Here is a 72,089-nt window from a genome sequence, read left to right as displayed (position 1 = left end):
TTGATACCTCCAAGTCCTGGGCTGTGAAAGCCTTTGAGATGTTGGCCGAGTCAGACGACGTTCCTCGTTATAAGCGTCGTCTGGACTTACAGGAGAGCCTGCACAAGGCAATGGTGGCCGGCGAAGAGCCTCCAGTCTTCCAGGAGTCGTCGGATAATGAAGAGGACGAAAAGGCAGTGGATGAGGACAGAGCTCCAGTGGACGACGCAACCATCCCCCCCAGTTGAATAGAGTACTTAGTCTTAGGCTCCTCTATTGTTGTAACTGGGCCAAAGGCCATTTTTTAACTTAGCGTTTTTTGTATTTAGACTGTAACTTCTTTTAACAAATTAATATATATGCCTAATCTTTTGTCCAGTTTTTACCTCTATTACCAAGTACGAAAGCAACTCGACCTATTTTCAGGGTAACAATAAGTCGTCCAGAACTTCCAACACATCATAACTTCATACCCTCTTAAGTATAAAAAAAACTCGTCTTGATTTACAGGATGATTTGTCAATATTGTCCTAAATGAGCCAAAATCGCTCGTCCTTAAATATGTAATGATTACCTTTTGTACAAAATTTAAATGACCGAACGACCATTTTACAACAGGCGAGTCTTGTTTCTTCAGATTTTAACAAGTACTAGAGATGCTTGTCCGGGATTATAGACATGCTTTTGTCCATGAACTGTTTGGGCCAAATAGCAACTTTTCCTCATTAACCGGACAACCACTATTTACCGGACATGTTTAGCTTAAATTTTACCAAGTGCCATACATGCTCGTCAAGGGCTAAATACTAGCTTTTGTTTAAGCCCTGCTTGAGCCAAATAGCAACGCGTCCTAGTTTTATGGACGGTCATTGAGCCACTGAATCTTGGACGGATTCAACTTTACTCAAATAATAAATATTTCTGTTGTTCAAGTTGTCCCCCCCTTCTTGGACGAAGTGGATCCTTCTATGTGAAGCCACTTGGTCTTAAGAAGGAAAAAAGTCGAGAAATATTGGTTAGTGGTGGGATTATAAGGATAAGAGTGGTTGAGTCATGAACTTGGCCAGCTTTCTTTATATAGTCTCATATAATTTGTAACAAACTTGTTCCTTTACTAAGGTGGTTGTTACCTGTATAGCCTTACAATTGAAAGTAAGATTCATTTACTAAGGTTTGCTTATTTTTGGTCGCTTTTCTTTTGGAGATTGATGTTTCTCTTTCTAGAGATTATCAATTGTGTGTTGTCAGACATGTAATTAATCTTATCGATTTATAACATGTTGGCCGGTCTCCTTAAGGAGAAAATGTGCGTCAGAGAAAATAATGTATGATTGTTTTAATGTCCTTCTTTTGTTTATATTGTGGACGCTTTTGTCTTTCTTTACTGCCTTGCTGAGTTAATGTTACTTATTAGACCACTAAGCTGGTCGAGGGTAAAATGCCCCTAAGTAAATAACTTTATGTAAAGAGTAAAGAAGCAATATAGAGAGAAAGTACATTTTTATTATATGAATTTTCCTTAGTCAAATACCAAGGTACATGTATACATATATATATCTTTCTTCTTTGTGCTGAGGCACTTGTGTTAGCTAGAAACTATCAACTACAAGGTTTTCATGACGGTTGCCTGCATCAGATGTGATGCTTTTTCAAGGTGTCTGGGTTCCAAGTTCGCTGAACATGACGTCCACTCATGTCTTGGAGACAAAAGGTGCCCCTTCGTACTTCCTGGACGATTAGATAGGGCCGTTTGCAATTTGGTGTCAGCTTACCCAATTCCTTGGCTCTTCTAATGGCTTCCATCTTCCTTAGAACCAAGTCCCCTACTTTGAGCGGTCGTCTAATGACTCTCTTATTGAAGTACCGCCATTCGAAACTTGTACAATTGCATTCTTAGCAGTGCATTGCCTCTGTCCTCTGGTACTTGGTCCAAGGTTGTGTGCCATGCAACCCAATTGGCTACTTCTGTGTACAACATGACTCTCAGGGTAGGTTCTTCTATTTTAATGGGAGGAACAGCTGCAGTGCCATTGACGAGCATGATGGGTGTCTCCCCAGTAGAATTCTTGGTTGTGGTTCTAATAGACCATAACACCAACTGCAGCTCTTCCAGCCATAGACCTTTGGTGTTGTCCAGCTTCTTTTTGATGCCGTTCAATAGTGTTTTGTTGAATGATCCTACCTGCCCATTGGCCTGTGGGTGAATTACAGCCACAAAGTGAGCTTTTATTTCTCTTTCTGCCAACCAATACCACAGTTTTGGCGTCTCAAACTACGGTCCCTTGTCAAAGACGATGAACTGCGGCATGTCGAACTGTGTAATAATGTTTTTCCAAATAAAACCCTTGACATCGTTCGTTGTTATTCCCCGCATTGCTTCAGCCTCAACCCATTTAGTGAAGTAGTCCACAACTACAATCACAAACTTCTTATGCCCCGCGGCCAGAGGGAAAGGTCCTAGGATATCCATGCCCCATTTGGAAAAAGGAAGTGGGTACAAAATTGGAGTCACGTAGTTGGATGCCTTCTGGTGAAGATTTCCATGCTTTTGACAGCTATCACACTTGTTTACATAAACAAGACCATCTTCCTTTAAGTTAGGCCAATAATACCCAGTCCTTAAGGCTTTTCCCCAATGCTCTTCCCCCTATGTGGGATGCACAAGCTCTTTCGTGGAGTTCTTTCAATACTTCCGGTCCATCTTCTCTAGTGATGCACTTGAGAAGAGGGTGGTTTAACGCTTTCTTGTAGAGAGTATTATCCCATAACTCAAACCACTTATCTCGTGCCTTTACATACTTAGCCTCTATAGAATCAGAAGGTAGCTGGCATGTCTTCTTGAATTTTATAATAGGCTCCATCCAAACTGCCCCTCGGCTAAGAAACATCATTTTCTTTATATTCTTCTTCGGTTTACCTCCCAAAACTCTATTCTTGCCACATCGCAGTCAGCCGAGCTGGCTAATTTTGAGAGAGCATCTGCTTGGTGATTTTCTGACCTTGGAACTTGGTCAAGAACAAATCGTTTTAAGGGCTCAATTTCGTCCTTTATACAGGTGCATATATTTGCTCATTAATGCTTCTTTACATTCAAAGTATTCATTGACTTCACTGACGATTAAGAGGGAGTGTGATTTGGCCTCAATCTCTAGAGCCCCAGCCGCTTTGCACATTTCGATCCCAACCAAAAGCGCTTCATACTCAGCTTCATTATTAGACGCTTGGAATAGGAACCTTAGTGCATATTCGAACTTTATCTCCTTCTGGAGATTGGCAAATGATTTCTGCCCCACACCCATTGACGGTAGACGATCCATCCACCATGAGCGTCCAGTGCTTCCTTCCTTCAACTATCTATTATAGGATCTATAGTTGCCCGAGTAAGCTCAACTATAAAATCTGCCAAAGCTTACCCCTTTATGGCCTTTCTGGGCTCAAAAGTTAGGTCGAATATGTTCAACTCTACTACCCATATCAGCATTCGTCCTGAAGCTTCCATCTTTTGTAAGACTTGTTTCAGAGGTTGGTCAGTATAGACTAGTATACTATGAGCCAAGAAATACGGCCTTAATTTTCTGCTGGCCATGACAAGCACCAACTCAAACTTCTTCACCAGCGGAGGTACACTCCGCATCTTTGAGCACATGACTCACAAAGTATACTGAAATTTGTATATATTCTCTTTCAGCCAGCAACACAGCACTTACAGCTTGAGGTAACATGGCCAGGTATACAAACAATTTTTCCCCCTCGGCTGGACTTACCAACCGAGGTAGTTGACGGAGATGATCTTTTACTTGCTGAAGCGCCTGCTCAACTTCTACTGTCCTCTCAAACTTGGCTTTTATCTTAATTGTAGAGAAGAAATGATGACATTTATCACCTGATTTGGACAAGAATCATCTAAGGGCTGCTAAGCACCCCGTCGGGCACTGCAGCTCCTTAATCGTGGACGGAGATGTCATGTCCAAAAAAGCTTGGATCTTCTCAGGATTGGCTTCTATCCCCCTTTGATCGACCAAGAATCCTAAGAATTTCCCTGTTAACACTCCAAAGACACATTTTTGGGATTCAGTTTCAATTTAAATTTTCGAAGAGTTCAAATGTTTATCTCACGTCATCAATGTTGCTCCTGTCGGCTTTTTTCAATCATATCATCGACATATGCTTCCATATTCTTACCAAGCTGCGGCTGAAAAACCGTGTTAATTAACCTCCTCTGGAAGGTGGCTGGTGCATTTCGAAGACCAAAAGGTATCCTCAACCAGCCATACAACCCTTTCTCAGTAATAAATGATTTTTGTCTTGATCCTCCGGCCACATAGGAATTTGGTGGAATCCTGAATATGCATCCATGAGACTTAACAATGCATGGCCAGTCGTGGAGTCTACTAGCCGATCCAACATAAGCAGAGGAAAACTATGCTTAGGATAGGCCTTGTAAGATCGGTGTAATCCACACACATTTTCCATGTGCCGTTGAGCTTGGGTACCATGACGTCATTGGCTATTCAGTCCGGATAATAAGTCTCTCTAATGTACTTAGATTTCAATAATTTCTGCACTTCTTGGTTGACTGCCTCATTTCTGGCCGGACCCAAATGCCTCTTCTTCTGATAAACTGGCTTCAGACTTGGATCTATAATTAGATTGTGGACGGCTACTTCAGGATTAATTCTCGACATTTGCCTCGACACTATAGGAAAACACAACCTCAAATTCCTTCAACAACCTTACTAACCCATTATTCAAGTTGGGGACAAGAGCAGACCCAATCTTCAATGTCCTCTCTAGAAGAGCATCATCTAAGCAAATGTCCTCTGGCGCCTCTACAGGCTCTAGACGCTCAAGTGTCGTGCCCATGATGGTCATCACCTCTTCTGAGAGGGTGGTTCATCTTTGACGGGCATATATTTTCTCTTCTTGTTCGGTAAGCGGTTGGACGGTTTGTTTGGGGAAGCAGCCTGCATCTAAGGACTTTCAACCACTATCCTCATAATGTCTAGTTGCCTGTTCACAAAATCAGTTGTTTTACTCTCACCAGCTATCTCCGCCTAATCTTGCTTCTCTGCTTTCTAAGCCGAGGGTCTCAAAGTTGTTAGGTACATTCTTTGGACGCCTGCTGGTCTCCATATAAAGATCCAATTTTGCCACCATCACATTCAAACTTCATGAGCATGAGATGGGTGACTATTACAACATTAATGTGATTCAATGTTGGCCGTCCGAGTATGACATTGTAGGCAGTCAAATCTCTGGCGACCAAGAACTTAACAAATAATGTCTGAGAAGCCTCCTTCTCACCAACTCGGATCGGCAGTGTGACTGTTCCCATGGGATGGATGACTCCTTCTCCAAACCCGATGATTGAGTGGTGTACCAAAACTAACTTACTCTCATCAAACTTTAATATATAGAAACAATCAACAATTATGATGTCCGTTGAACTACCGGTATTAATAACAATTCTTCTCACCCTCAGATTTATTATTTTCATCTCCACCACTAGGGGATCATCATGGGGGGTCTTCAACTTTGCCCGATGCAGCTCACTGACTACCACTTTAGGGAACGGATCAGCCGTTGCCTAATTAGTCAGCAAAAAGTAGCCAAGTTCCCTGAGGCAGTTCTTGTGCCCTATGTAGGTTGGCCCACCAGCAGCAAATCCTCCTGATATTACCAGAAAAACATCCTCATCAGTACTTTCACTTTCCTTCATTCTACTCTGATAATCATCTTTCTTCTGAAACTTCCTCCCCCCTTGGGGCAAGTATGAATTCATCTTCCCTTTCCGAACTGAATCCTCCAAAGCTCTCTTAAGCTGCTTACACTCGTTAGTCTCATGGCCACAATCCTTGTGAAAGTGGCAATACTTGCTCTTATCCTTGTTTCTGTAGGGAGTCTTCATCTCTACAGGAGCCTTAAGCTCATGCCGATCTTTAATCTCCATGACAATGGAGTATTGATCTTTGCTGAAGGCTATGGGCTCTACTGAAGTTTCAGATCCTCTTCTTTTACTTCGTCAGGACGAAGTTGTGGTGGAAGTCCAGAACCATGTCTCAACTTTCTTAGGATTGTTTTTCTTTGGTTGAGTTACTTCTTCAACCTTTTTGGACTCCGGATGCTTCACTTTCGCACAAACTTCAGTGGCATGGATGAATGCTTCAGCTTCTCTGAGAGCCCCTAGAGAGTAGTGATCTTCTTTTTCACAAGGTCAAATTTAAAACTTCTTGGCCTCAACCATTCTGATGAACGCGTCAAAGGCCGACCCAACATTGAGTTCCGGGATTGGCAAAGCCTCCAGATTGAATCTCTTGACAAAACTTCGCAAAACTTCTTTCGGTCCTTGGATGATCTTGCCCAGTGCATGCTAGTCTTTTGCTCTTGTCGATTGGCCACCGAATGACTGGTGAAAGGGTAGTTGAGTTGTGTGAAGTTGTTAACTGAGTTAGGGGGAGATTGTTAAACCATTTCTGAGCCACTCCTTTCAGAGTGGCTGGAAAGTTTTTACACCAAGTGGCATCATCCAACGTGTATATACATCTAGTGCTTAAATTCAGACAAGTGATCATCCGTATCAGTTGTTCTGTCAAAAGGTTCTATTGTAGGAAGTTTAACCTTTGGGAAGGGGGGCACCTCCATGATTCTGGTCGAGAATGGAGTCGGCCAGTTAATTCGGAGGGTTCCCAACTATCTCTCAATAGGCATGTGCTCCCTTCGGTATTCCTTTAGCACCAGATTGGAAGAGGTGTTACAAGCATTGGTCGCCTATACACCATAGGTTGTAACACTGTTTTTTCATGCCTTGGACGAACAACAGAAGGACCCAAACTTCTCCATTCTTTTTGGATGGTAACCTTAACGGAGGATCACTCAAATACGGAGTGGATCCCATGGCCGAGCGTTATAAGGCTGCAGCTTGCTTTGCTTCCAAATATTTTTGAGCATCTGTTTCCATTCGATACCCATATGGATGGACATTATCTTGAGTCCTGACTACCAGCTTCCAGTCCATCTTTCTTCGTTGCTCACTTACTTCTGGCTGCTTTTCTTTCGCCGCCCTCTTAGAAAGTTTTTGATGAATAGACCGACTTGGGCCTGGACGGTTCTCCTGGTAATCCCCCCTCAGAGGATTGATAGCGACTAGATCTGGGTTTACTTGAAATAACAACTTATTGCTCTTGATCTGCTCCAGGACGATCGCAGCTATCTTAACCTGAAAATCATTCCGTATGTTCTCTAAATTTGTTGCAGTCACTGGAAGCTCAAGGTTTTCCTGATCGACAGGCTCTCAACTTCGTACGTGAACATCGACAATAGTCGGCGGTTTATCCCTTCCTAAAGGTGGCCTCTCATCATCCACTGTATCCTCTACCCGAACTTCAAAACTTCGATTTCTTGTTATGTTGGACGAGTAACAGTCAGTCATCGTTGCGTCTCCCATAGACGGTGCCAAATGTTACGTAGTACTTGACTAGTAAATACACGGTTATCCTCAACAGGTTCTTGAATGGAGACTTGTACAACGATAACCTGGTCCGATTAATCGCGAACCTAAGCTTCGATTTCGAACCTGCAAAAAAGGGTCCCTTGGAGGTTTGGGTGGTGGCTCCCCCTCCGAAGCTTAAGTCAAGTATCAGGAGTAATAAGGGAAAGTAATGTTTAAAGAGAGAAAGTAGATACAGTTTTCACATATTAATAGTACACACTACTCAAAAAGGTACCTTTCTCCTGATTTTAAGGACTGTTTATAGTATATGGGTCTAATTGTTGTACTTTGAAGTCACCTAATTTAAGGGCACCTCAATGGCTAAGCAATTGGATCATGACATGTGGCAAACAATGATTGGGGAGTACACATAATCCAATCATATGCATTCGTTGTTTGGGATTTGGGCCTGGATGCATGCACTTCTTGGTTGACTGCCTCATTTCTGGCCGGACCCAAATGCCTCTTCTTCTGATGAACTGGCTTCAGACTTGGATCTATAATTAGATTGTGGACGGCTACTTCAGGATTAATTCTCGACATTTGCCTCGACACTATAGGCAAACACAACCTCAAATTCCTTCAACAACCTTACTAACCCATTATTCAAGTTGGGGACAAGAGCAGACCCAATCTTCAATGTCCTCTCTAGAAGAGCATCATCTAAGCAAATTTCCTCTGGCGCCTCTACAGGCTCTAGACGCTCAAGTGTCGTGCCCATGATGGTCATCACCTCTTCTGACGAGGGTGGTTCATCTTTGACGGGCATATATTTTTTCTTCTTGTTCGGTAAGCGGTTGGACGGTTTGTTTGGGGAAGCAGCCTGCATCTAAGGACTTTCAACCACTATCCTCATAATGTCTAGTTGCCTGTTCACAAAATCAGTTGTTTTACTCTCACCAGCTATCTCCGCCTAATCTTGCTTCTCTGCTTTCTAAGCCGAGGGTCTCAAAGTTGTTAGGTACATTCTTTGGATGCCTGCTGGTCTCCATATAAAGATCCAATTTTGCCACCATCACATTCAAACTTCATGAGCATGAGATGGGTGACTATTACAACATTAATGTGATTCAATGTTGGCCGTCCGAGTATGACATTGTAGGCAGTCAAATCTCTGGCGACCAAGAACTTAACAAATAATGTCTGAGAAGCCTCCTTCTCACCAACTGGATCGGCAGTGTGACTGTTCCCATGGGATGGATGACTCCTTCTCCAAACCCGATGATTGAGTGGTGTACCAAAACTAACTTACTCTCATCAAACTTTAATATATAGAAACAATCAACAATTATGATGTCCGTTGAACTACCGGTATTAATAACAATTCTTCTCACCCTCAGATTTATTATTTTCATCTCCACCACTAGGGGATCATCATGGGGGGTCTTCAACTTTGCCCGATGCAGCTCACTGACTACCACTTTAGGGAACGGATCAGCCGTTGCCTAATTAGTCAGCAAAAAGTAGCCAAGTTCCCTGAGGCAGTTCTTGTGCCCTATGTAGGTTGGCCCCCAGCAGCAAATCCTCCTGATATTACCAGAAAAACATCCTCATCAGTACTTTCACTTTCCTTCATTCTACTCTGATAATCATCTTTCTTCTGAAACTTCCTCCCCCCTTGGGGCAAGTATGAATTCATCTTCCCTTTCCGAACTGAATCCTCCAAAGCTCTCTTAAGCTGCTTACACTCGTTAGTCTCATGGCCACAATCCTTGTGAAAGTGGCAATACTTGCTCTTATCCTTGTTTCTGTAGGGAGTCTTCATCTCTACAGGAGCCTTAAGCTCATGCTGATCTTTAATCTCCATGAGAATGGAGTATTGATCTTTGCTGAAGGCTATGGGCTCTACTGAAGTTTCAGATCCTCTTCTTTTACTTCGTTAGGACGAAGTTGTGGTGGAAGTCCAGAACCATGTCTCAACTTTCTTAGGATTGTTTTTCTTTGGTTGAGTTACTTCTTCAACCTTTTTGGACTCCGGATGCTTCACTTCCGCACAAACTTCAGTGGCATGGATGAATGCTTCAGCTTCTCTGAGAGCCTCGGCTAGAGTAGTGATCTTCTTTTTCACAAGGTCAAATTTAAAACTTCTTGGCCTCAACCATCTGATGAACGCGTCAAAGGCCGACCCAACATTGAGTTCCGGGATTGGCAAAGCCTCCAGATTGAATCTCTTGACAAAACTTCGCAAAACTTCTTTCGGTCCTTGGATGATCTTGCCTAGTGCATGCTAGTCTTTTGCTCTTGTCGATTGGCCACCGAATGACTGGTGAAAGGGTAGTTGAGTTCTGTGAAGTTTTTAACTGAGTTAGGGGGAGATTGTTAAACCATTTCTGAGCCACTCCTTTCAGAGTGGCTGGAAAGTTTTTACACCAAGTGGCATCATCCAACGTGTATATACATCTAGTGCTTATATTCAGACAAGTGATCATCCGTATCAGTTGTTCTGTCAAAAGGTTCTATTGTAGGAAGTTTAACCTTTGGGAAGGGGGGCACCTCCATGATTCTGGTCGAGAATGGAGTCGGCCAGTTAATTCGGAGGGTTCCCAACTATCTCTCAATAGGCATGTGCTCCCTTCGGTATTCCTTTAGCACCAGATTGGAAGAGGTGTTACAAGCATTGGTCGCCTATACACCATAGGTTGTAACACTGTTTTTTCATGCCTTGGACGAACAACAGAAGGACCCAAACTTCTCCATTCTTTTTGGATGGTAACCTTAACGGAGGATCACTCAAATACGGAGTGGATCCCATGGCCGAGCGTTATAAGGCTGCAGCTTGCTTTGCTTCCAAATATTTTTGAGCATCTGTTTCCATTCGATACCCATATGGATGGACATTATCTTGAGTCCTGACTACCAGCTTCCAGTCCATCTTTCTTCGTTGCTCACTTACTTCTGGCTGCTTTTCTTTCGCCGCCCTCTTAGAAAGTTTTTGATGAATAGACCGACTTGGGCCTGGACGGTTCTCCTGGTAATCCCCCCTCAGAGGATTGATAGCGACTAGATCTGGGTTTACTTGAAATAACAACTTATTGCTCTTGATCTGCTCCAGGACGATCGCAGCTATCTTAACCTGAAAATCATTCCGTATGTTCTCTAAATTTGTTGCAGTCACTGGAAGCTCATGGTTTTCCTGATCGACAGGCTCTCAACTTCGTACGTGAACATTGACAATAGTCGGCGGTTTATCCCTTCCTAAAGGTGGCCTCTCATCATCCACTGTATCCTCTACCCGAACTTCAAAACTTCGATTTCTTGTTATGTTGGACGAGTAACAGTCAGTCATCGTTGCGTCTCCCCATAGACGGCGCCAAATGTTACGTAGTACTTGACTAGTAAATACACGGTTATCCCTCAACAGGTTCTTGAATGGAGACTTGTACAACGATAACCTGGTCCGATTAATCGCGAACCTAAGCTTCGATTTCGAACCTGCAAAAAAGGGTCCCCTTGGAGGTTTGGGTGGTGGCTCCCCCTCCGAAGCTTAAGTCAAGTATCAGGAGTAATAAGGGAAAGTAATGTTTAAAGAGAGAAAGTAGATACAGTTTTCACATATTAATAGTACACACTACTCAAAAAGGTACCTTTCTCCTGATTTTAAGGACTGTTTATAGTATATGGGGTCTAATTGTTGTACTTTGAAGTCACCTAATTTAAGGGCACCTCAATGGCTAAGCAATTGGATCATGACATGTGGCAAACAATGATTGGGGAGTACACATAATCCAATCATATGCATTCGTTGTTTGGGATTTGGGCCTGAATGCATGCACTTCTTGGTTGACTGCCTCATTTCTGGCCGGACCCAAATGCCTCTTCTTCTGATGAACTGGCTTCAGACTTGGATCTATAATTAGATTGTGGACGGCTACTTCAGGATTAATTCTCGACATTTGCCTCGACACTATAGGCAAACACAACCTCAAATTCCTTCAACAACCTTACTAACCCATTATTCAAGTTGGGGACAAGAGCAGACCCAATCTTCAATGTCCTCTCTAGAAGAGCATCATCTAAGCAAATGTCCTCTGGCGCCTCTACAGGCTCTAGACGCTCAAGTGTCGTGCCCATGATGGTCATCACCTCTTCTGACGAGGGTGGTTCATCTTTGACGGGCATATATTTTCTCTTCTTGTTCGGTAAGCGGTTGGACGGTTTGTTTGGGGAAGCAGCCTGCATCTAAGGACTTTCAACCACTATCCTCATAATGTCTAGTTGCCTGTTCACAAAATCAGTTGTTTTACTCTCACCAGCTATCTCCGCCTAATCTTGCTTCTCTGCTTTCTAAGCCGAGGGTCTCAAAGTTGTTAGGTACATTCTTTGGACGCCTGCTGGTCTCCATATAAAGATCCAATTTTGCCACCATCACATTCAAACTTCATGAGCATGAGATGGGTGACTATTACAACATTAATGTGATTCAATGTTGGCCGTCCGAGTATGACATTGTAGGCAGTCAAATCTCTGGCGACCAAGAACTTAACAAATAATGTCTAAGAAGCCTCCTTCTCACCAACTCGGATCGGCAGTGTGACTGTTCCCATGGGATGGATGACTCCTTCTCCAAACCCGATGATTGAGTGGTGTACCAAAACTAACTTACTCTCATCAAACTTTAATATATAGAAACAATCAACAATTATGATGTCCGTTGAACTACCGGTATTAATAACAATTCTTCTCACCCTCAGATTTATTATTTTCATCTCCACCACTAGGGGATCATCATGGGGGGTCTTCAACTTTGCATGATGCAGCTCACTGACTACCACTTTAGGGAACGGATCAGCCGTTGCCTAATTAGTCAGCAAAAAGTAGCCAAGTTCCCTGACGCAGTTCTTGTGCCCTATGTAGGTTGGCCCACCAGCAGCAAATCCTCCTGATATTACCAGAAAAACATCCTCATCAGTACTTTCACTTTCCTTCATTCTACTCTGATAATCATCTTTCTTCTGAAACTTCCTCCCCCTTGGGGCAAGTATGAATTCATCTTCCCTTTCCGAACTGAATCCTCCAAAGCTCTCTTAAGCTGCTTACACTCGTTAGTCTCATGGCCACAATCCTTGTGAAAGTGGCAATACTTGCTCTTATCCTTGTTTCTGTAGGGAGTCTTCATCTCTACAGGAGCCTTAAGCTCATGCTGATCTTTAATCTCCATGAGAATGGAGTATTGATCTTTGCTGAAGGCTATGGGCTCTACTGAAGTTTCAGATCCTCTTCTTTTACTTCGTTAGGACGAAGTTGTGGTGGAAGTCCAGAACCATGTCTCAACTTTCTTAGGATTGTTTTTCTTTGGTTGAGTTACTTCTTCAACCTTTTTGGACTCCGGATGCTTCACTTCCGCACAAACTTCAGTGGCATGGATGAATGCTTCAGCTTCTCTGAGAGCCTCGGCTAGAGTAGTGATCTTCTTTTTCACAAGGTCAAATTTAAAACTTCTTGGCCTCAACCATCTGATGAACGCGTCAAAGGCCGACCCAACATTGAGTTCCGGGATTGGCAAAGCCTCCAGATTGAATCTCTTGACAAAACTTCGCAAAACTTCTTTCGGTCCTTGGATGATCTTGCCCAGTGCATGCTAGTCTTTTGCTCTTGTCGATTGGCCACCGAATGACTGGTGAAAGGGTAGTTGAGTTTTGTGAAGTTGTTAACTGAGTTAGGGGGAGATTGTTAAACCATTTCTGAGCCACTCCTTTCAGAGTGGCTGGAAAGTTTTTACACCAAGTGGCATCATCCAACGTGTATATACATCTAGTGCTTATATTCAGACAAGTGATCATCCGTATCAGTTGTTCTGTCAAAAGGTTCTATTGTAGGAAGTTTAACCTTTGGGAAGGGGGGCACCTCCATGATTTTGGTCGAGAATGGAGTCGGCCAGTTAATTCGGAGGGTTCCCAACTATCTCTCAATAGGCATGTGCTCCCTTCGGTATTCCTTTAGCACCAGATTGGAAGAGGTGTTACAAGCATTGGTCGCCTATACACCATAGGTTGTAACACTGTTTTTCATGCCTTGGACGAACAACAGAAGGACCCAAACTTCTCCATTCTTTTTGGATGGTAACCTTAACGGAGGATCACTCAAATACGGAGTGGATCCCATGGCCGAGCGTTATAAGGCTGTAGCTTGCTTTGCTTCCAAATATTTTTGAGCATCTGTTTCCATTCGATACCCATATGGATGGACATTATCTTGAGTCCTGACTACCAGCTTCCAGTCCATCTTTCTTCGTTGCTCACTTACTTCTGGCTGCTTTTCTTTCGCCGCCCTCTTAGAAAGTTTTTGATGAATAGACCGACTTGGGCCTGGACGGTTCTCCTGGTAATCCCCCCTCAGAGGATTGATAGCGACTAGATCTGGGTTTACTTGAAATAACAACTTATTGCTCTTGATCTGCTCCAGGACGATCGCAGCTATCTTAACCTGAAAATCATTCCGTATGTTCTCTAAATTTGTTGCAGTCACTGGAAGCTCATGGTTTTCCTGATCGATAGGCTCTCAACTTCGTACGTGAACATTGACAATAGTCGGCGGTTTATCCCTTCCTAAAGGTGGCCTCTCATCATCCACTGTATCCTCTACCCGAACTTCAAAACTTCGATTTCTTGTTATGTTGGACGAGTAACAGTCAGTCATCATTGCGTCTCCCCATAGACGGCGCCAAATGTTACGTAGTACTTGACTAGTAAATACACGGTTATCCCTCAACAGGTTCTTGAATGGAGACTTGTACAACGATAACCTGGTCCGATTAATCGCGAACCTAAGCTTCGATTTCGAACCTGCAAAAAAGGGTCCCCTTGGAGGTTTGGGTGGTGGCTCCCCTCCGAAGCTTAAGTCAAGTATCAGGAGTAATAAGGGAAAGTAATGTTTTAAAGAGAGAAAGTAGATACAGTTTTACATATTAATAGTACACACTACTCAAAAAGGTACCTTTCTCCTGATTTTAAGGACTGTTTATAGTATATGGGGTCTAATTGTTGTACTTTGAAGTCACCTAATTTAAGGGCACCTCAATGGCTAAGCAATTGGATCATGACATGTGGCAAACAATGATTGGGGAGTACACATAATCCAATCATATGCATTCGTTGTTTGGGATTTGGGCCTGAATGCATGCCAGGCCAAAAAGATGGGCTGCTACTTTCCTTTAGTGGAAGTTTGTACTTCAACCATCTTTTTTTTGCCTTGTACTTCTTCTTTTAGATAGGAGACACGTGGACGCTCCAGATTGATCCATGTGTTCCTTGGGGAGCCATTGATTTCCAGCCTACAACACAAACCATCCTCAACATGAAAATAGGAGTTATTCATAATAATCTTCATGGTGATAAATTAGGATTTTCTGTAGGCATGACACTGCTACAGTTTTACTTCAATCATGATTGCAGTATAACTAACAGATATAAGAATAACTATGTTGTTTGCTACAAAGTACCACACTATCAAATTAGATTGGTGTATACACAAAATAGTGTCTTCCCGTTGAGAAATCAATGATGATACCATCGTCCTAATTGGTTAAGTCCAAAGGAAATCAAACGAGCTAGGCCCAAAGGCATTTCAAAAGTTTTTAAGTTTATTTATTCCTGATAATTAATTATATTAATAATAATTTTTTGCAATGATTAATTTTTAAAGGATATTTCGAAAATCGAATTTTTGTTCCTAAAGATAGTTGTTTTTTATTTTAAATGATAGATTTTATCAAAGGATTAAAACTAATCTTAAAACAACAAAGAAAAAGATATAATTTTTAAGAGTCAATTCCAATTTAATTCCCTTTTTACTCACCATCTACTTGTCACGATGTAGATCTTAAAGGAAATTAGCGCTATATTGTACATTATTCTCTAAATCTCCCTTCTTTTAAATTTTATTTTACGTTACATGCTTATATATTCATATGTATGATTGTATCTTTAATGCTCTATTTTTGCTAATCAAATAGCTAAAGAACTATAGTAACATTATATTCAGATACTTGGACAACTTGTTAGGAACCTAGTAATTTGATTGCTTTGATAACATGTCACCAAAAAATTAGTCTTTTGTTTGTTTAATTAAAAGACATAAATTAATTATTATATTGCATTAAAATATTATGGGGTTGTTTATTTGCATAAAACATGACATTAATTGATACTCTCTCTGTTTCTTTTTATCTTTCTCACTTGAAATCTTGGCACTATTCATATTTAGAGAGAATTTTCTCCATTTTTTCCAATTTATAAGAAAATAAAAGTCATGTGGCTCTTGTTTGATTCATCTCAATTAGAACATTATTAATATTATTCAATCGTTATAATTTTTACTAATATATAATGAAAGATATTTAAGTTCAAAGAGGAGCATTGGGAGACATGCACAGGAAAGTGAGAATGATAAAAAAAAACAAAGGGAGTATTAAGTAGAGGCCATGAGTGGGCGAATTTGACTCTTGATCTTATTCGTACCCTCATCCCCGAACTCAATCTATGGTTCATTGACCATTAATGGAGTCATGATGGAAAATATACATTGGGTAAGATTCTAAGTTGTCCCTACAATTTAGCAATATCTAATTAGGTGTTATGAGTGTTCCTTTAAATACTTGTTGGCGAATTCTCTCAATTTTAAAACGTATTCAATAAAACCTTTACAATGAGGTAGCCAAATACGAGTACGCGAATAAAAACACGCTTACAATAGAAAAATGGAAAATTTTTCCACTTAAAATATCATTGACATTTAAAAAAACTCTAAAATAATGAAGCTCTTATTTAATGAAATGAATTCCTTTCACAACAATGTAATAGAATAAAAGAGAAAAAACAAGTGCAAATAAGAAGAAAGGAGATAATCTCGCTAACGACGAATTTTTGTATATCATTGCTATGTTTAGCGACTGATTTCCCAATTATGCTGTTAAATGATTCAGGGGGTGTTTGTTTAGGGGGATTAGGGGGTGGGAATGGGATATTATATCCCCATGGGTAGATATCCCATGTTTGTTTGAGGGGATATCTAAATTCCCATGTGAAGGGGAATGGGATTAAACCCCTCTTATCCCACCAAAATAAGACATGGGAGGGGGCAGGTATTAAGGAGGGGGATTATTTCTAGTTATGTTAAAAGACGAATTTACCCTTCATTAAAATATACTTCACCAATATTGTTTGCTCTTCTTTTGCTATCCTTCATTAAAATGGGTAAATTTGTAATTTAGCAATATATTCCCTACTTAACTACCTCATACCAAACATGGGATAATAATGTTCCCAACATAATCCCACTAACATACCAAACAAGGGATTGGGATATATTTAATGAATTCCCACCTTCTAACTCCCATTCCCAATCCCATCCTCTAATCCCCAAACTCCCAATCCCTCATACCAAACGCCCCGTCAGGTTACCTACTGCAGCTAGTAAATGACCTATAAGAATCACTCATGTAAGATGCGCCTTAAATTTTCCTGAGACTTTTTATGGAATGACGACCATACTTGAGTTGAAACTATTCTTGATAAAAAAAATTTGGAAGATCCTTCGATCCTACCTAATTACCCAACAACAAAAACTCACATGGTAGAATCCTAATATGATTCTATGATCCTACGATTCTATTATTAATTCAATCTTATTAGAAGAGAATTCAGATCACATATTATTTTTCTCAGATTAGATTTTGGTTGCATATTACTTCAATCCTAGAGTATTGAACTACTATCCACATTTCACGAATGAAAAAAGTCATTATTAGCGCGTATAAATTGTTAACATGAATCTTTTACCATATTGGAGTCTACTAAATATGATTTTGTAAGAATATGTCTTGAATTGTTGTGCTTAGAAGGTGTTCGACGAAATGCGTAGGAGATGCAAGTCTGCGTCTCGCCCGGGCAGGTCGGGCGAACCTCACCCAGTCGGGCGCGGGAGAAAATCTGGGAGAACATAGTTTCGCCCGGTCGGGCGCGCAAGCAAGCCTGGGAGAACTGGAGACCGCCCCGTCGGGCGGATTTCGCCCGGTCAGGTCGGCGAATAACGCGAAAAACGTGTTTTGAGGCGCTGGGTATAAATAGATTATTTTTACCTAGGTTTACACTACGAAAAACACTCTGTTCTCTCTGTAATCTGGTTTCTTCTCATAATAAAATATTCTCTCTCTCTCTCTGCCATGGACAAAGCCAAATTGGTGAACCACGTAAATCTGTTGTCTGTTTTTATTGTTTTTGCATTCATTATTTGTTCTCTCTCACATCCGTTATAACAAACTGGTATCAAGAGCTTTGGTGTTCGATCTGTGTAAGAAAGATGTCTGGAGTGAATGTCAAAATTGATAAATATACTGGGAGGAATAGTTTTAGACTATGGCAAATCAAGATGCGGGCGAACTGTAGCAACAGGGGTTGTGGGCACCGTTAGCAAAGAAGGCAACGGATTCAGTCACCGCTCAGATGGTCGTTCTGGAGGAGAAGGCTCATTCAACGATTATGTTGTGTTTGGCAAATGACATAATCACTGAAGCTGCGGAGGAGGAAACTACATCTGGTCAGTGGTTGAAATTAGAGAGTTTGTATATGACAAAATCTCTAACCAACAAGTTGCTTTTGAAACAACGTTGTTCAGTCTGTGAATGCAGGAAGGTATGCCTCTTGGAGATCATCTAGATCAATTAAATACAATTTTACTAGAATTGCGTAATATTGATGTGAAGGTGGAGGATGAGGATGCCGCTTTAATTCTCCTTGTTTCTTTACCTATATCGTATCAAAACTTTGTGCAATCTTTCATTGTTGGTAAAGATTATGTGTCTCTAGAAGAAGTTAGCTCATCTTTGCATACTAGGGAATTGCGCCATAAGGCATCTGGTAGTAGTACAGGTACAAAAAATCAGTCTTCTGGGTTAGTGGCCAGTAGTTGTGGTAAAGGACATGGTAAAAAGAATTTAAAGAAATCTAGAAATTCTAAAGGGGGTCCTAAACCTAATTATATTTGTAACTACTGTAAGAAAAAGGGGCATTGGAAGAAGGAATGTCTTAAAAAGAAGCATCATGAAAATAAATCTGGTTCTAGTTCTGCTGCTGTTGCAGCTAGAAAATTCGAATTTTGAGGATGACCTTGCTCTAGTTACAAATGAGCAAACATATTGTAGTGATGTGTGGGTTCTAGATTCTGGAGCGTCTTATCATATGAGTCCTCATAGGGAGTGGTTTACTACTTATGAGCAGGTAGATGGGGGTAATATTTCGATGGCTAACAGTGCAGTTTGTAAGACAATTGGAATAGGCTCTATCAAGATCCGGACACATGATGGTATTTTCTATACTTTGAAGAATGTTAGGCATGTTCCACAGATGACTAAGAATCTGATTTCACTTAGTCTATTAGACAGTAAGGGTTTCAGTTTCAGAGGTAGTGGTGGAATTGTGTATGTCTGCAAGGGTTCAAAGAAGATTTTGAAGGGGGTCAAGCGTGGTACTTTGTATGTTCTGCAGGGTTCTACTATCTCAGGTTTAGCTGTTGTTGCTTCGTCTAAGGTTCAGAAAGGGGATATGACCAAGCTATGGCACATGAGACTTGGTCATATGAGTGAGAGAGGAATGCAAATCCTCTCCAAGGCAGATCTTCTGGGTGGCCATAGGTCACAAACCTGGAGTTTTGTGAGCACTATGTTTTTGGGAAATTACATCGTAGCAAGTTTCCTAAGGGCATTCATGGAACAAAAGGTACTCTGGATTATATCCACTCTGATTGTTGGGGTCCTTCACGTGTGGAGTCTTTGGCAGGTCACATGTATTTTGTTTCTTTCATAGATGATTATTCAAGAATGACTTGGTTGATTATCATGAAGTCAAAAGGTGAAGCTTTCAAGAATTTTAAGCAGTGGAAGGCATTGGTGGAAAATCAAACTGGGAAAAAGATCAAAAGCCTAAGAACTGATAATGGTCTGGAATTTTGTTTGTCTGAGTTCGACGAGTTCTGTAAGAATGAAGGAATTGCTAGGCAACACACTGTCGGAAATACACCACAGCGGAATGGTGTAGCAGAAAGAATGAATCAGACACTTCTGGAGAGAGCTCGGTGCATGCTCTCTAATGCTGGTATGACTAGAAGGTTCTGGGGAGAAGCTGTCAATACAGCATGTTATTTGATAAATCGTGGACCTCATTCTAGGATCAATCTCAAAACACCATATGAGATGTGGTCAGGTAAGCCTGCAGATTACTCAGATATGCGAGTTTTTGGTTGTAATGTCTACTATCATGTGAATGAAGGAAAGTTAGAACCAAGGGCTAAAAAGGGAGTATTTTTGGGTTATGGAGATGGAGTTAAGGGTTATAGAATCTGGTCTTCGTCTGAAGGAAGGGTTATACTTAGTAGAAATGTAGTCTTTGATGAAAATTCTATGTTTAATCCTACTGGAATGTCCATTTGTATCAGATAGTAGTAGTGTTGATAAACAGGTGGAGCAGCAAGTCACTCATGATGAGAGTGATGATCATCAACACTTGGTCTGAAGAACCATCATCTTCAACTGCCAAGTGAGGAGGCGCCTAGCCTGGCACGGGAACGTCCTATAAGGACAAATTTTGGAAACCTCCAAACAGATATGGGTTTGAAGATATGGTGGCTTATGCACTGCAGGTTGCTGAAGAGTGGATGTCTATGAGCCATCACCTATAGGAAGCAGTTACATGTAGGAGTCTACCCATTGGCTTGCTGCAATGGGGGAAGAGATGGAGTCACTTCATAAAAACGAGACTTGGGAGCTTGTGTCTAAGCCTTCAGGGAGAAAAATTGTTACTTGTAAATGGGTTTTCAAGAAAAAGGAGGGGATAACATCTGAAGAAGGGGTCAAGTATAAGGCTCGACTGGTTGCAAGAGGGTTCACACAAAGGGAGGGTGTAGACTATAATGAGATTTTTTCCTCCTGTTGTCAGACATACTTCCATAGGGTGCTACTAGCGATAGTTGCACATCAGGATTTTGAGCTTGAGCAGCTAGATGTAAAAACAACTTTCTTACATGGAGAGTTGGAGGAGGAGATATATATGGCTCAACCAGATGGGTTCAGTTCCGGAAAAAAAACAGTGTTTACAAGTTGAAAAGTCTATATGGGCTAAACAGTCTCCAAGGCAATGGTACAAGAAGTTTGATAGCTATATGATGAAGCTAGGCTACAACAGGAGCTCATATGATTGTTGTGTGTATCATAACAAGCTGACAGATGGGTCTTTTATCTACTTAGTGCTATATGTGGATGATATGTTGATAGCTGCCGGGAACAAGTCTGACGTGCAGAGATTGAAGGAACTTCTCAGTGCTGAATTTGAAATGAAGGATTTGGGTGCACAAGGAAGATTTTGGGGATGGATATTTATAGGGAGAGGACTCGGAAGAAACTTTTCTTGTCACCAAAAGGTTACATGGAGAAGATATTGTCAAGGTTTGGCATGTCAACAGCAAAACCTATAGATACTCTAAGTGCTTCGAATAGTCATTTGTCTGTGGCTTTTGCACCTAAGTCGGCTGAGGAGAAGGAGTACATGAGTCGGGTTCCGTATGCTAGTGCAGTAGGGAGTCTGATGTATGCTATGGTTTGTACTAGGTCAGATCTTGCACATGCAGTCAGTGTGGTTAGTAGGTTCATGGGTGATCCTGGTAAGGAGCATTGGCAGGCAGTCAAGAGGATTTTTCGGTATCTTAGAGGTACGTCAGATATTGGTCTCATCTTTGGAGGTGATATGGCTTGCTTAGTTGCAGGATACTCTGATTCTGATTATGCTGGAGATGTGGATGGTAGAAGGTCTATGACTGGTTATGTGTTCACTCTTGGTGGTTCTGTGGTAAGTTGGAAAGCAACTTTGCAGCCTACGGTAACTTTGTCTACTACTGAGGCAGAGTATATGGCGTTGATAGAAACAGATAAGGAGGGGATCTGGTTAAAGTGGTTAATCAGTGATTTGGGTCTATATCATGATAAGGCAACTGTGTATTGTGACAGCTTAAGTGCAATATGTCTGGCCAAGGATCAAGTCCATCATGAGAGGACTAAGCACATTGATGTCAGATATCATTTTCTGAGGAGTGAGACAAGGATTAAGGTGAAGAAGGTAAGAACTGCTGATAATCCTGTTGATATGTTCACTAAGCCGGTTCCGCAGAATAAGTTCCAACATTGTCTGGACTTACTCAATGTTCGCGATTGTTAAGTGCCCTCTTGGGGCAATTCTGGGGTCCTTAGGGACTAATATGGTCTAGTTGTCTTTTGGGACAAATCTAATGTTTGGGAGATTCTGTGCGTTGTGATCAATGCATCTGGTTTTCTGGTTATTGTGAGAGGATTCAACTCAAGGTGGAGATTTGTAAGAATATGCCTTGAATTGTTGTGCTTAGAAGGTGTTCGACGAAATGCGTAGGAGATGCACGTCTGCGTCTCACCCGGGTAGGTCGGGCGCGGGAGCAAATCTGGGAGAACATAGTTTCTCCCGGTCGGGCGCACAAGCATGCCTGGGAGAACTGGAGACCGCCCGGTCGGGCGAATTTCGCCCTGGACGCCCGAGCGGGTTGGCGAATAACGCGAAAAACGCGTTTTGAGCCGCTTGGTATAAATAGATTATTTTTACCTAGGTTTTACACTACGAAAAACACTCTGTTCTCTCTGTAATCTGGTTTCTTCTCATAATAAAATATTCTCTCTCTCTCTGCCGTGGACGTAGCCAAATTGGTGAACCACGTAAATCTGTTGTCTATTTTTATTGTTTTTGCATTCATTATTTGTTCTCTTCCACATCTGTTATTACATATTTCATCTTACAATCCTACGATCTAATCCTATCAATTTAATCCTACAAACCATTATGATCCAAAGTATGAGCCTCATTCTGATAACATGTTTCATAAGTCATACTTTTCCGTTATTGGACTCTACTAAATATGATTTCATGCACCCTAAAAAATAATATAAGTCGGTTTATTAACAGAAAAGCCTAATTTTGTGATATGTTCATGAAACAATTGATTACTAGGATATACTTGTCCATTTTTCCAAAAACGTTAAATAGGATGAAAACATGCAAATTAAATCTTTGATTACCAAACACAATTAAAGGTGATGAAAATAATAAAGAGAAAGCCAATAACCAAATACATAAAAAATGTAAAAAAATAAAGAAAGATTAGAAATATACCAACAATGATTCTTTGAAAAGATCTACATCAAAAGATATGTACTATGTAGTACCTTCATCAAATCAAAGAAGAAATGACTTAAGGATCCTTAGAAATATACTTATGTCGTCATGGTGTAAGAGAGTAACAGTTCTGGAGGAGCAAAGTTTAATGCATAGAGAAGAATAAGCAAAACTTCATTATGTTTTGAGTATTTTTAAAGAATTTGAGAGTAGGAGAAAATATCGTGGAATAATGCGGAAAAAACCATCCATAAAGTGGGAAAATTAAGCTTATTTTTAGAGAAATTGAATTGGGTTTTCGAAAATGCGTCGCAGCCTAAAATGAGGGTTTGTACGGCACGATCTTCTATGCTTCAGCGCAAACTCGCCAGCGCTAGTAGGCGACCTTTGGGATCTACCTTATGGTGCATGGTCGCGCGAGTCTTCGTCTAGAGTCCACGTAGCTCGTGCAAACAGCTGTGATTCTGACCGAATCTTCGATTATCCGTGAACAACCATTTTCTATTATCCTTTATGAAATATTATTATTTAAAACATATTTATAAATCTAACTTCTTTAAATTATTTAATAAAACATTATTTTAAAAGAAATTAAAATTCAATTAATTAATAATTAATTGAGCTTTTTTAAAACGGGTTTCGATACCTTTTATTTCTAGATGGACTTTGAACTTTGTAAATGGGTTTAAATCAAGCTTTTCATATCAATCTAATTTGCATAGGAACAATTAGAACGGTGATATGTGTCATCATTGGATACTAAAATGAGAAGCCATGTTTATTATTCTATACTTCCCTTGTTTGGGAATGTTACGTAAGTGACCAACAACTTAAATGACAAAAAAAGTTGTCTTTAATTATAAAATTGCTCCTACTAATTTCACCCACCAATTAACCTAATAACCCACATTAATCACTTCAATTCCTTCTTAACTTAATTAATCAATAACCCTCCCTCTCTCTCCTTAAACCAATGTCACCCTATTCTCCATCGTCTTTACCCCATAACAACCATGCCCACCACTGTTTAGAAAAAAACTTATCTTCTGCTTGACCAACTAATACCATCTTGTTCTCTCGCGTCCTCACCATTATATTCGTACCGGCATTTTACGTTGCTTAAATCTGGAAATTCGAGTCAAATCTGAACCTGTTTCTGCTAAGAAATTAAGTATGTTTATGATATGCAAAGGGAATGCCGGGTCAGATCTGGATGTCCTGAGTCACTAATCCGTACGCCGGAATCCTGCAAATGATAAGATTAGACTGCCCCGGGGTGGTTCCGGGATCGCCTCTCCGACGCTCAAGTCAGTAAATGATCAAGCTAGAGAGATAAAGTCTAGAGAGAGATGCTCTGGTTTGTTAGGTCATAATTCAATACTTGCTCATTTATGAGGAAGTTGGTATTTATAGTGCTCTGGGATCCTTAGCTGTAAACTAGGTGGAATGCACTGACAGCTGGAATGGAAACCTAGAGATGGGCCCCTGAAGGCCAAATGGCTTGTTGGACCTTGATCCTCCCTTAGTTGGCTTATAGCCTGGAAATAAGCCCAAACATAACCTATCAACAACCCCGTTCCGAATATCAACCCCTGAATCTCGCTGTCATTTTGCAACTCCAACACAAACCCTAGTTTCTTTCTTATTTTTCTCTATGTCCGAGGAATCATCAGCCTAAGCAAAGATAGTCCAATATTGGCAATATACGATCTTATTAAAACCTTGGAAATTTCTTACGACGTCTGAACAAAAATGGCCGAATTGCAAACCTTCATCTATGAATCAAACACCTATTTCGCCTCCTTAAATCGCCATTAAAGCACTACAATAGAGAAATATAGAAGAGAGAAAGTGAAGAGAAGAACTTCCCGTATGATAATAAGGTCGCTCAGACTTGTTGGGGGGTTTTGTCGGAATTCATCATCGTCGATTTCGTCGTTGAAGTTGTCAATTTTGAATTACAGGAACACTTTCTCATATGATAAACTAGTTTAATCAAGTGTTTAAGATTTCTATTAAATTGTCATTTTTTTTGTTAAGTGTAATTTCCAACTTTAGTACCCTTTCTCTCCCAATCATTTAAAATGAAACGGAAAAAAGTATATTCTAACAAATAAAATTTATTATTAATATGAAATTTCTATTTTAAAACAATAAATTTCGTATAGAAAAATATAAAAACAATTGAAAAATTCTCATTTTCAAATGATAGTATTGATTCAGAACAAACATCAGAAGATGGAGTATAGTTAGGTATAATCAATATAAAAAGATAAAAATACATATTTATAATTTTGAACCTATAACATATCATGGTAGCATTCTAGTGAAAGTTTGTCAACGACATTGCAAAGGTATTATGTAATTCACTAATTATTTTATTCATAGAATATTTATTGTATACATAATTATTCATGTTTGTTTTTTCACATATATCTATATGTCAGATCTTATTCTTTTCTCCATGAACTTGATTCTACTAAACTAATTGAAAAATCAAAGTTCACGTTTCTAGACTATTTGAGGTCACATATCATTAAAAAAAGGAGAAAGTTTGATAAGTCTTGATATGGTCATGATAGATGAAAATGTATGTTTTTCTCTTAAACAGTATTTTCGATTATTAGTGGGGGTTACTAAACGCAACCTCACTTTACTAACGCAACCCCAAAAATCCTTATAATCATATTCTTTCTAAAAAAAATATCTCTCTCTTAAAATATTCTCTCCTCCTCCTTTCTAACTGTTAAAGGAAAAAAACTTCCTAAAAGACCTTATTCACAAATTTTAATCTGATACTCAATGGACGATAATCTTGACTCAAGCGAATTTCAATCTAATGTATGTTGTTCATTTTTTTTCGTTGTCGGGCGATTATTATGCATCGATTTGCCTTATTTCGTGCAATTTGCATGAAACAGAAAAGGCTGTTTCGTTCAATCTGCACGAAACAGTCTATTCTGTTTCAGGTAGATTGCACGAAACAGTTTATTCTGTTTCATGCAGATTGCACGAAATAAGGCTATTCTATTTCATGCAGATTGCACGAAACAGTAAATTCGAAACTTCAATAATTTTCGCAGTTTTCTTCCAGATTGTAACTCGCAATTTGCTGTTTGCTGTTTTGAAACCACGAAAATGGATAAAGGAGGAAGAGAAATCACTGAATTTGTTGTGTTGTTATGGATAAATCACTCGAAAATGGAGGAATTCTTAGAAATTAAATTGGTACAACCTTAGAAAAAAGCTAGAGAAAAGGTAGAGAGAGAAAGTAGGCAGAAATTGCTAGATGATGAATGAAGTTATGAGGGATATTTTAGGTATTTTACTAGGCCGCGTTAGTAAAGTGAGGCTGCATTTAGCAACCATGTTATTAGTAGAGGATGGTTTTATATTTAATTAATTATATTTATGATACCATCATCATGATGTTTTTTTTTTACTTTTCCATCTTGCCTTCTATATGTGTTAGTGTTTATGTGCCATTAACTTTAATTTGTGGTTGTCACTCATGTTTGCTATAATTTTTCAGTCATGCATCTATTAAATAAGTACCCTTTACTTTCTTCAAGTATCATTGGGTTGTTCTTCATGTTAAAATTGTGTTAATTATGTTAGTCATACTAATTATTGGGATACTATTTAATAATAGACTTAGCTACACTATTTAGTTTGATAGTAAAAAATATAAAATTTATATATCGCAATAAAAAATCTAGAAATAAGAGTATAATGACAAATACTTTATTCGTTCTTTTTCTACTGCAACAATCGATTTGTGCATGGCTTCTAAGAAAATGAAAAAATGGGTAGTTTAACGTAGAGGTACCCCTTTAATTAACAAGTGTAGCGTATAAGTAAATCCTTAATAAGTAAACGCAATTTTATGAGGCATTTTTATGTGGCAATTTTATGAGTAATTAATGATGATTTTATTAACATAAAGTAAAGGCAATATTATCAATTATAGTCGTTTTTTTTTTTTTACTAAAAGTAAAGTAATCCAAATAGATAAAGTATCCAAAATGGTGATTATTGCAATAGAAAAAGAACAGAAAATAAAATGACGTTGAAAAATCCCATTTTACAACAATACAAAATCAACAATGTTAACAAAAAATTTGCAAAAAAAATAATATATACAAAAACCCGTGCAACGTACGGACTTCAAAACTAGTTGGAATTAATGAGGCTTTTTTTTCTTAAAGGAAAGATAGTATTAGGTATATTTCGACTGATAGAGATAAAATAGAGGCCAGGAGAGTGTTAGATTAGTAAAAAAAATTGAATTTTTTAACTAGAATAATACAAACTTTTGCCCATTGTCTCGCAATAATACAAACTTTTGATTATTATTGAATAATACAAACTTTTGTAAAAAATTCCTCCAATAGGGCATGACCGGTTCTTAATTTGTTGTAGGAGGTCACTAGCTGACGTGGCACTAATCAGGCCAGGTGTTGTTTTTTCATTGGTTGTTTTTTTAAAAAAATAAAAAAACAAAAAAGATTTTTTTCGTTTTTTCCTCCTTCCTCTCCACTGGTCTCTTTCCCCCTTCCCCACCATGGCCCATGCCTGCTTTTCCCTTCCCCACCCCCATTACCACCCCCACCCCCACCCTAAGGGGATCTGATAAAAAAACTATAACTCGCAAATCAAAAATCCCCAAAAAAGGAATCGTCAACTCAACAGAAAAAAACCCAGAAACAGTCCAAAAATGTTGAATATTCAAGAAATACCTTCCCGGAATTAGCTCCAAGAGACGGATCGGAGTGACGTCCATTAGTGGATTCTTCGTTAGTGAAGTCTTCGTAAGAGCAAAGTATATCATCGAAAGCAAAATCGAAGCGTTTGGAACCCGAGCTAGGTCGATCGGAAGATCCAGACGCCATGAAAACACAAAAGAAAAGCTCGAATCGGGGAAGAACGAATTTATTACTGGAGAAGGAGAAGAAAAATGGTTGAGGCGAAAGTTAGGGCTTGATGTATTTTAGGGGTGAGGGAGTGGAGGGGGTGGTTTTCGAGGCTGGGGTGGCTGGAATTGGTGGTTTTTGAGGGTGGCTGTGAGATGGGGGAGACGGACTGAGGTGGTTTTGGTGGTAGCTGTGGGGTGGAGGAGATGTCGCCATGTCGGGGGCTAGGGGTGGTTCAGGGGGGTGGTGGGTAGTGCATGGGAAGGTTGCCATATCTAGTGGGTTTTTGGTGGGTTGTTTTTGGGGAAAGTGGTTGTGGGGTGTGGGGTGGGGGGGGGGGGGGGGGGAAGGGGCTGAGGTGGTTCAGATGGATGGAAGGTTGGGGAGGAGGGGAAAGAAGTAATATTATTTTTGTAATTTTTTACCTGTTTTACAAGTTACAAGTCAACTTCACCTACTGGAGGAATTTTGGCCTAAATATTGTATTATTATAAAATAATCAAAAGTTTATATTATTGCGAAAGAACGGGCCAAAGTTGTTTTATTCCAGTTAAAAAATCCAAAAAATTTAAGGGGTTAGATTCGTAATATAATCATTTTGAGACTATGCTAAATATGACAGCTTATTATGTTGAAGAATCTTGTAAAATAATACTCCCTCCGTTTTTTTTTTAGATGTAACATTGGACTTTTCACATTTGCCGATGCACAACTTTGACCGATAATATCTCCAATTGTATAAAAGTAAAAATTATAAAAAAATATATATTTGGAAAGTGTATACTGTGACGAAACAAACAAGATCTCACATGACTATTTTTTCTTATGTATAAATAACAATTAGTGGTCAAAGTGTAATGGATAAATAGTGCCCAAAGTCAATATGTTATATCTAAAACAAACGGAGGTAGTAACTTTCATAAATCATTCAAGAAACCACATGTTCCTAGATCCGGGTGAACCAAGTAAGCATATATTCAGCGTGCATACGCTCCATGGTGCGCTCCCTAAAAATTATCAATTTATTTAGTCCTATACCGTAAATCATACTGTTTTTTCTTAAAAGGGAAAATTATACAATTTTTTTTTTTTCGAAGGGAAGATCATACATTATATACAACACAATGATACACCCCAAGGTTACGGTTGCGCTTGCCCAGAAAAAAAAGAAAAAAAGAAAAAAAAGAAAAAAACAAACAATTAACAAAAGAAAGAATATGCACAATCTCGGATCAAGATTCGCCCAACATATCTTGGCTAGTATTAACAATTAATTTTGGTTAATTGCTGGCCTTTCAAGCTTCTGCAGGTTGTTGTCCATCAGATTCGAAATCGTAATTCCAAAGATTCCTCAGCTCACCTCGAAACAAACTTAATAGAACTGCCACCCCTGCATAACAGAAATAAAATTGGTCATTAGGATTAGAGTTGTCAAAAGCGGACACAACCAAAAGGATCAACCTAAAATTAAGCATGATGAGGCCCGACTGGACTCCGAAAAATTGATTAAACCAAACAGAACTTAAATCAACCCAACACCAAGTTGACCACAGAATTCAAGATTCCAACTTCGAACAAATCTAAGGACGACCGGACACCCAAGGTGACAATGTTGAGACTCGAACCGAACCCACACCTAACCCGAGAAGACCCCATATTCAATTTATCCCAAAACAACACACATCTAACCCAACCGACCTCAATCTGATGTGTTTAGAACCCGACACGACATCAACACGACCCGTGTGTTGATCTAACTAGCTTTTAACTCAACTCTTATTTACCCGAGCCCAATCCTCTAAATACTTAGGCACTTATTTCTACTCGACCACATTAAAAATATATCAATAAAATCGTCTGCCAGTAATCGACTCTAAAGTTACAAAGCACGTTGAAGTATGACCATATGAAGATATAATATTATACAATAATTTCACGTATAATTATGATAGTTCAAGGTGAGAAAAATATAGATTTTCACTCGTTGAGACAACAAAATCCAACATTGAACCAACACACACTAACTCTACCCGAAATAAAACCCACTTGTCAAATCTTCTATCCCAAAAACTGCATAGCACTTGTGTGTCACTTCTTCATATTGGTTATGTTGTACTTTAAAACTTCAAATTATTAAATGGTGGGTCATAGTAATAAAACAACCAATGAATAAGTGGCAAAAAAGTGATACATGATTTGTGGGAAAGAAGATTTGAATTCGATTAATGATAAGTAAGTTGAAATGACTCTCTTTAATAAAAATCGAACTTGAACCAGCTGAACAACATTTGTTATGACTTAACTATATTAGAATCCAGACATAACACAAAGCCGACATGACCTAGAACAGACGCGGATAAAATGACTATGTCCTGATTGAGTATGAGCAAGTTTGACCCCAATTAAACTTGTTCATACTGAATCCGAACATGACTAGAAGTCTAGAACAAAACTAGGTCACATCCGATAAACATCCTATCCAAACTTTACCCTAACCCGAAGTTCGAAATAACCTGATATAAACCCCTTCCAAAGCCAAATCGAATTATCCCACAAATTTTCCTGGACCGAAATTGCCAAGACATGAACTCGACTCAAACCTGGAAGGATAAATGACTTGAATTGGCTCGACCCAAATATGACCCAAGCCAAGCTTCAACTGAAATAGCAGGCTTGTTAGCCTGAGATGACCCAACTGAACAAGACCTAACATGAACCCAGCTGCACACCCGACTTCACAACTCTAATTAGGATGGAAAAATCTGACGAGCAAACAGGAAAAGCAATACATCATCAGTGATATTATTACCTAATGTACATGGAACAAGGTACAATAGCGCAGGTTGACCCATCTCCATAAGGTATAAAGCCAAGTACGTGAGGAATAGCCCTGGAAAGGTCAAATAGAAACAAGTGAATTTAAGACAAATGGCTGCAAGAAACACAAAATTCATATATCATTCCAAATTCCACGAGTACCTCCAACACAATCTACATTCAGGGTAGGATAAGGGGTAAGGGGTCAGAGGGAGGGAGGGAGGGAGGGAGGGAGGGAGAGGGGCGTCAATAGCTGTAGAAGAGAGAAAGTATTCCTACAAACAGCACAGCTATATCATGATCAGAAAAAAAGGAAACAAAATGGTCAGAAAACAATGGCCAACGCTTCACCCCAAGATACCCCTTGGTCCTATAGACAAGACCTTACTAGTCACATCACATAAAAGGTGGAAAAAAACGAAAATAGAAAGTGCACTAATTAATTTTCTCAATGAAGCCTAAAAAACTTTCCTGTTAGCATCTAATCAGTACCACCAGCAAGGACTACCATAAGCTTTCTGCAAGTCAAAAATCATGCCCCGTCTACTTATTCCTCTTCATGTTATGGAACAAACTTATCAGCGACAAAAGCACCACTAAAACATTGTTTTTTCTTGGACACAACTCTTAACTAGAAGAGGTAAGGCCAGATACTCGCTCAACAATACAGGAGCATTGAATATAATTTCAAACACACATGTGTGATCAAACTACTTGCATATAATCCGTATATGAAAAGGTACCATTATATTAGACTATTAGAAATGAATGGAATTAAACCTCGGCACATCACCGCATCACCACCATATTTTTAAAGTATTTGAGCTTACTGCCTTACCGTGGCCGAGATATTAGGCCTCAAACCAATCGCATTGCCTGCTATAGTTGTCATGTGACAGATACCTCGATCGCATTGAATATTTTAAACCATGTCCCACCTCCTCTATAAACCTCAAAAAGCAGCTTGTAATCATAGGAATACTCTTGATGCAGTAGACACGGTTCTGCCTTCCTAACACCGTTATAATGCCATTATCCTGCTACTTAAAATATCCTACATAAGTGGTAGGGAGAACACATGAAAATCCACTAAACTGCACTAACACCTTCCCCTTCCTCATGCAACTTCCTATTGCAAGTCACGCCTTTATGGATTTTTCTTTTGCTTATAAATGACTATAAACAGAAGGTCCCACAATCGTTGTATCAAGCTTTTTTTTAGGTGCAAAAATCCAAGATATCATAGATGCTCTAGGTGGGGCCTAAACCCGCGTGCTGTGAGAAATACATCCACGAGATTTCTCTAGGAAGCTTATAGTTTATCTTTGTACTTCTATTTCCATCTGATTATTTCTTTGGATTTTTCCTTCTGTTTTACATACTCAGCTTTTAATTCAATTTATTCTATTTCCTTTAATTGGGGCTTAAAAGGGGGGGGGGGTGGAGGAGGGAGAAAATATTCAGCTTTGATACTATTGCAATAGATCATAAGCAAACTTTACAGGCATGCTACTAAAAGAAGCTAGCAGCAAATTAACTGACAGCTAAATTCAACCAAGGAGGTGTGAGTTGGGTTCATTTGGTATGATACCATCTCCCGGACTGCTATTGAGGGATTGAGCCTTCATTCCCCCTCCCCGGCCTGTTATCCCAACTGAGTACTGCCTAAGATACGGACTCAGTATGGAGGCCCACCTCACCTTCAAAAAAAATAAAAGAAAAGTTTAACAGAGAAGTCTGAATCAGAAGTTCTGAATGCTACTTACCGATACCATAACCAATTGTCAACCAGAAAAAATATCCATTGATAAAGCCCCTCTTATTTGCCTTGTCATATCTGTTTTGAGCAAACAAAGATGAGCCAAATTTAAGTTTAAAAAAGAGAAACATATATACTTTTAAGCTTCAACTTTATCCTTCTTCAACCAAAGATAATGAACAGTTTAATTTTAATATATATACATCCTCTCTCTGTAGCATAATTAAGTTGAACAAGCACCTAACAAAAAATTTGAACCCTCCTCATTATTTAGGATAAGATTAATGTTCACAAATCTTGTAGTTGTTCTCATATTAGGCATATAGTCAATAATGCTCGCTGAAGCTATTGCTATGCTACAAGATCTCGAATTTGTGCTTAGTGGCCTTTTCTGTGGTCTGAAGAGTGGAGCAAAGGCCATACAAGAATAAAACTCTCAACCTCTTGGTTGTGGGGAAAGGCAATGCACCTAACAATTGGAGCATCTCTTAAGCACTTTTCCAATGTGGGGGGGGTAGAGGACATTGCTCTTTTCGATGTGTACATCCACTTGAGGTTTTGCTTGGAGTTAAAATGAATTCATGTCTAGCCTATGTTGGATTCCACAACTTTGGAAGAAAGCTTCCATGTATGGGGCATTTCTCTATCTATGAGCACTTTCATGATTGACATCAGTACTATTTTCAGTTGTCTAGAGTATAATGACAACTAAACTACAGAAACATATAGAGAGATGAGGGAAAGAAAAGACTAATTTTTAAATCATTATACTTCCTCCTTTTCAATTTAATTGTGACACTTTCTATTTTAGTAAGTTTCAATTTAGTTGTGACACTTTCATTTTGGGTAATAACATCTCTCTATTTCTCTATTTCTCTATCTCTCTCCTATCACATGGGACCCTTTTCTTTCTCTATCTCTCTCCTCTCCAAAAATTGCCCATGAGTCTGTGATTTTAAAAGTGTCACAACTAAATTAAAACTGAGATAGTAACAAATTGAAGAAAGAACAATAACTACCTGTAGCAGAATGAGACAAGTAAACCAGGAAAGAGAATGTCTCCGAAGCCAATCATATCAAATCCAGAAAGTGGATCTTTAAACCGAGGGATTCTAAGAAGCATAGGAAGATTCTCGCCGCCACTTTTATCACCACTGGCCACCTGGCGATAAATTATAAAGCCTTCAGGGGCTGTTCAGTTCAATAAAACAAAAAGAAAGCAATGAAGAGACAAAGATAAAAGTAATCAGGAAAGGGTACTCCATTTTTATATTAAGATGAATTAGGGATCCAATTCAGTATCTATAACTGAAATTTGCTTAAACTAATGCTAACTATTAGCGATATGTTGAATATAATCCGTACTAGAGTTAGCAGGCAACTATCCAAACTTTGATATGATTGGCACCACCAGTGGATATTTCACCGGAAAACTCAAAAGCAAAAAAAAGATGAAATTTTCTTTTGGATTTTTCACCAAGTACCCCTGAGGTATCACATAATTCATGAGGTGCCTCCACGGTTTCAAAAACTCATGAGGTGCGCCTTAATTTTGCATTTCTTTTGGATACTATGCCAAAAATATTCTTTATAGTAATATAAATCGCCTTTTTTTTTGCGGTCAACAGAGTTTTGATAGTGGCCCAAGTAGTGATATGATAGAGTAATAATATTATGTAGTATTCTAGTTCTGTTAGAATTCTATGTAATTTATGGTTTATTTTAAGTAAATGTTTAAATGATAAAGGAATCCTATTATGAGTAGGAGTCTAATTCCTTACCATTGAGTCTTATACTTAGTTTTATTTTACATTAGGCGTGTGATTAGTGATTAGATAGTAATTATCTTAGGTTTAGGCGTGTTAAGTTATCTTTATTAGGAAGATATCTTTTATCTTTAAGCTTTCCTAGTTCTAGTAGGTTTAGGAAAATCTTGTATTATAAATACATATTTTCGGTCATTTGAATAAAGTAGAGAGTGTTGTTTTTGAGTTTAACCTATTCCTTGTGGAATTAACGTTTTAGGAGTGAATCCAAGTTTAAGCAGTGAATGCAAACCCTAGTTATTATCACCCTTGGTTAGGAGTTGATAATTTCATATCATTGAACTTCTTGTGCGTGAGGCATAGGATTTTCGAACCTTAATCTTGAGTTAACATTCAAGATTCATTAAAGAAAACACAAAAAAACTAATCTTTTCATTCAAGAACTTAAGTATAGCCTTCAATTTCACACTAATATCTCATTCCCATCTCATTTTACGCATCAGGGGTCAGGTGATTTTGGGTAATTTAAGTTATAAGAATCAACACCATTAAGTTATTGAGGGTATATGGTATGGTATATCCAAATATAAGGGTTACCTAGTAAAGGGCAACCTCATGCATTTCATAAAACCTCAGGGTATCTGGTAAAAAAAACTGATTTTCTTTCATAAAAAAGCCCTTTCCTGCTCCAGTGAACCGCCGTCCCCCTTCCTTCCCCTCTTCTATCGCTGCCAATCCTGCCACCCCCTCTCTTGATAAGTTTTATCAATGTGCCAAGCTGCCAGATGAGTTCCGATTACAATGTGCCTTTGAAAGCAGAATCTATATATAGAAGAACGGAATGGGATAGAAAGAAACCGATTGTATAATCTATCCTCAGGCCTTCCACAATAGGTTCTCCTCCCAATTTTTCACAATTATAGAATACAGACTGCTGATGGAGGTCAATGTTTACATATAAGGCTCTAATTTTCTCTTCTTAGTTTTCTGTTGTCCAATTCAAAAACATTACGAAAAAGGAAATTTTATTTCTTCTAAGTATATATCTTACTCATAGCTGACTTGAAATACTATTCTTGATTTTGAGCAACATGATATAAAGTACTGACCGGCGAACGCCAAGGAGGAAAGTGCCTATAGCCTAAAAGTCTATGGCTTTTATACTTTCCAAGTGCACTAGAGTAAAAAACCAAAAATAGAGCCGCTTATAAATTTATATTCGTATGTACAAACACATTTATCTTTAAAGCATCAAACATAAAGGGAAGGACATCTCTATTTTATTAATTAAATATGTGGTTCAGTTATTTATAAATAAAAGAAAGAAACTGAGGTTTCTCCAATCTACATAAACGAAAGAAATATCCATGATGCCAAACAATTTGGAATGATCTTTAAGCCCTAATTTCATAATCCTTTTAACTATACGCCTATACATGAAAGGTGAAGAGATTGAAAATTAAGGGATGTCATAGAATAAGTCAAGATGCATAACGATGGATGAAAAACCGATAGTAACAGCACATAAGTCATTTGAGCACGACGAGTAATCTCACCACAACCATGACACTTTCTTGGAAAATCTCTTTAGATATAAAGACCCAAAAGATGTCGTAGCAAAATGCACAGCACAGTAGAGCTGTTGCAACCTGTGAATACACTGCAAATTTGGTCAGTCTTGTATGCTTCCATACATAAATTTCGCAATGAAGAGAGTTATTTTCACCTTGATATTGGGCAACCGAATAATCTGAAGAACTCTGATCATAAAACAAATTCCCTGACAAAACCAATTACATCAAGTTACAAATTTATGTAAACCCCAACTTATTATCAGTTTGATTTTTAGAGAATGATGAAAACAAGATAAATAGGAAGCAATCCCTCGTTTATCCATAAGGTGGACAATTTCAATGATTTGCAGCACGATATTAGTTCTTAAGATGTTTTAGCACAGATAAGCATATGAAGGCTTCCCTGAACATCAATAATTTCTCACAATATTGTGCGCATACCTAATTTTCTAAAAGGAATCAAACCAGGTAGCTTCAAACGCTCAAAGTATATAAGGCCAATGCATGATATATAGATGTGAATACAAGAAAATAATAGTAGATAAGGATAGATTAATTACAAAGCTTAAGTCCGTTTAGTTCAGCACCATGCATCATTCATTAGTGCTAAGACTGCTAACCCTTTTAAATTGCAAAAACAGAGCTATGCTCTCCGTTGTCAAAACATAGAACTCAGAATATAAGAATATTCTCAATTAGGCTATTATTGGAGCAGGAAGAAGAGCAATGCATGCACAACCAAGCACAATCTTAATATATCTGGAGAAGTTCTGATGAGGCAAAGAGAAGCTGAGCTTTGCTATACATAAGAATGGAATATTGCTATCAGATGTGGACAAAGATTAATGATCAAACAAACCCAATGCTGAGTGGCAGAACTACAGGACATACTTGATGGCATGTATAATGTTTGATGGACATGATTACGTGCCCACTAAAAGCTTTTTATTCATCATGTCCAAAAATCAAGAGTCCATCGGTATTTTCTCATACTTTTCTCCTTTCATAGACTTGAGCCCTATTTGACATACATTTCGACGGGCTTTTAGAGTTTTGTCCGAGTCAATATTCTCCTAAAGGAAAATAAGTTGTTTATTGTGAAGACTGAAGTAGATAAAATTAAAACAAACTAAAAGAAGTAGCTATTATAGAGGAATTGTTTGGAATACCAGTTCTTTCTTTTGAAAAGAAAAAGTATTCCAACATTAAACTTTATTAAACACTAAATTTTATGTCAACCAAACAACTCTTCAATATTCCACTTCCCTTGAATTTTCACCTGACATGTTTATCCATGTCAACCAAAGAAGCACTAAGGTACCTAATAGCTACAAGCCTACAACTGAAATTTCCGTACATGGCCTTGATGTGGGTAATGATTTGTTTTCATTAATTTAGCAATTAGTGTAATTTTGTACTTCTACCCCCATGATTATTCATATTGTATTTACTTCTACTTCAATTACACATTGGCTTCTTTTATTCGTGGATAAGAAATTGAAGTTTTTTCAACCTATACAAGATGAAAATTGCATTTTCGATTATTTTATTATTATATGAAAAATATCAATATCAAATATGACTTTTCCTTTACTTTTCGTCTTCATAGCATATCTAATGAACTGCAATTTACTAAAGAATACACATGAAAAAAAGATTATGAATTTGGGACCTATATAATTGTTACAAGAATGGAGAACCTTAAAGTCAGCTAATTGTATTATTGCTCACTAATGGTGGATTAGATTTTTTGGATTGACGCTTATGAATATTTAAACATTGTCCTATTTAAAAAATATATAAACACTTAATTTACCTTTAATAGAGTAAAAACAATGATTTTTATTTAGACATATCTCTAGTTTAAGTAGTAGATATATATGGTCACCTATGAAAAAGTTGCACCTCCACCCCCCGAAAATGCTATTGTGCTCCCAAGAGCACAGTGCACACCATGCACCTAGTAAATTTGTTCTATTTAAACAAATGTTCATTTTAAGCATATTTTTCATCAAAAAATATGTTCTATATTTCGTAAAAATTGTTCTATTTTCAATAACCAAATGTTCTATTTCAACAAATCTTTTTTTAAGCTTATTTTTCAGCAGGAAATTATGGTCTATTTTCAATAACCAAATGTTCTATTATAAATAATGTTCTTTTAAAACTTATTTTCCACCAAAAAATATATGTTCTATTTTCCCTGAAAATATGTTTTATATTTGATAGGCATATGTATTTAAGTAATTAAATTCTAGTAATGTTCCACTTCAACAATTTCGTAATTGGATTCCTGTAATGTTCCACTTCAACAGTAAAATGTTCTTTTTCGTAACAGTAAAATGTTCGTTTTCGTAAGTGAATTTTTGCAATGTTCCACTTCAACAGTAAAATATTCGTTTTCGTATTCGTAAATGTTCTATTTTGTATTGTGGGAGTAGAGTTCTCATTGTGCTCCTGGGAGTACAATGCACGCATTATCCACCACCACTGTCCGCAACTATTTAAAATGAAGCCATATTTCATAAGATGAAACCATAGAGCTCTACACAATGACAAACAATAACCAGCAAATGACATGCATAAGAGAGTTATCGACTATTTATCACACATAGATGAAATTAGGTGAAACCAAAAGTCCTTACCACACCAAGCACTTTATTCTAGTCCCATACCGAGGATTATAACGTGAAAAAAATACACAAGTAGTCATCATTGGCTTACAAGAATATCCTGACCAATCCATGAGTATGATCTGAACCGTGTCAGCACCCAAAAAACTGCGAAGCCAAAACAAGCCAACCAGAGCAAAGTACGAATAACATAAAATTCACCGACAAGAGGTAATTTAATATGTATTTGTCTGGCATTTCCACATCGTCTGCTTCGTGGCATTAAACAGAAACAAGCATTCAGAATTTTAATAATTAATATATATATATATATATATATATATATATATATATATATATATATATATATATAGAGAGAGAGAGAGAGAGAGAGGCAAGATCACATGAGAATGCTCCTTACATGAGAAATGAGAATAAATCTCAACCACACGATTGGATTAGAGTTACAACACTTGTTCATTAGAGTTATATCCCTAAAAAATTTTGAACCCAAAAAAAAAAAAAAAAAAATTAGTTTTTTTTTCTCTAATATTCTTTTGTTTGGAGTTACATCACTTTTTCATTAGAAAAATATCACTTATTCATAAGAGTTATAGAGCGTAAAATTCATTCTCATTTCTCATGTAATTATGCATTCTCATATGAACTCAATTCTATATATATATATATATATATATATATATATATATATATATATATATATATATATATATATATATATATAATAGAGCATATAGCCTCATACAGAATGATTCTGAAAGGACTTACCTAAGCAGAAGGCCTGTTAAGCAATAGTAAATTCCCTGTAGACATGGTCAACGTACAAGTGAGCACAGAAGTTTAAATGCAACATCTCTAAGTTTTAACAATAGACCATATGGAGAAGCTTTAGATTGAAGTAGCACAGGCAAACATGAATGGTATACGCTAGAGAATGTAAATTGCAGAACTGTTACAAGAAAGAAAACAGATATTTGGAAACAAGATATATACATTGAGACAAATCTAATAGTATTTTAGGCGATAACATTTGTTTTTATAGTTTTGCAGATAAAAATAAGGTCAGAGTAGAGTATGTGAATACTGAATAGTGCAAAAGTCAAAGTGGAACAACTATTAACAGGAAGAGGGAGTATTATTTACTATTATTCAATAGTTAGTAGATTCCATATTTTGTTTACTGAAAATTGACACTAGGCATGCAAGAGGATATCCAAGTGCAGATACCAGGGTACATTATAGAAAATTAGATCTGCTAATAGTTAACAAAGCAATTTTATACTCAATTTTTGGCCTCGGAGTGCCTCATGACTGGGAAGGAGAAAGATATCTCGATTCAAAAGCAGAAGTCAAATGTAATCCAGCTCTAACCACAGAGCATGTCTACTGTCTACCAGTCAACAGCATATATGTAAGAGTTAAAACATTAAAGTACCTCAGATCCTCCAATTACGAACATAATTATCAACACCTTGATAAACCATGATGACATAAAAAAATATAGTAGCAGCAGGAAGGCAGAAGCTGCAATGACAAACACTACGGCACCCACTACACTTATATCAAGTATATCGTTCTCAGAGTCATCCTTGGCTGTGGCTGCAGAAGATTCCTGCCCAAAAATAAAGGTGACGACATCACTAGATGAATAGATTTAACTGAGACAATTCACTCCTAGGGCCCAGATATCAATTTCGGGGGGGGTGGGGGGTGGGGGGGGAAGTTCTAAACATGATGACAAAGTAAAGATATGAAGTCTTTGGAAGATGAGAATGGGATATATTGTAAGGAAGGCGAAAAAGATATTGCCTCCGTAGGTATTGTGGGCTGAGCTTTGTTCATCATAACTTTCCAAGCCACCAATATCATTTACAAATTTAGGCAAACAGAGGGTTTTTGCCCCCAGTTTCCCTTCACATTTTCCAAGTGATAAAAGCAAGTCAGACATGTTAAACATTAAGGTAATCTGAAAACCAAGCAAAAAAGAGAACCCAGAAAAAGGCCTTTGCATTTTCTCATCAGTAGTCTGTAATTATTAAAGATCAAAGCAACTTGAAAATACTCAAGGTCACAGAACCTCACGAGTCACGATATCCAATTGAAAGAAGTTTTATGGTTTTAAAAGAAAATGGAGAACAAGAGCACATAAACTTTGCATGTCAGCATATGTAAACCGTTCAAAAACCTGAAGTTTTAAATGATTTTGCATGCATCTCACCGAAAATAGGTACGTGCATAATCCCTCGTGGACAGAAATTTGAAATCAACCATCTAGTTCAACATATCGTCAACTTAACTTGCTCATCGTTTTTCTACCGATGCGTTTATAAGTTACATACACTTGAGGATATTTGAAATATACAAAATATTAACACATAAAAAAAAATATTACAAAAATGAGGAACAGGAAAGGGGTTTATAGGGGATATATGTCTATCCGGATGAAGTAGGACTACCTGCAAGGCTGCAACTTAATTAAGAATCAGAGCATAAATGTACAAGTGGCTGCATCAAGAGGAAGTTTCTCCTCCCTGCCATAACATTAGATTCTAAAAGAAGAAAATTCACATCTAAATATCATATAGCATCGTAGTCCAAGGCTCCAAGCACAGAGAACACTATTTGAAAGATAGTAGCTAAAACTTGTAAGCACATAAAAAACACATTGATGACGAAGGATAATATTTTTTGAACTTTCAGAAATAAAATTTAAGTAGTAACCTTTGGTGACAATTCATCATATTCTTCATCACTTTTCTCATGTGGTATTAGATCCGGCCAGACTGAAGCAATAATTAGTGTTGCAAGAGATATCACCCATATTGAGCTATTAGAAAGATCAATAACTGAACGTTTTGCCAAGTATACTTGCACTTCCACTGAAAACATTAACAAAAAGAAATGATACATATATATATACATATATGTTATAATATTTGAATCCATACTTCTACTCCAAAGGCTAACTCTTTGGCTCCTCACACAACCAATCTCCCTTTTTCTGGCAAGAACATCCCAAGAGTTGCACTCAGCCAAAAGATGAAACAGTTACCTCTATTCCTGGCTTCCACAGCTTTGTTTAGAATGTCTCCTCCAGATTTCAAGATCATGACAACAGGAATAGTAATGTCCAAATCAGTCTCATTCTTCGAACAAGACATCTCCTCTAAAGCTACAAGATGAGAGAAGATATTAGCAAATCAGTTCATTCCAGATATAAGACATCACTTATTATGTTGGATAAACTCAATGGACTTTTATTAGCTTTGGCAGTTTTCTTAAATTTTGAGTTGGCTCGTACACTCAAAAGTGTCCAAAGCTAAGATTGTTAGGTGGGTGTTTGGTTCATAAGCCAGTAGAACTTGAATCAAGAACGAAACTCGGGTGGTGTATGGAACTTGATTCCTGATACCATGTGTTTGGTTCACTTCAAGAATGAAACTAATCCCCTTACATCTTATCTGATTTAACCTTTTGGAACTAGATATGGAACCCAATATCGTTTGAGTATCTTTTTAATTTAAAATACTCCGTTGCGTCTACCTGATTTATTTTGTAATATACTCACTCCATTTTCTTTTGTTGTTCCAGTATTCCCGATTGAGAAATTTCAATATGTTGCTCCTATTTTAAATCTTCCCATAAATAATATAATTTATTGATTAAATTTCCCATTAGTTTTATGTTGCAATAAATGTGTTTTCATACTATTTAGTAGTCAATTTTAACCTTTTAAGTTTGAACCCCTCAAAATTTTGCCTAATTGGTTGTCTAACATAGAGAAACTCAAAGAGCAATAAATGTGTTCACACTAGTTTGTAGTTACTTTACTCTTTTACCCCCTCAAAATTTTTGTATCATCGTTTTCCTAACGTAAAATAACTCAAAAGGGCAAAAAAAAAATATTTTTAGTTAATTTAATTTTATATAAAATAGTGGAATCTTGCCCATATTTTGAGTGGCATTGGTTTCTTCCCGATTCCAAATAGGAACAACAAAAGAAAACAGAGGGAGTATATTTTTTAGCTTTAAGAATAATTTTCTTATAATATTTAAGTTCAGATGGGTACAAAAATTTGACTTATATTTTCTATGATCAACGGTCAACTGGCAAATATTATTCCAAACTAACAGTAACTTGTAGATATCTATGTTTTGTCAACATCAAACTAAGAAAACACACACAAAAGTTCAAACAGATGAAACACGATGCAAGAAGAGGCACTCGGACATTATAATTACAAAATTGATCATCTCCAAGTGGCAAAAAAGGAAAAAAAAAAAAGAACAAACAAAAAACATGTTTTCTTATGATGCCGTGGCTAAAAAAGGAAAACAGCTAGCACCAAAGAGATCATAAGATGGCTTAAAAAGTAGTGAAAACCAATACAACCTGAATGTGGGAAAAAACAAAAAGAACACAGTTGGCAGAGGACAGAAATAAAAGTCGCCACTTGATTGTATTTTGGACACTTCCTCCCCTTTTTTGTCTCTCCTTCCTTATCCCGTTATATTTTCTCTATCCTTCCTTTAATAAGCGGATGGTTCGAATGAACCAAACATTAGGAATAAGCTTTCACCATTCTATAACAAAAGTAACTTTAAAAGAGAAATATACATATACACCCACGGTCCTCAATTAATTATCCTATTAGGTTTGGCACACATAAGAGTATAGGATTGCAGATTTTTTAGTAGCTGGAGTAAAGCAACATTAAAAATTGATTGAGAGAAAGATAATTAGCTGAGGGCCTCACATCACCACATTACGAAAAGAGAGTGTGACAGAGATAGTTAGTAGAGGGACCCACATCACACAGGTTTAGTATAATGGGCAGGATAATTTTTCATGCAAGGTAAAAAGACAATTATTTATGGATTGGCCAAAGTAGTATACAATTCAAGTACTTGAGGGCGGAGGGAATATTTATGGGAAATTTCTTGAGGTACCCTTGAGGTTTGGCTTAATTCTCAAAGTACCCTCATTGAATTTTGAAGCTCAAAGTTTAACTTTCAAGGGTACCTTAGGAAATTAATGCACTTGAATTTCGGTGTATGATAAGGGTATTTTGAGCCCAAAGACAAAGTTCAGGGATATCTGAGGAATTTCCCAAATGTGAGGGGTAATTTGAGAATTACGTCAAACCTCACGGGTACCTACCTTAGGAAATTTCCCAATATTTATTCATTTATTGTCATTAAAACTAACATCGACTTCTTTTGACTCAGAAGAACCCCAAACCCATGGACTATTTTGAGGTAATAGTGACCAGTATCACATAACTCCGTAGTCTTTCCGCAAACTGCGACCCAAAAAAAGTGAATTATGGTCGGTGTTCGCCTATTTTTTCCCCATTTTGAGTGAACCGCGAACTGAAAAGCGAATTATGTTACACTGGGTAATACATAGGATTGTCTAAGAATCTAGCCAAAGTTAAGATTCTTGTAAACTTTTTTTTCCATAGCACCGAGCACTTTAATACAAAACAGAAACAAAGGGATGCTTGCCAATTTACCCTTCTATTTTCTTATCACAATTTGATAAGAGTATAGTACATGGTGTAAAAACAATCCCGTAATGTATCGTATCGTCCATGTCGTAGAGGTTTTCAAATCAACCGAGCCGATATTACCCGCATCGTAAAGGTATAAAAAATCACATTTTAGGCGGGCTTTAGGGATATTTCATGATTTAAGCCCATATTTAAAGGTACAACAACCGTATCATCCCCGTTCTCGCATCACGGTGACCATTACCGCAATCGTATTTTCGAACTATGGTATAGTAGTTAATGACCTCTTTTACTAACATTCTGAAAGGAAAAGGGAATATGGCATAAGTCTCCAAGTTACCGACCATGGAAAAAAGTAAAAAGATGAAAGACTTTGGGGAGAAACCTTGGGCTTCAGTGTCACATCTCTCACATGTGCAAAGGAAAATGCAAGTAACTTAAAAGTGGGAACTTGTCTTTCTTATCAATGGGATATTCTTTACATTCTTTTATGTCACTAATCAACTTTACTTAGGTATATCTAATGTCTAAAATTTAAGTATAATTCTCCCTTTAACAAAAAAACCTTCCAACCGCCCCCCCCCCCCCAAAAAAAAAAAAAAATTCTTTTAAATGTAATCTACATGATACTCTGTACCTCTTAACTCTTAAGTCTCAAAAAAATGGCATAAAACTCGTGTTGATGTAGCTAAGTGTAAGAGGTCAAGAGTTTAAAGCTTTGGCCCTTGTGCATTTCGTTTTACATTCCGCAATTGTGGGTTAAAAATTCAGTTCCACTTTCTATATCTTCTCTTCATCCTTCCTAACTTTGACTTAACATAAAATATCCCTGAGTTCTTTCATGAATTTTCACTTGCAAGAGGCATAGGAATCCCCAATGACGAGAAAACTTTGGCACTTTTCGATCATCAAGCTTCGAACATCTGGTGAGGCAACTCACTTTGTCCTTGCACTACATAAATGCTAGCTAAATCATCTACCCTTGAAAACCCAAGTTCCTATAAAAGTTAAGGCTCTCACTTAAACTTCTATTTGGAAAGACTTAAAGATCACAATGCATAATATGTAAATCACACCGGCCTATTTGCCTGAGGTGTTTTGTGCTTACAACAATCAAAATCATCTTTATTGGACTCTAAGATGGCCAGCAAGCTTAGCAACAGATTGTTTGAGTTTATGGGCCTCAGCAGGCTTGCCTTTATCAAAATTACAGACAGCTATGACAGGAATAAGGAGGAATGAGGAACCTATCTAGAGATATGCATATCTAGTAATTCCTTAGGTTCTTTATCAATCTTCTCCGGAATAACCACTCACAAGGCTTTGTGGAACGAATTATTATATCTCGCTTCTTTGTAGTGGTAATCAAATACTCCATGGAAAAATTTTAGAATTGTCTCCTAATGATATGAAGATACAATTTTTCCCGTCTATTTTCCATCTAGGACTCTATGCAACTTGCCAATATACTCTCCTCTTATATAAGTCATGTACTTTTTGCTAATTGTACAACATATTGAAGTTGCAGTTTTCCGTAGCTTAGATTTTGTTTTCTTTGGGATCTAAGGCTAAATTTTGAATTACTGCTGCTACATATCCTGCAGTCTGGTCTTCTTAAATCCCCAAGTAATGGATAATATTTTAACTGACACGAAAAAAATTTAACGTGGAGTTTTCTCTCTTTTTAACAGAGAACAACCTTTCATCTTCTTCCCAGCCATCTGTTTTCTCTCTTTTCCTCTTCTTGTTGACCATCTCTCCTTACTCTCCTTTCCTCTTCTTGTTGACCATCTCTCCTTACTCTCTGCTCCTTCTCTCCCCTCTACTCTCCGTTCTCTCCCCTCTACTCTCCGTTCTCTCCCCTCTACTCTCCGACCCAGATGTGATCTTCATCAGCAATATACATAGCAACATAATCTAAGAAGGACCCAACAGGGTAAGGTCGCACACAGATTCATCTGATCTCAGTTTCTCACCATCATAATGTTAAGTAAAATCCAATGCTGCTACAAAACTAAAAACTATCTCGGGACTGACTGTATAACTAGCTAGAATCAAGCCACAGAAAAACACAAAAAAGAAGTGGTGTTATACAGATTTCTTCTGCCACTATTGGATACAGAAAAATGACAATTATTTGTTTTGGTTGTGTGCTATACTCTATCCTCTTCGATATAGTTCTCTACCGTTAGATGTTCCCATGTCTCTCACTAATTCTCCAAAATATCAATTTTCTCACTGACATATATTCCCATTGGTTCTTTTCCATTTCGAGTACTAAGTTAAGTTAACTAGGACTTTGTATTGGTAAGTATTGGAAACAAAATATAAAGGAAATAGAAACGATAATTAATCAACACCTTAAAAGCTAAATCCAACCTTCAATGTTATTCATGACTATTAAGGCTGCAGCACCACCAGATTGAGCAACTTTTCCCTTGGTTGTGTACTCGCAGTCACCACGAGTCGACAGTGCAACTGATTGACTCACCTGCAACAGAGTTCAACTAAGATTTACTGACTCAGTAGCATCATGACTTTATAATGGTAATTTTGAAAGGGGGGGGGGGGGAACGCAAAATTACAAAAAATTATCTATTTAGTTCATAGAAGAAAACTGCACAAAAATTCCTGCAATCACCAATAGAGATCATCAAGTTTAGTCCACGCCTGGTAATCTATTATATGTTCTCATCTTGCATTAATCATTATCAGACGTATTGCGATAGATTCTCTAACTTCAACTATATAATACACCAACAGATTAATTGAACAAACCAACCTCGAGTAAACAGACCCCTGAACTCCTCTTTTGCCTCCCCAGCCCAGCATAGCTAAGAGGAACTTGCCAAACCACAATTTGGGCATACCACCTCAAACAACCTTTGCAGCAAAAAAGTCGAACGCAATGCAAGAACTTAAGTCTCCTAATGTATTTATTGCCGTAGCCAAAAAAAACACATCACAGGTGTATGCTTTTGCAGATTGAGTTTATTCCTAGTGTAAAGCAAATGTAAATTATGACGAGATTTGACTTTGAAGTTTTGAGACTATTTATGGCCAATAAAGTATAGGAGATCTTTTCAACACCCTAGAGATGGTAGAAGAGATCCTTAACAAAAGAAACGATAAGAAGGAAAGCTGACTGCAAAAAAACCAAAATAATAGGAAGACCCTCGGTTCCCTTCCTTTGGAGGAACCATGTAACGGTTATCTCCTCCATCTTTCTTTTCCTTGCGATAAGAGCATATCTGGCCTTAATGCTTGAACCAACAAAGAAAGACATGTGTGCCAACAAGAAGGAACCCAAAGGCAGAACAGTAAGAGGTGATCAGCAGATTCTTGCCCCACTTTGGCATTAGCAACAACATGCCAAAGTAAATCTTTCTTCTCTTAGGTACATTTCTCTGTTGGTCTCTCTCCCTTGGCAGCAAAGGAACCTGCGTCATAGGAGGGACATTTTTTTTATTTCAAAGTAACCTAGGCTGGGAAGTCAGGACCTGAATAATTTTGGTTTAACTTCTTATAGAAAAGATTCCCTTTCCATTCAAATAATGAAAAAACAACAACGTATCTTCTTCTTCCACATCATTCAGAATTCTATGAAAAAGTTCTATTGATTTTGACAACTATAGCCCTGTTTCGTAAAGAGAGGTTTGGGGAAAAATTAGAGGTGTGAATTCATATTAGAGGATTTGACTAGTCAATCCTCTAATTTAAGCGTTTGGCAACAAGAGATTTGAAATATTTGAAAGGCCCAAAAAGCTCTTTTTGAGAAAGCTTGGGGGAGCAGCTTCTTGACATTAGAGGTTCGGAAATGAGTGGGTACATCTATTAAAAAGTTCTTGAAAAATTACTGCCCTTACCAAGGTATATCCATGTACAATAATGGATATGCCCATGTCCTTAAGATCATTTACCACAATCAAGTAGCAATCAACTACGTACCAAACACCTTCATACAAACCGCTAAAAAAATCAGCTAGTTAAAACATAATAAGCTATCAGCTAATACTCTCGGAGCTTTTAAGAGTTTACCCCAAAACCAAAAGTCATGCCAAAACAATTCCTCCACTACACTCCCAGCCTTAAAACCAGCTGAAGACTGAAAGAATACAGATCTCTTAAATTGGTAAAAGGCTGCTCCATGGAAAGTGGACAAAGCAAACCTACCTCAACAAATTTCTCAGCGTTCCTCCACGGTGCCTCCTCATCTTAGCAGATCACCAACACCACTTTGCTAAGTATTTTGTTCACATTACAAAGGGGCCTGCTTCGAAGGTCCCTCTTGCTTGGAGGATCACAATTACTCCTACCTAACAGTAAAAAAACCCATCTTGATTCCTAGCACATAGGAAATCTCATTCAATACTTCTCCAATTTAGCAGATACACTAGCCAGAATGGCAAACAATACATGTCAGGAGGGTAAATCAATCCCTCCTGAAAAGAGGTCCAGATTCCACATGCAAGCCTCCTTCGAAACATCTCAAAGCTTCATATTACAAGTGGTCGCATATTAGGCAGCTGCGAAAGGAAAAACATCCCACATTTAGAAAAACCAAACTGAACAACGCAGATTCGGAACCTCGAAACCTCACAAGATAGCATCTGCATACTCGTGTTACTAACAATAAGACAAGGATGAAAAGATTGTGAAAGTTACTCCTCTTCCAAACTCTTCAGAAATCTAATCTTATCCAGTCACCAACTTCATAAAGAAATATTACAACCCCAAAATGATTTGGGGTCGGCTGACATGAACAGTGATAAAGAACCCTCCGTAAAAAGTGAAATAGAAAAGTAAATAATAAGTTAGGGTAAGCAAAGAAAATTGAGAAAGTCAAAGTGAGGGAAGTAACTCAGGAAGATTAGACAAAACATAAGAAACAAGAAAAAGAGGGTGGTGTAAAGTGAAAACTACAAAATGAGGATAAAAATAAAATATAAGGTAGGTCTACTAGAAACGGCTAAGAGGAGATGTAGAAAGACCCCCAAAAAAAGAGAAATAAGGAAAACAAATGCAAAGGTTTGAGAAAACCTTAAGAAAGAGAAAAAATAAAATGTGCTTAATGGACAAAAAGTTGCAAATACACAATAAATTAATTAAAAGGAACCAAATGGTAAAAAGTATACACTCAAGTCATGTCATCTGCATAGATATATCCTCCCTCCACTTTGCCCTACCCAACGCCATATTTTCCTCAAGCCCATATAGACTCATATTAGTCTCAATCACCCTTACCCATGTTTTCTTAGGTCTCCCCCTACCTCACAATCCCTCATCACTTCACCACTCTTCAAGCCTCCTTATCGATGCATTACTTGGTCTCTGTTTTAGATGGCCAAACAGCCTTTTGCGATTCTCCCTCAATCAAGAATAAATAGATAAAATTTGTGGAAGGTGGCTCCTCTTCCACTGACATAATCATATCCAATCAACTATATACATCATAAATAGATATTCTTTACATGTAGGAGCTGATTAAACAGCGGAAGGTCTTGTTGAGGGCTTCTTTACTTTAAAAAGGCAACTATAAAACAAGCTCAAAAGCCTAGTTTAAATTTTCAGATGAACGAGTTCAAGCTATGCATCATACGAGGAGCATTCGGAGACCATACCTACTTTGATGCTTTTCCAAGAGAAAGATGTTTCAAGATAAAGGCTAAGGTCATTCACTCATCAAGACAAACATTATGGATCTGGGGCTCCCATAAGAAGACCTTCCTCTTCTTTAATTCGTTTCTTTAGGGCTACAGGCTGTTGAACTAAAATGTTTAGCTCCCTATGGTAGTAAACAGCAAAGTGGTTTCAGAGTTAGGTTAGTCGTCCATTGCAGAAGCATGTTATTTCACATAAGAAAGGCGATGGGAAAAGGCACCATGGATGTCGCTGGAGAAACCTATACCTGTATGCAATGTTTGTACCTTAGTTTTAAAAGGCGCGAGGCGCAAAGCGCACCGAGGCGCAAGCGCACGCGTCCCGTAGGTGAGGCGCACCTTTGATGCCAAAATGATTAGAAATCTAATATAAAAGCACATAATACTTAATACAACATAAATATTATATTAAAGACCCATAAAAAGATAATACTATAAATTATAAAAGGATAATATTAGAAATCACTATAATACTATTAGTACTACTATAATAGTAATAATATAAATTATATAGCATAATGCTCAAATGCTATTACTCACCATGATACTATAATATTATATATTCAAATATAGTAATATAGTGCCTAAACATAATACTAAGTCACTGTATAAATTCCTACTACTTAAAAAAAACGAAAAGGAGAATAAAAAACGAAAGACATATATTAGAAAAACGAAACAGAGAACAAAAAAGACAAAGGAAAAAAAGAAACAGAGAACTTTCTAGGGTTTTTCTAGCACCGGCGACGTATACCAGCGAAGAAATCAGGAAAAAAAAAAAAAGGTGAGAGAGGAAAGATAGAAATCGGAGAAGAAAGAAGAAACAAGATATAAATCAGAAAAAAAAAAAGAAAAAAGAAACAAAGAAAAGACGAAGAGAAGAAAAGAGAGACTTACTGGCGACCACCGGCGACGAACGTTGCGAAGGCCGCTGTATCACCGACGAGGACCGCTGTTGTGGAGAGATCTCTAGGGTTTGTCGGGCAGTGTGGGAATTATTTCCCTTTGTCGAGTCCTAGGGTTAGCGAGTTTAACGTTCAAACACATTGAAAACAAAAAAAATGGCACGTAAATGGTCACGCGCGCCTCTCAACAAAAGGCGACCGCCTTGTGCGCCTCGCACCTTTGCAAAAGCGTCCGCCTTTGTGCGCCTTGGCTCACCTCTCGTTCTCCGCCTCGCCTGAGGTGGAGGATGCGTTTTTGCTGGCGCCTAGGCGCGCTTTTTTTAAAACTAAGGTTTGTACATCCACCACCTACCAAATACATAACTTCCAGACTCAAATCCTAGATAAGTAAACTATCAAAATGTGTCCATCACCCATATACCTATTATTGCCCATTTCATTTGTATCTCACCAATATATTTTTTCAAGGTTTCCTCCTTTAAGAAGAAAACAATTAAAGAATACATGTAGATAACACCACATGCTAAATGCCAGATACAATCAGAAAGCACCCGATATAAGTGAACATAAAGAGGGTAGAAAAAATAACTTATCTCGTAAGTTTTGAAGTTCATAACACCTGAACATCCCTTATCTCGTAAGTTAAAACGTGGTCAATATGCTCCAGTCACACCACAAGCACCTCAGAAAAGCACAAATCGGAAGCATCTTATGTAGTTTGTATCGCGGAAGCCAACCTATCTCACTTGCGTCTCTAAACAGAGCACAATGACACCTAAAAAACTTATTCCATATGGCATAAGCTCCTCACAATGACGGATAACATCATAAATATGAAAGGGCAAAGGCATCAATAGACAAGGGTCTATAAAGCAGCCCTCATGTAAAGGTTATGACGAAAATCAGGATTATCCAAAGTAAGATCTACAAACCAGATTAACCTTCACAGGAGCCTTCGCCGTTCAAATAAAAATTGGAAATAGAGAACAATAAGATTTAGCATTATTTATGAGGGCTTGTAGAAGAATTGACAATCAAAAGCTATAAAAATACGGCAGCGCTGAATAAAAAATCGGTAAACAATTATTTGGAAAAGGGGAACAAGGAAACAGTAGAGTGCAAGCAAATATGAATCAAGTAAATAATGATTAAGATTCGGAAAAAAAAATTATCAATTTCTTCTCACAACAATAATAATTTTAAGCTTAAAAAAGTTAATTTGTCAATGTAAACATTGTTTGATTAATTTACTAAACAAAAGTATCGTCAATTATAAAGCGGAAAAAGGAATTAATATATCTAGACAAAAAGCCTACAGACTTTTTGGAGTGGTTCACCTCCTTCCTAAAAGCCCAAAAGTCCCTATGCTACCTCGTTCATTTAGTCCACCTATTAGTACCCACTATTAATAAGTGTTTTTAATGCTCTTTCTACACAACAAAATGTCACTATAAGGGTCTCATACTATCATATCTCTGGAGTCAGACAACTCCTAGTTTTCATCATCTTTCTACAAGAACAATTAGCCATTAGCAATTACCACAATGCTCATGGTATCATGATGAGCTTAATAGAGAGAGTAGAGAGAGAAACAAATCTCAATTTAACTTTAATCAGTCAAATCACTTTTTCCCTCTTTTTGGATGTCTCATGGTAGGCAACACACACGCATGTTCTTCACACGTGTTATCAAATGTCACTCCAGCTTTTTTGATGTTTCAAGAGACCAAAACATCTACAATTTTACATTTCCATACTACCCAAATGCAACCTTTTTTCAATAAAGAAATAAGATGTTAAGCATATTTCAGGTAAGTTCGCTACCTCAAAAACTTAGCTTTCCAAGTATCTAGTGTTGTCCAAGTGAAACCTGAAAAATTCAAGTCAACAATGATCGTGACTACACCTGGTTATTAGGCGGGTCGGTGCGGGTCAAAAGTGAGTCGGGACATAGAAGGGTCAACTCATAAAGGGTCCTAGCGGGTCGGGTCAATGTGGACCGGTAATGGGCGGGTCGATAAACGGGAAAGAAAAATAGTGAACGGAGAGAGACAAAAGTGAGTATAATTGAAAACGAATCCGTATATGTAATTTTTTACAATATCTATTTTATTTTTCAAAATTATTGGGATAGTTTATCGGCCCTATAATGATCCTGTCCAATAATGATTCTGTCCATTAATTCCCTGTCCAATAAAAGCCCTTTAAGATTGATCCTAACCCTTTAGCCATGGGCTACCCTCTCCAATGACGAGGTCTATTATTCGTGACTAGGTTTCCCGTTTTGTGGTTAAAGGGGAAAAGAAAAACTACCTTACAACCTTACCCACTCACCCAAACGACCATGCTTTGTTAGCGTATTCAGCTATTCTTGTTAATTATTGAAGCATACACACTTTGACCAACCAGTCACTTCCAATGGTTGTGCAATAATGTAAAGCTTAAGCAGCTAAGCAACTTTTCCTCCGTAAATATAGCTACTAACCAATATGGTGTATGGAAATTCTTCTAGACAAATTCCGTGTGCCATCTACAATTGAACTGAGAGTATTGCCAATTCAAACTCATTAAGAGAACCATGGCAAAACCATCTATAAGAAATAATATATTGTTGTACTCTTGAGACTACATGCAGCCGAGTCCGGGATCGCAGCCTAAAATATCATGAAGCATAGATCCTCACCAATGGGTCTAGACAACTCAATATTTGACTTGTAAGGGTAAGATGAATTCATGAGAAACAGCAGTATCAATACGATACCCTCATCCATCCGCAATATTCACAAAGACCCCCTTCAGGCCTTCACATCTAATTTTTGTGCATTGTATACCCTTAAGCTTCTATATCTCCCATCCCTCCATCCCTTGCCAAAAAAAAAAAAGGGAAAGCAAACAAGGTGCCTAGTTCTTGGAACACTGACCTTTGATGACAGTTCAGAGCAACCATTCAAGGGATCCGTAGATACAACTGGTAGTTTACGACTTTTCTTCTCGAAAAGAGGGTAAGGACCAAATTTTGCAGTTACTGCACTCAAAAGCCCTTTTTCAACACCATCAATCCAGTATCTTATATTAACCTGGAGAAAGATATCCAAAACACATATGAATAAATAAAGATCCACATAGTACAAAAAGCAGCACGGAAATTTGTATATGCATTAAAAAAATTGGCACTTTTTATGTGCTTAAACTAGCATAGAATTTATACAATCGGAAACCAACCAATGTTCTTTCCCTGCATAATTAATATGCTACTCCCTCCTTCCGTACTGATTCCTCACACTTTTTAGGACTAATTGTGATTTGACAATTTGTCAGTGTGTATTGATATACTTCCTCTCTTTCGTTAAAATTCAACATATAGAATTTTATGCTTCCGAAAACACAACTTTGACCATCAATATTATATAGTTACCTATAAGTAAAAATTATAAAATAGTTGGTATTCTAAAAGTATATATTGAGATGAATCTAACAAGATCACCGCCTGACAATATTTTTCTTTGCGCATAAATCACAATAGGTGGTCAACGGGGATTTGTGAATAATGTTATAGTCATTGCAATATTCATGGAATGGAAGAAGTATAATATATACATATATATAAAAGAGGCTAATTTTGGAAGCATTGGAGCGTCACATAAGCAAACACCCGTTCCTAACCAATTGGATCGAAGATAATTAATTTACTTGAGATTTTAAATATTCTAGTGCCACGTAAGAAAAATTCGCCAATGAAAGTTAAGATAGTACATTACTTCGAAAATTCAAAGATTATATCACCAAATAAGCAAATTTAGCGAAGGACACTGGAAAAATAAATTAATTAGAAAACCAAATAATTGTAGTGAGATTTAGATATAAGAGTTCAATAGAAACAACTAAGATAATCCTAATATGGAAACTAAATATAAGTTATGCTACAAATGTCTAATATTTATAATTTTTATAACACTAAAATCAGCTGAAAAGATATTATGAAAGCAAACTCGTATGTCATATACTTATTCTCAAATTAGTTCGAATACCTCCCTATTTCATTTGTCCCATATCAATTTGAAGACTTCTAATTTTAGTAGGGTTCTATTATTTTTTACTCTATCCGTCCCATATTCAGATAATGGAGCAAGTATATCGATTATCGGGAAGCCTAAACGGTGAAATAAGCAAAGCAAGTTTATAGGCGAATATTTTATACTTTATCATAAAAACATTTTTATGTGATCACTAATATTATGCAAGTCATTAGGTAATTTGTATTGAAAAAATGAAATTAGAATCATCATTGTTAGAATTAGGATATTCAAGTATTTCAAATCTTAATATCTCTCGGGAGCATTGGAAGCGCTACATAAGCAATTAAGCAAGTAACAAATTTTGACGAATGATATAAGATAATTTTTTAAGAGGTACATGGTGGTACCGTACTAGTGTCCCTCTTAAAAAAAAAGTCCACATCACTTTTTGTTCTTCTATCTTTTATGTTCAAGATGATTATTAATAGTGTTATATGACTTGGCAACCTATAATATAGGTTGTACAAAAATAATAATTATAATTTATAATTCGTTGTAATTTAACCACATTAATAGTAATTCTTGCATTGCACGGGTTTCAAAACTAGTTTAAGCAAAACCCCACTAATGAATATGTCAAAACTCAGAATTTCCAGTAGGCAGTATTGCTTTATACTTATCCAACAGACCAGCTCATAACTTTCAGAGATATATTTCTCCTTTTTTCTCAACAAGCACCCAACTACGTAAACAAAAAACCAAGCGTCTAAACATCTATCAAGCTTCTCCGCCGCAATATTCAGTAATTATATAGTATCCAGATAAGTTTTCCCATTTTGTCTTCTTTTTAATACAGTACGAAGACATAAAACACAATGTTTACATATTGCCAACATAGGATAAGCTGGAGATAATCTATGCTGACACAAAGACAAGAGAAGTGTCCTCTCAACATCAATCCTCAGGGCAACAATGATCAACATAAAAGATAATATGGATGAGAGGCATCACATGCTGATTGTCTTGAAGAACCCACTATCTTAAGCAAAACTTTCAAAGATGTCAACAATCATAGCATAATCACAATCATCATACCGGTAACCCTAATAGATAAAGGGGGTCAGATGTAGCAAATTCAAAGAGGTTCCTGTTGGCCCCTTTATTTGACATGCACACACCGCCTAAACCTTGACCCACAATAAGCTCATTAAACCATTTTCACTTGGTCCACTGAAACCCAAAGACAAAATATAATACTCTTGCAACTCAATTGGTGGCATTTGTTTCACAGACACACTCATTCCACATAATCTTCCACCTCATAAATTCCAAATTAATTAGACAAAAAAAGAAATAAGAAATTAAGGGGGTGACAGAAATGGTCTTAAGATGGTTTCCTTTAATGGATTGACCTAGTACTTGGTGTTCACCCTCCTTTCACCTTTAAAGAGGCAGCTTATCCTCTCACTGTACTCTTTCATTTCTATTGTCGTTCCGTTTTTTAAACAAAAATAATTTTATTACCAAGAAAAAAAGGAGAATCACAACTCAAAAGAGAGAATCAACACTCTTCAAAAAGCTAAGAAGACACTACCTCTATAACAATACTCTCTAACTGAGGGAGACCCCGTGAGCACGTATGAGCTAGGACAACTACGACAAACTATACCTATGGTACTCAGACTTGGGGACAAGTGTCCACTTGGAATCGTGTCCGGGACTCAAAATTCGCCATTTAGTAGAAAATTGTCTAAAATTTGTGTTAAAATTCTGAGCTCAAGGGGATTGTTTGTAAATTATACGCTTTATTAGTTTCAAGGAATCTATAATGGCACGGTGTGGGAGAAGTGCGTTTAGAAGACTTCTTTTAGGTGGGTTGGAAAGAAAGTAAAATACACTTAATACCTATATATGTCATGAAACAAAAACTTACCTTAATTGAATAAAGAAACTAAGACTTAAAAGTCGATGCATTTCAAAGCGGATAACAAAAAACCAGAGCTAAGCTGAACTGATTTTTCCGTCGAGATGTTTTTTAAGTACTCACAAAGTTTTCGAAAGGAACCAAAACAAAATTTTCATAAGCTCTTAAGCCAGTGTTACCTAATTTGTGGTACAAAGATGGATGTGTGAAAGCAATTCACTACTTAATATTGTTGCCTTCGCCTATAAGTATACCACTTGCATGTACCAACTCGCTTTACTGGATAGCAATTCGCAGATGGGGGGAGGGGTGTAAGGAATCAGGTAAAGCTGTATGAAATGTCCATGAGGATTGGGTCTAAACTTTTTCAGCTACAATCCACTCAAAACACCGTACACTCCATTGCATATACATTAAGAATGCCTGCACTAGGTCGCTAAACGTCACATTGTGCTAATAAAGCATCAAAGATTAGGAAGGCCCTGTTTGGCCTATGCAATATCAACCACTAATCTAAAAACATTTTCACAATGAAAATCCAATATAGGAAACTCATTTAAACCACTAAAAAACACAAAAATGTGATTGTCGAAAAAACCCTTTTCACCTCCTGCATATGTATTGCGCTTCTATACAAAAATGATTCTCAAAAATAAATGCAATGTTCAATTCCACTGTTCTATCTTGCAACCCCACCCCAAAAAAGAAGACAAGAAATACTTAATTTCCGTTGCATACTAAAAAAATTATCCTAGAAAAAAGTGCAATTGACGAAATAAAATTAAAATTACCAAACCCACTTGCCAATATAATGATCAAAGTCAAATTCTTCAAAAAAAAACAACAGAAATGAGATCCAGAAACCGTTGGCAAATAAATCAACTAACCAATCGAGATTTATTGTTGCATTTCGCAGAAACAGCATCACCATCTGCAAAAGAAGATGCAAACCCGACGACAAAGAGGATCAAAATCGCCTTAACGCGCAGATTTATCGCCATTACTCTATGACAGAGAGGATTCAAAGAGGTGTATTGTGGGTAAATCAGTTTGCTTAGAAAGTTTTCATGGATTTTTTTAAGATTTTTTTGGGTATTCTTTTGTCACCTTTCTGCCAAGGTTTTCACAAACAGTAAAATGGTGGACGGAAACGTCGGAGGTGAAGGGATGAAAAAGATGGTTAAATTTAATAAAGGTGCCTCATTTCTTGGGATGGAAAGTTGGCAAACCAAAACGCTTCCTGTATTATTGTTTGTGCTAGTTACTAGGTACTCCTAGAGATGACAATATCCACCGGATCACCCGATCATTCGCTCCATCCGGTTTATTAAGTGGGTGAAAAATCCGATTTAAACGGATGATAGCCGGGGATAATCGAGTGATGGATGCGGGTCGGGTTCGGGTGATATTTTTTCATCCATCACCCGACACATCATCCGTTTACCACCCGATCCGTCACTTGTTTAACGTAAAAAAATATATAATTTTTAAAATTTTGGGCTTTTTCATTTTTACAGCTTTATTAATCTATAGCCTGAAAGTTACAAGATGATAATATAAGTATATATAAATGTTAATAATATGGATTAGGGTTAGTTTGGAGACGATTTTACATAGTAAGTAGAATTATATAAATGGATTAGTGGTTCTTGTTAGTAATTTTTCTTTTTTCTCCTAATACTATTTAATTTCACCTGTTAATCACCCGATCCATTCGTTTAACCCGGTTACAAATGGATGGATGGATCCGGGTGGAGATGGATGGATCGGCTGGAGTGGGTGGATGCGGGTGACGCTCCACCCGCCCCGAACCCGATCCATTTACATCTCTAGGTACTCCTTTTGTTTCATTATAATCTACGCACTTTGACATATTATATTATTTATAAATTTCACTTTGATAATCATTTGTGATTTATATTCATTTGTGATTTATATGCGGATGAAAATATAGTCATGTAGATCTTGTTAGATTCATCATAACATATATTTTATTAATATGTACTTTTTATAATTTTTACAAATACAAAACTAAAGATATATATCCTCAAAGTTTTACATTGGCATGCGTGAAAAGTGTAAGTGTGTAGATTAAAATGAAACGAAGGACGTACTAGGTAGTGGCGGATCTTTGAAGAAATAAAATTTTTATGGAGTAAAATCAAAGGTCAAAACTAAGCTTATTTTTGGAAGATGTTTTAAAATAAGTTAGGTTTTTATTAGGAAAAATTGTTAAGGATAAGTCAACCTTTAAGTCATTCGTTAAAAACAAGTTAACTCTTTGATTATCCTTGAATAAGTCAACCTTTAATACCATTACTCGAGAGGTTCTCTCTCTAAAACTAAAAAAAATTACTCACTCTCACCACACCCAATCTCTCTCACTATTTGGTTAATCCATCTTGATGATTCGTTTACTAATCATTTAGAGTTATCCCATTAATTCTTCCCCTCCAGTCCCCTATCTTTTAATCATATTTCTCCAACTTAGTTTTTTTTTTATTCAAGATCATCCAAATGTAATTAACTTCCCTTTGGTTCCCCTCTGTCAATAAACTTGCGGTTTGTTTCAACATGGAACAATCTCAATCCACCTCCAATTTTGTAGTATGGCATAGGAAGCAAGGTCCAATCCTAAAAACTCCTATTGATCAGTTTAGTAATCATCCAATTTATGTCTCATTCGTTTTGGTGGGTAAATTCATTGACAATCGAGATTTTTCAGTTCGGCACATTCAATAATGGGTTGATACCTAGTTCACCAAAGGGCGCATCACTGTCACAAAAGAAGAAAAGCTTTTCTTCTTCCATTGTCGTGAACTTAAAGATAAATCAGATATCCTAGGATTGTATGACACTATGAATTTCAGAGGAGCTCTCTTAATTCTAAAACCCTGGAAACCTCTAGATTCTTTCAAATCCTTCAATTTATCTGAATCAGCGTTGTGGATTAAAGTGGAAGGTATTCCATTATTGTTCAACTCAAAATTTCTAGCCAACACTATTTTTTCCCGCATAGGAAAAGTCCTCCACTTTGATGTCGCCTCCGAACGCTCTGCTTTGAAAAAATATTTTCGAGCATTAGTATGGATCAAAACCAAAACGCCATTAATTCCGGGGCTTTACATAGAAGTCCAAGAAGGACAACCATTGTGGATCGATTTTCGATATGAAGGAGTCTATGTGTTCTGTAAACGATGTGGCAGAATAGGACATAAAAGTTCTTTATGCTCTCAATCTTGGTCCAATGCGAAATCTGGAATTGAAAAAGTGATTGCAAAAGCGTGCAAACCAGAAACCCCTATCATGCTTGGTAATCCTAATGCCTCACTGTATACAAACAAGATAATTGGCCTCCCTCACACCTTCGAGTTCCGATCCACATTAGTGAAACTAAACGAGCCACGAAGACCCCCGGAATATAGCTCATCAAGTAGCAGTTCGGACGACAACGATGAAGGAGATGATGATAATCACAGAATGGCGCAGAAATGAGAAACGTGTCGTTAAACAACGACTCGACGTCCAAACGTGGCAACAGTAGTAATAGTTCTCAAAATGGCCTAGGTAAAAGACCCAAATTAAATGGGCCCAAGAGCAGGAATTTTGAAAAGGGCGAGCCAAGTCAACGCAATTACCGGGTGGGGCGAACTCAATTGCAGGCCACTCTCAGGTCCATTCACAACAAGAATCCGCCTTTATAGCGTCTGCAATTAGCGTCCGCCAAAAAATCAGACGGTATCCGTTAAAATACCGTCCTTTCTTCTAGCAAACGCTAAATAGCGTCCGCCAAAAATCAGACGTAAAGTACCATCCGTTTTTTAAATTTACCGTCTGCTTTTTGGCGGACGCTAAATTTACGTCCGCCTGGCGGACGCTAACTGGGCCTAAACGGACGCTAATAATCCGGATATAACCTCAGCAAACACGACCCTTGTTATCACATTTTGACGACATTTTCTACGAAATTCCAAACCCTAACCTCTCTATTCTCTCCGGCGAACCGCCGTGCCTTTACTCTCTTTGGTGAACCGGCGCGCCTCCACTGTTGCCGGAGGACTGCCGCCGCAACTCCAATCTTAGGGTTGCAGCACCTGGCGTCAGCGCGTTTCTCTTGCGCGTCTATTCTCTCCGCATTTCTCTTGCGCCGCCTGCCGCTGCTCTTGTCGGAATATCAGCGGCGCCCTGCCGCCGCCGTCAGTGGTTCTTCTACAATTGCTTAAGGTATGAACTTGTACCTTGGTTTTGTTAATTTTTGGCTTGAATTCCTTGTTGTTGATTGAGGTTTTTGGTATATTTGATTTGATATTGTTGTTGTGAGAGATGATTGTTGTTGTTGGTGTTTTTAATTGCATTGTTGTTGATGTTGTTTAGTGAATTTGTTGTTGTTGTTGTTAAGTGAACTTGTGGTTGATAATTGAATATGTTAAGCGTTATTGTTGTTGATAATTAAATATGTTAGGTGTTGTTGTTGTTGATAATTGAATATGTTAAGTGTTGTTGATAAAGTATTGGTGTTGTTCATCAACTTGTTTGATTTATTCATGATAATTGTGAAGTGATGGTATCATAAATTGTCTTATTATTCATAAATTGTCTAATATTTGTCTACTACATATCGTAAGTACTTTTATTAACAAGTAGTGAATATAGTGAATTGATACTTTCTAGTTGTATGTAGAGTTTTAAATTATGAAAAGAAAGGAACGTAGCTAGTAGTGAGTATAACAGACTTGATGGGCGTTCCCTTAGAACTGAGTTTGTGAAAGGGGTTGATAAGTTCATTGAGTTTTGTTTACAACATCCACATTTAAATGACGGTGAGAAGATAAAATGTCCATGCATGAGGTGTAATAACTTGCGTTACTTGGATGTGGATACGGTCAAAGTACATTTGTACAGTAAGGGTTTTAAACCGAATTACTTTGACTGGTTATGTCATGGTGAACGTGTTACGGGGTCCTCCTCATCTTCCGCTTAGTCAAAACCAAGTGAATATGAAAGCACCGACGAGACTGGTGATTTGACTGACGATGATGATGACGAGGATGATTTGTTTGACGACGTTGAGTGTATTTTGTTACCTTATGTAGTTTACTTTTGTTGTAAGACAATATATTTGTCATTTTATCGCTTTGTCGTATTCTATGTGTAAGACATACTCCCTCTGTTTTTTTTTATCTTTCTCACTTAGAATCTTGACACTATTCATGCATAGAGAGAATCTTCTCAAATGTTATCAATTTATAAGAAAAAACATAGTCATGTGGGGTCTTGTTTGATTCGTCTCAATTAGTACTTTATTAATATTCAATCGTTATAATTTTTACTAATATATAATGAAAGATATTTAAGTTTTAAAACGTACATTGGAAGACGCGCACAGAAAAGTGAGAATGATAAAAAAAAAACAGAGGGAGTATTATTTATTTCTATTATATGGGTTTTAGTCATTTAATATGTTTTTAATTTGAAGCTTTTTCCAAATTGATTAATTATGTGATTTTCAATATTTTGTACTACGGTTTTATAATTTCTATGATTAATTTCATAGTTTATTGATTATAATATGTGATTATTTCAAGTTTTGCAGATGTCATCAGGTCGGATCCGAGGTGGTCCTCGTGATGGTGGTGTGCAGAGAGGGGTCTGAGCCTCAGCCTGAGCGTGATGGCGAGTTGGAGAGGGACGAGGATAATCATGAGGCTGGGGTAGGTGACAAAAAAGGAGTTGGATCCCAATGGACTTTGGTAAGTTATATTATGAGCGTAATACTTTATTACTTTTAATAGATTTTATTGGTGTTGTTCACTTGGTTTTAATTGCTTTTTATCAGGTTTGAAGACAATGGAGTCATTCGCGCATGACTAAATGCTTCAAGCAACATTTCCATCATCCATGGAGGAACTATTCGCAGGTTGATGACGATACAAAAAACCTTTGGTTCTCTTTTTCAAGGTGAAATCATATTTGTTAAGTTTATAATATGTAAAAATATTAAGTTGTGATTAGTTTTCTTATATATGTAAACTAACCCTTTATACTTAAGTTTATAATATGTAAACTAACCCTTTGTGATTGGTTTCTTATATGCATGTAGGGCACATATAAATGGAGGGAGGAGCTTCAATCCCAAGTGAGGTCTACATTCGACAGGAAAATGGCCAAAATGTTGAAAGATAATCACCACTCGATAGTAAAGAAGAAGGGTGGTGTTTGTCCGACATGGTTGTCTCTGAGCATTCACGAGCAGATGATGAAGAATGCTCAAGACAAGGAGTTCAAAGCACGATCTCAGAAGGCTAGCAAGAACCGGCGAGGAGGTGACTTGACCAGCAGCGTACCTCCTTCTCATGTCCAGGGCTCCATTTCCTCAGCAGAGCGCCCCAAGAGATTGGTAAGTGTAACTTGTTTGAATACATTTAATCAGAAACTTGATTTAATTAATGTCTTTGAACGTGTAGGCCGCACACGTGGAGGGTGCTGCCTTCCGCTTGGACTTGTTCATGGACACACACATGAGGGATGAGTCTCGAAAGAAGGTGTCGATCAATGTCAAAGTCCAAAAAATCAAGGTAATTGAAATAATATAGGAACATGAAACCCAAAAAAGGGATCGAAATGGCTTAGTTTCTCTCATTTTCATTGGCTAAGTGTCTTAAACTTGCTTAGAATCATACAACCAAGTAGTAGAAAGCTTAAATGAGTATTCTAGGACTTGCATGAGGCATTAGAACTTGAAATAGGCATAGAGGTAGGATTATAGGAACATGAAACACATGAAACCCAAAAAAGGGCACGAAATGGCTTAGTTTCTCTCATTTTCATTGGCTAAGTGTCTTAAACTTGCTTAGAATCATACAACCAAGTAGTAGAAAGTTTAAATGAGTATTCTAGGACTTGCATGAGCATTAGAACTTGAAATAGGCATAAGGTAGGATTATAGGAACATGAAACCCAAAAAAGGGCTCGAAATGCTTAGTTTTCTCTCATTTTCATTGGCTAAGTGTCTTAAACTTGCTTAGAATCATACAACCAAGTAGTAGAAAGTTAAATGAGTATTCTAGGACTTGCATGAGCATTAGAACTTGAAATAGGCATAGAGGTAGGATTATAGGAACATGAAACCCAAAAAAGGGCTCGAAATGGCTTAGTTTCTCTCATTTTCATTGGCTAAGTGTCTTAAACTTGCTTAGAATCATACAACCAAGTAGTAGAAAGTTTAAATGAGTATTCTAGGACTTGCATGAACCATTAGAACTTGAAATAGGCATAGAGGTAGGATTATAGGAACATGAAACCCAAAAAAGGGCTCGAAATGGCTTAGTTCTCTCATTTTCATTGGCTAAGTGCTTAAACTTGCTTAGAATCATACAACCAAGTAGTACAAAGTTTAAATGAGTATTCTAGGACTTGCATGAGGCATTAAAACTTGAAATAGGCATAGAGGTAGGATTATAGGAACATGAAACCCAAAAAAGGCTCGAAATGGCTTAGTTTATCACATTTTCATTGGCTAAGTGTCTTAAACTTGCTTAGAATCATACAACCAAGTAGTAGAAAGCTTAAATGAGTATTCCAGGACTTGCATGAGGTATTAGAACTTGAAATAGGCATAGAGTAGGATTATAGGAACATGAAACCCAAAAAAGGGCTCGAAATGGCTTAGTTTCTCTCATTTTCATTGGCTAAGTGTCTTAAACTTGCTTAGAATCATACAACCAAGAAGGGCAATTCCAACCCCGCGTTTTTACCGTCCGATTTTGGCGGTCGCTAAAGCCTAACATTCTTGATGGAATATTCCATGTAATAAGGGCAATTCAGTCCTTTCAATTAAAAAAATTCATTCAAAAAAATCAAGAAGAAAACTAGCTAGCATTTAATTTGCAATGATGATGATGTCTCCCTTTCTTCATCAACTGAACTACAGACAACGCATGTATTATTCACAGGTGGTATTTCTTCACCCAAAATCTCTCCCCCCATTTTAAATTCATCATTTGACCCAAACTCCATTATTATTAATTACTCCACCCAAAACAATATTAATCTCCCTCCATCAGTGAAACTTATTCAAACTAATTACTCACCCTTTCCACCATTTAAATTCTTGACAACTCACCTCTTTCCACGTGATTCTGTTACTGTAAATATGGCATCTAACACATCTTCACCTCACTCCTCCAACTCAATCACTCAACCTCCCACTTTACCGTTTTCCCCTCCAGACCCACAAACTTTTGTCATACTCAATAATCAACTAGCTTCCACTGACACAGAGAGATACAGTAACAATATTTTGCCCTTGAACTTTTATGATAACATGGAACATGATGAGTAGCGTACTTCTTGGGATAATTTAATTAACCCAGGAAGTCTCTCTTCCTACTTTAACTCAGAAGACAACGCATTCAGATGGATGCCACAAACAGACACATTTCCTATAAATGATCAATCAATATGGAGTGAGCTTCAAAGCATCTTTCTCCCCAAACACCACTTCAAAACTCGGGGTCTCATTCATCCCTTCAAACGGGCTCTTCAAGCTCCTGTCACTATGCTTTCATCGGCATTTCGGCGACGGAATCCGCTGACCTCAGGATTTTCCCTGCCTGGACGCAGCCGCCAATTAATTCCATGGTGAACCCGGCGACCGATGTCGGAGTTCTTGGAAAATGAAAGCTCGAGGACTTGAAAGAAATTGTCACAACTGCTTTGACGAAAAAAGAGAAGAGTATGGAAGAATTGAAGGCTCCATATTCTTTAATCCATCAGCATCCAGAAAAAGTGGAACTAAAAGAGGATGTCCAAGCTTTTAATTCCACCGGCCCAGACTCTTCTGCCCAGCCCAAAGCTGAAACGCAGGCTCCAGTCCTTTCGACAGCTCTCACCGCAGATCCCAGCCCAAAAGGTAAGAATATTCAGCACTTAGATTTGAGCCAACTGAGCCATAAGATCCCTATTGACAAAAGCCTCATGGGCCCTCCGATACGGCCTGCGGGTCGTCCACCGAGGCCCAAACGCATAGTGGTCCAGACTCTTTTATGTGAAAAGAAAAGAAAGTTTGATGATCTCGAGCCTCTCCTTAATTCTTTTGTGAGCGAAATCACTCGTGACATGCATAGATGGATAGCAGAGAAAAGGAAAGAGATTTTACAGAAATTTAAAAAATTCAAGTATATGGCTTTTTTCAGCACTAACGGCTTGGACACTAGGCCAAATCAGTCTCCCGAAGACCCATGAAGATCTTAGCTTGGAATTGTAGGGGATTAAATCAGCGGACTCCCCTACGATTTTGTTTTTGGGTTGGATGGTCCGCAAGTTTCTGCCTCGAATCCTTTTGCTCCCTGAAACGAAAGTCAATGATAATGGTATTAACAAGCTAGCTGTTAATCTAGGTTAACCTTATGTTGCCACCATATATTTTATAAATAATACAGGTGCCTTGCTTTATCATGGAGTAATGATGTAAACCTAGAACTAATTACTAGCTCTACTAATCATTTTGCCTGTATCATCAAGGATGTAATTGATGATAATGTATATAAGTTGAATCTTATTTTGCTGTATGGGTCGCCGTATCTTAATTCACGGAGTGAGGTTTGGGCGTTAATATGTCACTGTTTAGAACAAAACTCATTGGATAGTGTAATTATGGGCGACTTCAACCAATTAGAGTTCCTCAATCAAAAAATTGGAGGCACAGATCATATTCCAGGAAAGGAACAATTTCCCCTATGGAGAAGTCAACTAGGATTATCAAAAATTAGCTTTCGTGGGCAAACTTTACATGGTGCAATAATTGATCTCAAGCAGATCGGATCTATGAAAGATTAGATTGAGCATATACGATAGAAAATCCAGGAATGGAACAATTTTTCCTATGGAGAAGTCAACTGGGATTATCAAAAATCAGCTTTCATGGGCAAAACTTTACATGGTGCAATAATCGATCTCAAGCAGAATGGATCTATGAAAGATTAGATTGAGCATATGCGACAGAAAATTGGTTTCACAAATACTCTGAAGCAACAGTATGGAATCTCCCTATTCTTATCTCTGATCACAGTCCAATTCTACTGCTCACCTCGCCGGCTACATATAAGAAAAAGTCACCAATAAAAATGGAGGTCTGGTCTCAAATTCAAGGAAATCACCTCCATCATATCTACTCACTGGAACCTCCCAGTTTTCGGTTCTCCAATGTACAAAGTTGGTCAGAAATGTCGTCAAGTCAGATACAATCTGCTCAGATGGAGCAAAAACTATAAAGAAAAGCACAACATAAAGTGGGAGGAGCATCTAATTTAATGCGGGGCTATCCAAGCCAATCTACCTCAAAACAGTCTTGGTCATCTAGATGAAGCTACTAAAGCAGAAAGCTTAGCTAAGTTAGAAATCCAATTGAAATACTGGAAACAACAGGCTAAGAGTAAATGGAAGGCATGGGAGGACTCTAATACTAAGTGGTTCTTTCGTAAAGCAAAATCGCGTAGGCAACGCAATGAGATCCTTTTCCTCAAATCTCTGTCCGGGGAATGGGTATCCCAAAAACAGGACATTCAGCAAGTCTTATTAAATCACTTCACGGATATCTATCACGGAAATCAACATAGCAATGATGACTAGGCAGAACTTTCCACGATTCAGAATTTAGTCCCCTAAATTTCTTGCGAGCAACAAGCAGCTCTAATAATACCAGTGTTGGAAGAGGAAATTAAGAATGTTGTCTTCCACATGGGTAGTCTTAAGGCTCCTGGCCCAGATGGAATACCTTCAATTTTCTATCAGAAGCACTGGTCCATTGTCAGAGAAGATATTTGTCGAGCAGTTTCTCACTTTTTCTCTACAGGGTATATTCTTCAAGAATGGAATTATACAAATATCTGCCTTATACCTAAAACCGAACGACCTGAAGAACCAAGTCAATTCAGACCAATAAGTTTATGCAACGTTATTTATAAAATCATCTCAAAAGTTATCACTAACAGACAATTTTAAAAAGCATTGTCACCCCCCCTTCCAGAATGTTTTTGTCCCCGGGCGGCTCTTGGCTGATAATTGCCTTATTGCCCATGAGCTAGTCAATCTAATCAAGCAACGAACAAAAGGTAAGCTCCATCTAGCAACACTCAAGATAGATATGTTCAAAGCATACGATAAGGTGGATTGGGATTTTCTAGAATGGATTCTAAACCAGATGGGAATACCAGCCCTCTGTCGACAATGGATCATGCAATGTGTCACTACTGTCTCATACTCCATTCTAGTAAATGGCGAGCCTACTAAGAGATTTAAACCTTCGCGCGGGCTCAGACAGGGAGATCCCCTCTCAACCTATCTGTTTATTTTAGTAATGGATATTTTGTCTAGAATGTTAACTAACGGAATGAATGAAGGTACATTCCAAGGTATCAAGTTATCAAGATCGTGCCCATCTGTGTCCCATCTATTCTTTGCAGATGACTCTCTGGTCTTTTTTAAGGCTACTCCTGGAGCTTGCAAAGGAATACAAACTATCTTATCTCAGTTTAGTAGATTGTCAGGCGAAGTGATAAACTACAACAAATCCCATATACTGTTCAACCCTAATACGCCTCATCGCTTCAAGCGCTTTATGAGAAGTATTGTTGGCACCCCATCTGCCGATGCATTGGGGAAATATTTGGGTTGTAACATTGAAGTTGACGGCAGAATCTCTCGAAAATATCTTCACTTAGTAGAGAAAGTCGAGAAAAGAGTTTCGAGCTGGCATCACCTATCTCTATCTCCTTCAGGAAGACTTCTTCTTATAAACAACATTCTAACAATGCTCAGCCTCCATATTCTTAGTACTTTTCTCATTCCAAAAGGTACAACAGATAAGATAAACTCGATCTTTGCTCGATTTCTTTGGGCAGGCCCCCGAGATTCTCTATATTTTGGAAAGGCATGAAAACCCTTGAACTCCCGAAAGGGGGAGGAGGACTAGGCATAAGAAACGTTCATTTGTTCAACAAAGCCCTGCTTGTTAAACAAGCCTTACATATTCACACTTCAAGCCAATCTTTGATATTGCAAGTCCTTCCTGCCAAGTATAAAGACTCCCCGGTTAACATTGCTCTTAATAGATTAAAGATTAGCCGAGCCTCCTGGGCTTTCGAGGCCTTTGTAAATCAGTTCAGGATTGTCGAAATGGGTTCACAAAGCGAATAGGAGACGGCTCCCAAACTCATATCCAAGCAGACAAATGGCTAAGAGGTGAGCCAGTAGAACTAAACCAAGGTATCTCACTGGAGGCATTAAGAGTCATCAAGATCAAAGACTTGAGGATTCCAAATCAAAAAGTTTGGAACTCTTCCCTCATTTGGCAGCTTTTCAACAGCGACACATCTATCAGAGTTTTATCAACTCATATCCCTATTGAAGACTTACAAGACGAATTTACGTGGAGCGAATCAAAGTCTGGTACCCTGCGGGTCAAGGAAGTCTATGCCTACCTCCTAGTTCAATGGCGAAGCCTAAGTCGTATCGGCTAACACGCAAATAAATCAATACTACCCTACACAAATGTAGTATAAGGAAGTAAGGTTCGAATCCACGGAGAAGGTAGGTTTGGTTTGACTAAACGTGTGCTAAGTAACAATGGGGGGGGTTTTGAGGAATGAAATTTTAACAAATAAAGCATAAAAAAGGAATATCAAATAATAAACGAGAACTTGGCAATCAATCTTCACAACCAATTTAACCCTTGATCATTGAACAATTCAACACCTAAGTTACTTGAACGCCCTATTGTGAATCATAAGATTCAATCTCCCCTAACGTAGTGGTAAGACTAAGCGAGCGAGCGTTCTAGGTATAATTAAGCAATTAGATAACAACTAGGGAGATTCCAATAGGATAATCTAGCATTCACACAAGCGGTCAAATGCGAAATTATATAATGATTCTTCTTATACTCAATCATCCACGAGCGTGCGATAATTGGGCATAAACTAGAAACCCTAGATAATCTCAAAGCAGACAATTATCTAGATAGTAGAGATTTTAATAAGCAAAAAGTTAATTGATCAAGTTAACTTAAGCACAAAAACAATCAAACATGAAGAACAGAAGAATCATCAACATTCAAGCAATTTAAAGGAAGAATTGAACTCACAAGTTGATTAAAATGGTTGATTCGATTGATACACCAAGATGGAAGATTAGCTCTCCATAATATAAAGGATTACAATTTTTATTTTGAAATCCTCTCTAAAACAGATGAAAAACGATCCTAAACACAAAATACGAAATGTTCTTTTAATTAGCAAAACAGGGGAAGACGAAAAGTAGAAATCCTCGTTACAGGGCTCCGCGACCACGGAGGAAAGCACCGCGACCGCGGAGGGGGTCCGCAACCGCGGTGAGGTCGCGGAGATGCTCACGGTAGTTTTCTGCCAAAATTCGTCGTGGCCGCATTGAATTCTCCCGCGACCGCGGAGGTTGCCCGTAGCTTCTCATCTCCCATGCTTAAAGGACTTAGTCATACCAAAAATACTCATGAAGCACGCATTTCACTTCCTTGCTTCACTATGATAATCTTCAAAGAGTTTCTTCGACATGCTAACTTTCCAACTTGAACTTTCTCCAACACAAATGAGCTCAAATGATTCAATAGAGCAAATTACAACATAGTAGAGAAAAGATCAATATCATTACAAAACTTGTGTCAAATCCCATTAGTAAGTAGTGAAAAAGTGTCAGAATGCCATATAAACATGGCATATCAAATTCCCCATGCTTAGACCTTTACGCGTCCTCGAGTAAAATCCTAACTCCTTTCTATCTCCAAGGTCTATCAAGAAAAGCATGGAGAAATTCACAGAAAATCCAAACCTAACACCACTACTCCAATCAAAAGCGAATGAATGATGAATCGCAACTAGCTAAAGTTTGGGCGGAAGTAATCTCAACGCACCAAAACTCTAGTCATCTTATCACTCCACAATCCACAAGGATAGTTGACTTGGGGGTGGAAATGACCTCAATCACCCAAGCTAACTGCACACAAAACAAGAGCAAGGGAGCTAACATGTCCTAGATCCCCCAAGCTCAACTCACACACTACTCTCTCAAAACAAAGCCTTGGTTCGGAATAACACCATCAAACCAAGAGCTTACCTCTTAAAACAACCTCCGACTCCCCTTATGGCTCCAAGATGAAAAACAAGAGGCTTTCTAACCTACCACCATCTAAACCACAACCTCCTTATTTCAACAATGAGTGACCTACCCAAACGCCGCTTCAAACACCCTTCATATGCCACCACTCCGAAAAATAAATGACACTAGAGTCCTCTCCTTTTGCCTAGGCGCCCTTCCGGGTTTTCACCTAGCCACTCATCGTCATTTTTTTTTTCATCTCTCATTTTTTTGTTGTTTTTTCATCATTTTTTTTTCATTTCTTTTCATCATTTTTTTCTTTTTTTTTCTTTTTTTTTTATTAAAGGAAATATACACATCAACCACATCTCATTCCCCCATGCTTGAAGGACACATTGTCCTCAATGTGTAAAATATGAAAATAATTAGCAATAGGGAGACGAGAACCTCTAGTAACCACCATAACAATAGGCAACAAGAGCAAACCACACAATACAACTCCTTCCACACTACACAAGAAACTCCTCCAACTCCAAACTTAAAATTTCACCACAGCAATTCTCAACACAATAAGTAACCACAAACACAACAAGTGATTATCCACAACTCCCAATCACAACAACTCACCACAAGAAAAATAATCAACCAACCACAACTCTTAATCAAGGGAACTTTCAAATTAGAGTATGAAAAGTTCAAGTTTACCTCAAAGAAGGAAGAACAATGCGATTGATTAACTAACCAAGTAAGAACAACACCCCAAGTGCACTCCACTGCTCCTTAATTGCCTACCAACTCCAAGATCAAAAGCCCCCAAATTTTAGGGTTTTCAATGGATTTTGTAAAAAGAAAAGAAAAGTGGAGATTTTGAAGATGATTGAGTGAGGAATGATATGAGAGAGTGAGAAAAAGGGATTGAATGAGTGAAAGAGAGGAATTTGAGTGAAGGAATTGAAGGGAGGCGTAAGGGGATGAGTAGTTGTGAGAAAAGAGAGAGAGAGGGTCGAAAATGAAGGAAGGAGGAAGGAAGAGAAAAGGGCGAAGAGAAAAACTTACCTGGCGGAAATACGCGGCTCCGCGACCGCGGAGAAAATGACCGCGCCCGCGGAAGGGTTCCGCGCCCGCGGAAGGGTTCCGCGCCCGCGGAAGGGTTCCGCGCCCGCGGAAGGGTTCCGCGCCCGCGGTGAAGTCCGGGAGTTGCTCTCGGCCCTTTTTTTTTTTCTCTTTTAAATTCGAAGGGAGTGGTGATGAAACCCACCCCTTCCAGCTCTGTTGTTTTGCTTCAAAGGTTCTCCTACAAAAACCAAAACACCAAAACACACAAAAACAAAACATAACAACTTAACTCCAAATAAAATATATACAAAACACGGGTTGCCTCCCGAGAAGCGCTTAGTTTAAAGTCGGAAGCTCGACATCATGCAAGCACAAAAGTTTTACCTCACATCGAACACATCATGAACACTCGGTTTAACCACATCAATAGAATAGATAGAGTGATCCTCTTTACATCCCATGGCATCATGCATTTTAAACTCAACGTTTTGACCATCAAACTGCATGGTCAAAGAACCGGTGCCACAATCAATCCTAGCATTAGCCGTCTTTAAGAACGGCCTCCCTAAAAGAATAGGGGCGGAATGCCTATCATGCTCCATGTTAATTACATAAAAATCAGCAGGAAAAGTCATCTTATCAACTTCCACTAGAACATCTTTCAATACACCTCTAGGAATGGAAGTGGACCGATCCGCTAATTATATGACAACTTAGTAGGAAGCAATTCACCAAGTTCTACGGACTCATATAAGGAATAAGGAAGCACATTAATGGAG

At 37.9% G+C, this 72,089-nt stretch overlaps 2 protein-coding genes across 7 annotated transcripts; both read right to left on the bottom strand.

Annotated features, from left to right (window-relative positions):
- Positions 1–4,099: 4,099 nt before the first annotated feature.
- LOC130591393 (uncharacterized) lies at positions 4,100–4,842 on the bottom strand. Its single transcript, XM_057394697.1, has 2 exons — positions 4,721–4,842; positions 4,100–4,319 (listed from the first exon to the last, which is right to left on the bottom strand). Exons 1-2 carry the CDS (start codon positions 4,840–4,842, stop codon positions 4,100–4,102), a joined length of 342 nt encoding a protein of 113 aa, XP_057250680.1.
- Positions 4,843–28,595: 23,753 nt separating this feature from the next.
- Positions 28,596–57,368, bottom strand: LOC104893760 (signal peptide peptidase-like 3). 6 transcript variants are annotated; one of them, XM_010679898.4, is made up of 14 exons: positions 57,015–57,367; positions 53,109–53,264; positions 46,002–46,113; positions 41,162–41,281; positions 40,831–40,988; positions 39,545–39,721; positions 38,878–38,912; positions 38,201–38,256; positions 35,629–35,682; positions 35,459–35,562; positions 33,156–33,298; positions 32,144–32,214; positions 30,370–30,450; positions 28,596–28,950 (listed from the first exon to the last, which is right to left on the bottom strand). In XM_010679898.4, exons 1-14 carry the CDS (start codon positions 57,126–57,128, stop codon positions 28,856–28,858), a joined length of 1,476 nt encoding a protein of 491 aa, XP_010678200.1. In that variant the 5' UTR covers positions 57,129–57,367; the 3' UTR covers positions 28,596–28,855. The 6 variants fall into 6 exon arrangements, 5 of the variants coding, with proteins under 5 accessions (XP_010678200.1, XP_010678199.1, XP_010678201.1 ...); XM_010679897.4 differs by having other exon boundaries at positions 35,459–35,551; positions 38,201–38,357; positions 57,015–57,366; XM_010679899.4 differs by lacking the exon at positions 57,015–57,367 and adding an exon at positions 50,180–50,962 and having other exon boundaries at positions 35,459–35,551; positions 38,201–38,357; positions 53,109–53,248.
- Between the last annotated feature and the right edge of the window lie 14,721 nt (positions 57,369–72,089).

The sequence above is a fragment of the Beta vulgaris genome, chromosome 5, assembly GCF_026745355.1.
Source record: "Beta vulgaris subsp. vulgaris cultivar EL10 chromosome 5, EL10.2, whole genome shotgun sequence".
NCBI lineage: Eukaryota > Viridiplantae > Streptophyta > Magnoliopsida > Caryophyllales > Amaranthaceae > Beta > Beta vulgaris.
The sequence above is the reverse complement of the archived record's forward strand: the minus strand, read 5'-3'. Positions and strand labels throughout refer to the sequence as shown.

Coding starts and splice junctions, on each gene's coding strand:
- LOC130591393 (XM_057394697.1), bottom strand. CDS start 4,842: ATGGGCACGACACTTGAGCGTCTAGAGCCTGTAGAGGCGCCAGAGGAC. Junction 4,320..4,720: donor GTCCCCAACTTGAATAATGG/GTTAGTAAGGTT, acceptor ATGCATATTCAG/GATTCCACCAAATTCCTATG.
- LOC104893760 (XM_010679897.4), bottom strand. CDS start 57,128: ATGGCGATAAATCTGCGCGTTAAGGCGATTTTGATCCTCTTTGTCGTC. Junction 41,282..46,001: donor AGTCATGAATAACATTGAAG/GTTGGATTTAGC, acceptor CTCATCTTGTAG/CTTTAGAGGAGATGTCTTGT. Junction 40,989..41,161: donor TGTGGAAGCCAGGAATAGAG/GTAACTGTTTCA, acceptor TAATGTTTTCAG/TGGAAGTGCAAGTATACTTG.